A 72089-nucleotide genomic window follows, 5' to 3' on the forward strand; every position below is an offset into this window, starting at 1 on the left:
TGCACCCCCCCACCCAGCATTGATGGTCACCTGCCAGCAGGCCAACTCATGTCTCCCTGCTCCCCCCCACCCAGCATTGATGGGCACCTGCCAGCAGACCCCGACTCATGTCCCCCTGTGCCCCCCCACCATTGACGGGCACCTGCCAGCAGGCCCCGACTCATGTCCCTCTGCACCCCCCCACCCAGCATTGACAGGCACCTGCCAGCAGGCCCCGACTCATGTCCCCCTGCAACCCTACCCACCCAGCACTGACGGGCAGGCCCCGACACATCTCCCCCTGCACCCCTACTCACCCAACATTGACGGGCACCTGCCAGCAGGCCCCGACTCATGTCCCCCTGAACCCCCCAGGGAGCATTGACGGGCACCTACCAGCAGGCCTCGACTCATGTCCCCCTGAACCCCCCCAGCATTGATGGGCACCTGCCAGCAGACCCCGACTCATGGCACCCTAAACCCCCCTACCGAGCATTGATAGGCACCTGCCAGCAGGCACCGACTCATGTCCCCCTGCACCCCCCCAGCATTGATGGGCACCTGCCAGCAGGCCCCGATTCATGTCCCCCTGCACCCCCCCACCTAACATTGATGGGCACCTGCCAGCAGGCCCCGACTCATGTCCCCCTGCACCCCTACCCACCCAGCATTGACGGGCAGGCCCCGACTCATGTCCCCCTGCACCCCCCCACCCAGCATTGACAGGCACCTGGCCGCAGGCACCGACTCATGTCCCCCTGCATCCCCCCACCCAGCATTCACGGGTACCTGCCAGCAGACCCCAACTCATGCCCCCCTGCACCCACCACCCAGTATTGACGGCCACCTGCCAGCAGGCCCTGACTCATGTCCCCCTGCACCCCCCACCCAGCATTGACAGGCACCCCCCAAAGCACCAACTCATGCCCCCCTGGACCCCCCCAGCATTGCTGGTCACCTGCCAGCAGGCCCCGACTCATGTCCCCCTCCACCCCCCACCCAGCATTGATGGGCACCTGCCAGCAGGCCCCGACTCATGTCCCCCTGCACCCCCCCAGCATTGACGGGCACCTGCCAGCAGGCCGCGACTCATGTCCCCCTGCACCCCCCACCCAGCATTGACGGGCACCTGCCAACAGGCCCCGACTCATGTCCCCCTGCACTCCCCACCCAGCATTGACAGGCACCTGCCAGCAGACCCCGACTCATGTCCCCCTGCGCCCCCCCACCCAGCATTGACAGTCACCTGCCAGCAGGCCCCGATCATGTCCCCCTGCACCCCCACCACCCAGCATTGACGGGCACCTGCCAGCAGGCCCTGACTTATGTCCCCCTGCACCCCTACCCACCCTGCATTGACGGGCACCTGCCAGCAGGCCCCAACTCATGTCCCCCTGCACCCACCCCACCCAGAATTGACAGGCACCTGCCAGCAGGCCCCGACTCATGTCCCCTTGCACTACCCCTACCCAGCATTGACAGGCACCTGCCAGCAGGCCCCAACTCATGTCCCCCTGCACCCGCCCCCCAGCATTGACGGGCACCTGCCAGCAGGCCCAGACTCATGTCCCCCTGTACCCCCACCCAGATTTAATGATCACCTGCCAGCAGGCCGACTCATGTCCCCCTGCTCTCCCCCACCCAGCATTGACGGGCACCTGCCAGCAGGCCCCGACTCATTTCCCCCTGTACCCCCCAGCATTGACGGGCACCTGCCAACAGGCCCCGACTTATGTCCCTCTGCACCTCCCCCACCCAGCATTGACGGGCACCTGCCAGCAGGCCCCGACTCATGTCCCCCTGAACAATCCTCCCACCCAGCATTGAACGGCACCTGCTAGCAGGCCCCGACTCATGTCCCCCTGCACCCCTACCCATCCAGCATTGTCGGGCAGGCCCCGACACATCTCCCCCTGCACCCCTACCCACCCAGCATTGACAGGCCCCTGCCAGCAGGCCCCGACTCATATCTCCCTGAACCCCCCCACCGAGCAGTGACGGCCACCTGCCAGCAGGCCCTGACTCATTCCCCCTGCACCCCCCCAGCATTGATGGGCACCTGCCAGCAGGCCCTGGCTCATGTCCCCCTGCACCCCCCACCCAACATTGATGGGCACCTGCCAGCAGGCCCTGACTCATGTCCCCCTGCACCCCACACCAAGCATTGACAGACAACTGCCAGCTGGCCCCGACTCATGTCCCCCTGCACCCCCCCTCCAGCATTGACGGGCACCTGCCAGCAGGCCCTGATTCATGTCCCCCTGAACCCCCCACCCAGCATTGATGGGCATCTGCCAGCAGGCCCTGACTCATGTCCGCCTGCACCCCCCATCAAGCATTGACAGGACCTGCAGCAGGCCCCGACTCATGTCCCCCTGGACCCCCCCAGCATTGACGGGCACCTGCCAGCAAGCCCTGACTCAAGTCCCCCTGCACCCCCCCACCCAGCTTTGACGGGCACCTGCCAGCAGGCCCCGACTCATGTCCCCCTGCACCCCCCCACCCAGCATTGATGGGCACCTGCCAGCAGGCCCCAACTCATGTCCTGCTGCACCCCTACCCACCTAGCATTGACGGGCACCTGCCAGCAGGCCCCGATACATGTCCCCCTGCACCCCCCCACCCAGCATTGACAGGCACCTGCCAGCAGGCCCTGACTCATGTCCCCCTGCACCTCCTCACCCTGCATTGACGGGCACCTGCCAGCAGGCCCCGACTTATGTCTCCCTGCTCCTATACCCACCCAGCATTGACGGGCAGGCCCTGACACATGTCCCCCTGCACTCCTACCCACCCAGCATTGACGGGCACCTGCCAGCAGGCCCCAACTCATGTCCCCCTGCACCCCCCACCCAGCATTGACAGGCACCTGCCAGCAGGCCCTGACTCATGTCCCACTGCCCCCCTACCCACCCAGCATTGATGGGCACCTGCCAGCAGACCCCGACACATGTCCCCCTGCACCCCCCACCCAGCATTGACGGGCACCTGCCAGCAGGCCCCGACTCATGTCCCCCTGAACCCCCCACCCAGCATTGACAGGCACCTGCCAGCAGGCCCTGACTCATGTCCCACTGCCCCCCTACCCACCCAGCATTGACGGGCACCTGCCAGCAGGCCCCGACTCATGTCCCCCGGCACACCTACCCACCCAGCATTGGCAGGCACCCGCCAGCAGGCTCCGACTCATGTCCCCCTGCACCCCCCCATCATTGATGGGCACCTGCCGGCAGGCCCCGATTCATGTCCCACTGCACACCCCCACCCAGCATTGATGGGCACCTGCCAGTAGACCCCGACTCATGTCCTTCTGAACCCCCCTCCAGCATTGACGGGCACCTGCCAGCAGGCCCTGATTCATGTCCCCTTGCACCCCTCCACCCAGCATTGAGAGGCACGTGCCAGCAGGGCCTGACTCATGTCCCCCGGCACCCCTACCCATCCAGCATTGTCGGGCAGGCCCCGACACATCTCCCCCTGCACCCCTACCCACCCAGCATTGACAGGCCCCTGCCAGCAGGCCCCGACTCATATCTCCCTGAACCCCCCCACCGAGCAGTGACGGCCACCTGCCAGCAGGCCCTGACTCAATCCCCCTGCACCCCCCCAGCATTGATGGGCACCTGCCAGCAGGCCCTGGCTCATGTCCCCCTGCACCCCCCACCCAACATTGATGGGCACCTGCCAGCAGGCCCTGACTCATGTCCCCCTGCACCCCACACCAAGCATTGACAGACAACTGCCAGCTGGCCCCGACTCATGTCCCCCTGCACCCCCCCTCCAGCATTGACGGGCACCTGCCAGCAGGCCCTGATTCATGTCCCCCTGAACCCCCCACCCAGCATTGATGGGCATCTGCCAGCAGGCCCTGACTCATGTCCGCCTGCACCCCCCATCAAGCATTGACAGGACCTGCAGCAGGCCCCGACTCATGTCCCCCTGGACCCCCCCAGCATTGACGGGCACCTGCCAGCAAGCCCTGACTCAAGTCCCCCTGTACCCCCCCACCCAGCTTTGAGGGGCACCTGCCAGCAGGCCCCGACTCATGTCCCCCTGCACCCCCCCACCCAGCATTGATGGGCACCTGCCAGCAGGCCCCAACTCATGTCCTGCTGCACCCCTACCCACCTAGCATTGACGGGCAACTGCCAGCAGGCCCCGATACATGTCCCCCTGCACCCCCCCACCCAGCATTGACAGGCACCTGCCAGCAGGCCCTGACTCATGTCCCCCTGCACCTCCTCACCCTGCATTGACGGGCACCTGCCAGCAGGCACCGACTTATGTCTCCCTGCACCTATACCCACCCAGCATTGACGGGCAGGCCCTGACACATGTCCCCCTGCACTCCTACCCACCCAGCATTGACGGGCACCTGCCAGCAGGCCCCAACTCATGTCCCCCTGCACCCCCCACCCAGCATTGACAGGCACCTGCCAGCACGCCCTGACTCATGTCCCACTGCCCCCCTACCCACCCAGCATTGACGGGCACCTGCCAGCAGACCCCGACACATGTCCCCCTGCACCCCCCACCCAGCATTGACGGGCACCTGCCAGCAGGCCCCGACTCATGTCCCCCTGCACCCCCCACCCAGCATTGACAGGCACCTGCCAGCAGGCCCTGACTCATGTCCCACTGCCCCCCTACCCACCCAGCATTGACGGGCACCTGCCAGCAGGCCCCGACTCATGTCCCCCGGCACACCTACCCACCCAGCATTGGCAGGCACCCGCCAGCAGGCTCCGACTCATGTCCCCCTGCACCCCCCCATCATTGATGGGCACCTGCCGGCAGGCCCCGATTCATGTCCCACTGCTCACCCCCACCCAGCATTGATGGGCACCTGCCAGCAGACCCCGACTCATGTCCTTCTGAACCCCCCTCCAGCATTGACGGGCACCTGCCAGCAGGCCCTGATTCATGTCCCCTTGCACCCCCCCACCCAGCATTGACAGGCACGTGCCAGCAGGTCCTGACTCATGTCCCCCGGCACACCTACCCTCCCAGCATTGACAGGCACCCGCCAGCAGGCTCCGACACATGTCCCCCTGCACCCCCCCATCATTGATGGGCACCTGCCGGCAGGCCCCAACTCATGTCCCCCTGAACCCCCCCACCCAGCATTGACAGGCACCTGCCAGCAGGCCCCGACTCATGTCCCCCTGCACCCCCCTCAGCATTGACGGGCACCTGCCAGCAGCCCCCGATTCATGTCCCCCTGCACCCCCCACCCAGCATTGATGGGCACCTGCCAGCAGGCCCCGACTCATGTCCTTCTGGACCTCCCCTCCAGCATTGACGGGCACCTGCCAGCAGGCCCTGATTCATGTCCCCTTGCACCCCCCCACCCAGCATTGACAGGCACCTGCCAGCAGGCCCTGACTCATGTCCCCCTGGACCCCCCACCAAGCATTGACAGGACCTGCCAGCAGGCCCCGACTCATGTCCCCCTGCAGCCCCCCAGTATTGACTGGCACCTGCCAGCAGGCCCCGACTCATGTCCCCCTGCACCCCCCCACCCAGCATTGAAGGGCACCTGACAGCAGGCCCCGACTCATGTCCCCCTGCACTACCCCTACCCAGCATTGACAGGCACCTGCCAGCAGGCCCAAACTCATGTCCCCCTGCACCCGCCCCCCAGCATTGACGGGCACCTGCCAGCAGGCCCAGACTCATGTCCCCCTGTACCCCCCACCCAGATTTAATGATCACCTGCCAGCAGGCCGACTCATGTCCCCCTGCTCTCCCCCACCCAGCATTGACGGGCACCTGCCAGCAGGCCCCGACTCATGTCCCCCTGTACCCCCCCAGCATTGAGAGGCACCTGCCAACAGGCCCCGACTCATGTCCCTCTGCACCCCCCACCCAGCATTGACGGGCACCTGCCGGCAGGCCCCGACTCATGTCCCCCTGAACAATCCTCCCACCCAGCATTGATGGGCACCTGCTAGCAGGCCCCGACTCATGTCCCCCTGCACCCCTACCCATCCAGCATTGACGTGCAGGCCCCGACACATCTCCCCCTGCACCCCTACCCACCCAGCATTGACGGGCCCCTGCCAGCAGGCCCCGACTCATATCTCCCTGAACCCCCCCACCGAGCAGTGACGGCCACCTGCCAGCAGGCCCTGACTCATGTCCCCCTGCACCCCCCCAGCATTGATGGGCACCTGCCAGCAGGCCCTGGCTCATGTCCCCCTGCACCCCCACCCAACATTGATGGGCACCTGCCAGCAGGCCCCGACTCATGCCCCCCTGCACCCCGCACCAAGCATTGACAGACAACTGCCAGCTGGCCCCGACTCATGTCCCCCTGCACCCCCCTCCAGCATTGACGGGCACCTGCCAGCAGGCCCTGATTCATGTCCCCCTGCACCCCCCCACCCAGCATTGATGGGCATCTGCCAGCAGGCCCTGGCTCATGTCCGCCTGCACCCCCCATCAAGCATTGACAGGACCTGCAGCAGGCCCCGACTCATGTCCCCCTGGACCCCCCCAGCATTGACGGGCACCTGCCAGCAAGCCCCGACTCATGTCCCCCTGCACCCCCCCACCCAGCTTTGACGGGCACCTGCCAGCAGGCCCCGACTCATGTCCCCCTGCACCCCCCCACCCAGCATTGATGGGCATCTGCCAGCAGGCCCCAACTCATTTCCTGCTGCACCCCTACCCACCTATCATTGACGGGCACCTGCCAGCAGGTCCCGACACATGTCCCCCTGCACCCCCCCACCCAGCATTGACGGGCACCTGCCAGCAGGCCCTGACTCATGTCCCCCTGCACCTCCTCACCCTGCATTGATGGGCACCTGCCAGCAGGCCCCGACTTATGTCTCCCTGCACCTATACCCACCCAGCATTGACGGGCAGGCCCTGACACATGTCCCCCTGCACTCCTACCCACCCAGCATTGACGGGCACCTGCCAGCAGGCCCCAACTCATGTCCCCCTGCACCCCCCACCCAGCATTGACAGACACCTGCCAGCAGGCCCTGACTCATGTCCCACTGCCCCCCTACCCACCCAGCATTGACGGGTACCTGCCAGCAGGCCCCGACACATGTCCCCCTGCACCCCCCACCCAGCATTGACGGGCACCTGCCAGCAGGCCCCGACTCATGTCCCCCTGCACCCCCCACCCAGCATTGACAGGCACCTGCCAGCAGGCCCCGACTCATGTCCCCCTGCACCCCCACCCAGCATTGACGGGCACCTGCCAGCAGGCCCCGACTCATGTCCCCCGGCACACCTACCCACCCAGCATTGACAGGCATCCGCCAGCAGGCTCCGACTCATGTCCCCCTGCATCCCCCCATCAGTGATGGGCACCTGCCGGCAGGCCCCGATTCATGTCCCACTGCACACCCCCACCCAGCATTGATGGGCACCTGCCAGCAGGCCCTGACTCATGTCCTTCTGAACCCCCCTCCAGCATTGACGGGCACCTGCCAGCAGGCCCTGATTCATGTCCCCTTGAACCCCCCCACCCAGCATTGACAGGCACCTGCCAGCAGGCCCTGACTCATGTCCCCCGGCACACCTACCCACCCAGCATTGACAGGCACCCACCAGCAGGCTCCGACACATGTCCCCCTGCACCCCCCCATCATTGATGGGCACCTGTCGGCAGGCCCCAACTCATGTCCCCCTGAATCCCCCACCCAGCATTGACAGGCACCTGCCAGCAGGCCCCGATTCATGTCCCCTGCACCCCCCCACCCAGCATTGATGGGCACCTGCCAGCAGGCCCCGACTCATGTCCTTCTGGACCTCCCCTCCAGCATTTACGGGCACCTGCCAGCAGGCCCTGATTCATGTCCCCTTGCACCCCCCACCCAGCATTGACAGGCACCTGCCAGCAGGCCCTGACTCATGTCCCCCTGGACCCCCCACCAAGCATTGACAGGACCTGCCAGCAGGCCCCGACTCATGTCCCCCTGCAGCCCCCCAGTATTGACTGGCACCTGCCAGCAGGCCCCGACTCATGTCCCCCTGCACCCCCCACCCAACATTGAAGGGCACCTGACAGCAGGCCCCGACTCATGTCCCCCTGCACCCCCCCACCCAGCATTGACAGGCACCTGCCAGCAGGCCCCGACTCATGTGCCCCTGCACCCCCACCCAGCATTGACGGGCACCTGCCAGCAAGCCCCGACTCATGTCCCCCTGCACCCCCCTCCCAGCATTGACAGGCACCTGCCAGCAGGCCCCGACTCATCTCCCCCTGCGCCCCCCCAGCATTGACAGGACCTGCCAGCAGGCCCCGACTCATGTCCCCCTGCACCCCCCCACCCAGCATTGATGGGCAGGACCCGACACATGACCCCCTGCACCCCTACACACCCAGCATTGACGGGCACCTGCCAGCAGGCCCCAACTAATGTCCCCCTGCACCCCTCCACCCAGCATTGACGGGATCCTGCCAGCAGGCCCCGACTCATGTCCCCCTGCACCCCCAACCAGCATTGATGGGCACCTGCCAGCAGGCCCCGACTCATGCCCCCCGCAACACGTCATCAAGATGCACAATCATGGGCCTCATGCCCACCGAAATTCCACTGCACGCCACCGCAGTCTAAAGACCCAATCAAGTATTCCATCCACTCCACATTGAAATGCCAATTTCATGACACAACCCAAAAGTCCACTATGTACATCAACACATGTCCGTCACACACACACAATGGGTGCCAGTGATTGAGAAAACCCACATTGTGACATGCATTAAACCAATAAGCAAATTCCACACATGGAAGTAGTAAATCAAAATGTATTTTACACAAAATGAAGGTAATGAAATGAAAACATAAAAAATGTTTAAACAAGAAATGAAATGCATGTCCAAAACAGAAAAAAATATAATGAAGTCTCAATCCAAAGTTATTCAAATGAAAATTAGTCCAAAGTCTCCGCCCAACAAAGCAAATCCAAAGGAAACAAACATTTAAAATCCATTGCTCCATGGTGATCCAAAAAATAAGAAATATATGAGAAATCCACTGTTAAACTATGCGCAACGAAGAAATCCAGGGTCCATGAGCCCAACGAATGAAATGAAACCTATAAAAAAAAACTACCTGAGAAATAACTATATACAAAAGGGTGGGGCATAGTCCAAGCGCCCCAAAATAATGCAAAACAAAAAAGGAAACCTAACACTACAAACTATATACAATGGCGGTGGGCAAGTCTGACGGATCACTTTTTGATATCCCGGGCCAGAGCATCATCGAACTCCTGGTCTATGTCCTGTAGGCAGGCCTGTTCCATTGCCCCGAGGTTTCTCAGGGACGATGCCATGTTCAACTCCAACTCCCTGTGAATTGCCTCAAGGCACTCGGCCCGCCTCAGTGCCCTGTGCATGGAGTTCTCCACCCTGACTATTGTGAATAGCAGGGCACGTGGCCAGCAGACAGGCAGGCTGCAGATGGCAGGTGGGAGCATGCTCGGGGCTCTGGGGGGCAGGAAAATGGCCTTTTGGGCAGGAGCATGGTCTTCTGTGTGTTGTCGCGTGGCCAGCTTGATACGGAGTGATTTGGCACATGAAAAAAGTGCACGTCAGCGTGTAATTTGAGGAAAGGCCCTTAGCGCGTAAGCACATCACTGACGTTTCCCTTGTGAGGGATGCATAGTGATTCAGCACGTTAAAAAACAACATGTCCGCATGTGAATGCATGCAGTCTGAGGAAAGGGCCTAAGCACGTAAGTAACGTGATGCGTGCAGGCGTCACCCTCAGCACGAGTAAAAGGTGAGCATGGCCAGCAGTTCGCTGTACATGCCTTTTGTAGAGACCGATGTGTGTGTTGCTACTTCGAGTTGTTTTGCGTGCCATCCCAACTTCACAGCTGATCAAGGGCGTATCTCTTCTTTTGGCGGGGGTATTAGCTATGCGTGTTTTTCATTATCACGCTAGTCTGACGGTGAGTCGCGCACGCTATTTTTCCCACTGCGGGTGCCCCTGTGTATCGCTTACCCATTTTCAAGGTCATAGTAGCCTGCGTGTCCCACGCGTATGTGTTTTTCGTGTTCCTGGGTGCCACCGCGTACTGCGGCAGGTTAATTCCACGCACGTAGGCTGCAGGGGTTGCGTGCATGGTTTTACAGCAGTTTTGGGGTGCCTGAGCATTGCGTGACCCGTCACTTCATCACCGGGGTCACATAAAGCCTTGCAGGTGCAGGGGTGCTTTTAACATCTTGTATCTCACCCCCTTCACCCCAATTGCCCAGGACAATTGTCGTGTGCACCTCCCATTGTCACTTCTCCATCTGTGCCAGCACTACTCCATCTGTGCCATGGTTGGGGGGCCACCAAAGGTGAGGGGCGCCTCAGCTGGGTGTTCTCCTCATGGCGGGCGTGGTCAGGGATGTGGCCGGGGTGACGAGGGAGTAGGGGGACTCCAGGGCATCCAGGGTGGCCGCAGAGGGGAAGAGGCAGGGGTGCGCCACTTTGGCACAATGTTTTTCCATGTGTTAGTGCAGTCATGCCAGCACCCCCTATGGTTCCAGGAGATGCAGCTTCGGCATCTGGCACTGGCGCCCATGTGACCCACCAGTCTGTTTCATCGACTGCCACAGGCCCAAGGGTAGTGGTAGCTGCAGCTGTGGACACCACCACCCAGGCTCAGGGTCTGCCAGCGCAGGCTGCGTTGGCACTTGAAGAGTCCATGGAAGATTTCCAACAGGTCAGGAGGAACACCATAGGTGTACGCAGGGCTGCCCTGACCGAGACAAGTGTCCATGGGGCAGTAATGTCATCTGCTGCCCTGACCAGCCGGGTATTGGCAAGTGCAGGGGCAGATGCAGCCAACAACACCCCGGTTGTGAGTCTACCAACCAGGACAGTCGCGGTCAATGACCCTGCCACAGCGGATGTTGCTGCACAGGGTCCATTCCAGGGCACCCAGCAGCCACTGATGCAAGTCCGGCCTTCGGTCATCCTTCCACCTGCCACTCCCTTGGCTCAATCCACTGATGCCACTGGCCATACTGATCAGGGCGGCATTTGCCAGCCAGGGTCCGTGCCACTATCGAAGAGGAGGAAGGTTGCACCTGCAGCACAGGCTGGGACCTCACACACAGCCATGACCACCTGCATGTCGAGGAAGAAGCCTTTCTGTGCGCAGGAACTGGACTTACTCATGGACTATGTGCGGGACCACAACCGTGACATGCTAGTGGGGCCTAATTGTCAAACTACGGCTGCCCATCGTGATACCCACTGGAAGCAAGTTGCGGAACATATGAGTGCATTCGGCCATGAGGTGCGCATGGCGCAAGAGTGCAGAAAGCGTTGGAATGACCTCAAACACATGCGCTAAGGCAAAGCGTGCCTCAAATTACAACATGACTCTGGTGACTGGCAGTGGGCCGGCACCTGAGGAGGAAGACCTCACTCCGCACGAGTCACTCGTTGCAGAGTTCATACCACCTGAATTGGTCGAAGGAGTGGGAGAGATGCAGGACTTTGATGCCCAGTCCAGTGAGCGTTGCTGCATGTTTGTCGAGACCATGTGTGTTTTACTTCTGTGATGTGCTGTGCATGACTGCCACTACATGTCATGTGTACATGGTTGAGATGTGCAAGTCATGCAATGCTTCACTGATGCATGGCTGCTCTGCAGGATGGTGGACATGTGGAGCAGACGGGAACTGTCCATCACCACACTTGCACCCTACTCACATGCTGGTCACCTCGATGCCCCTCCGGTCCATGTACCAGCTCACTGGCCCTTCTGCATGTAGCCTGGGGTGTCCTTCCTCTCTGCACTGGGACTATGTCATGGCATGACTGAGGTGCATGTGTCCTCTGACTGCATGCGGGTACTTCACGTAGGCATGGTCCCTTGCCCCTCCACCCCCCCTGCACCTCAACTTGACCTTTGCACTGGTGTGTATAATTTTGCCGTAATGTAATGGCCTGTTCATGCCTCCTGTGTACATGCTAACTTCCACCAGCCACCCTGCAAGACACATGCATTGGGGTACATCCTTTGTCCTTGATGCAGGGTGTCTCACTTGGACTGTGCAGATGGCAGATGCTCCGCAGGGACATGAGTGCACATTCATGCCCCATGTGCATTCCATGCATGCCCCTATGTGTCATTGAGTGGATGATCAGTGTAGTACATGTCCAGGGTGACCTACATTTCATGGCATTTCATCAGCCTTCCCATGCCTACTGTGGCTCAGACCTGCGTCCCACACATGTTTAAGGTGTGGCAGTCTGTGTGGCTCACAGGCCTCACCCTGTTTATGGCCCACTGACTCTGTCCAACTGGTGTAGTGTCTACTGCACACATGGGTGTACTACTGAGGGTTCATCATGTGTCCTGCTTACTGTCCCATCATCATCTGCTGTGTTGTCAGTTGACTCAGATGATGCAATTGATGATAGTCAACACTGTCTGCCAATACACAGGTCTCTGGTCATCCTTTTGATACCATGCAAGGCATCCCTGCATTTCCACTTAGGGGGAGGGGTGGTTTGCTTGTAGCCATGCAACCCATTGCATGTACATTGCACGTGATGCCTTAACTTGACCTTGCACTGCCTTCACGTTTTCTGATACACAACATGAAGTACTTGCACATGTAGATAGTGAGTAATGTACTAATGTTCTGCACTGCATCGACCCACTTCTGAGCCGTATAACACCCTTCTACATTCCTAATCACTGAAGCAATGTCAAGTTGACCCGGCATGCATGGCAGGTTCTCTTATGTGTGTGACATGTCTGCTTCATGTGTTGACTGTCTGTGCGATGTCTATGTGTGTGTGTGTTTTGATCTTTTTTTCTCTCTACTTTTCAGATGATGACGCAATAGAGCCAGAGGATGGTGTTGTCATGCCAGGCACAGGGTTGTTATCACTACAGCAACCCGGTACAAGTGGGGGCTTTGGGGTGGTAGACCACGAGAACACACATGTGCTACAGGCCATCTTGTCTTTGGCTGGCAACGAGTCCAGCCCAGATGACCACTCTGACGTCCACGTCGAGTTGGATGTGCATCAGGTCCATATGTCAGGGGTGAGTGATTCTGATGTGGACACTCCTCTGTCTGTGACACCTGCACTGAGGGGTCAGACAGTGGTGGGACCTCTGCCTGTGGTGGATTGGGATGCAGGGTCACCCTCCACACCAGTCGCTGATGGGCCTGGGCCATCACGTCAACGGGGGCATGTAGTCGTGCAGCTGCGGGCAGTGCCAACCCAACGAAGACAGCCGGTTCTTGGGTCCCGCAGGTGTCAAGCCCAGCAACGTGGTGGCCGCGCGCCACTGAGGTATACTGAGTGGGAGCAAGTCATGACTGCCAATTTAGAACACCAGGGGGCAGCAATGGAAAACATCGCTGTGAGCGTGGAGCGTGTGGCCCAATCTGTGCTCCCCCTGCTAGGCAGGTGCTTCGCCAGCAGCGGGCGGCACAGTCTACATCCCGCTCGCTCAGGCTGGGCATGGCAGCCTCAGACAAGGCACGCCAGGCTTAAATGTTGTCTTTGCGTCAAGCAATTGCTGCTCACGCACAGGCACACATGGAGGCCCTGAGGGCTGAGTATGAGTCCCTCAGATCCACTCTGGGTGTCCTCTTGATGTCCCAGTGGGAGCGGTCAGAGGAGACGTTTGAGCAGCTTGAGCGTACCATCTCGGCTGAGCTACGTGCTTGCCGGGAGGTGCATCAGTTGTCCAGCCAGGCCTTGCAGGAAGAACTCCGTGTTACACGTGTTACCTTGCAAGAGGAAGCACGTGTATCACGGGAGGTTCTGCATGCAGACCTACGTGTCATCGTCGCACCGAACCAGGATCACCCGTCCGGCAGACTTGCTGCCGACGAGGTGCAAGCTGTGGCTAGGCGTGGTCAGGCTCCTGTGCCACGTCCTCCTTTTCAGGATGAGCCAGACTCGGACAACGAGGTATCTCCCACACAGGTCGGGTTGTGCAGGCGTTAAGCCCATGGAGGTTTTTTTTTCCTCAACATCATCGCATGTGGGTGTTGAGCTGCACCCTGTACCTCCCCCCTCCTGGGTGCCACCCCACCCCCCGGGTCATATGTGGCCATTTTTGATTTTTCTTTTTAGTTTAGTTAGTTAACATTCAATTTGATAGGTAGTTTAATTAGGTAATGTAGGTTTTTTTATAGTTAGTGTAATTAGTTAATATAGTTTAAAATTGCTTGTCTATTGTGCTTACATGTGACGATGTGGTGCTTTGTGGCTTTTGAAAGCATCCACTGTCTGTTCCAGCTAGGCCCTTCAAGCTTGTCTCGTGTATGTGTTTGCAACTTGGGGTCCTGACTCACATAGGCCACTCCTGCTTCCCTTATCCATGGGCTCACAAGGTGTTACAGTCTATTTCACAACGGCTTTGGACTGTCATATCTGTGGCCTGTCTGCTGCTGTACTACTTGTGTTAACACCCCTAGTGGGGATTGTAGCGGTTTTATCGACGGCATTTCAGCATTATAAATGGGTGGTTTCATGAATCAGGTGTCCATTAATTGCTATACATTGTGTTGTATGCTTATTTTCTTTACTGTACATGTACTTGATGCACTTCATGCTGTAGAGAGTGTCTGCCACCCTTTGCCTGTCAAAGTCACACTGATGGTGGGATGGACTCTGATGTACGTCTCTGACATGGTCCAGTCACAACCAGCATTAAGAGACACACACAGGGGACTTTCCTGCATTAATTCTGTGTTTTGTGCCCTTTCTGCAGGAGAATGAGCCTCCAGACCACCTTTGCCGTCAGACATTGGCCAATGTACGTCTGGCAGATGGCCACGTTTGATGGTGCAGGCATGCGCATGTGTGCGCTAGCAGTGCCGCAGGGCTTGTACTCATACATCCAACAGAAGCAGACGTGTTTCAAGGAACTCCAGGCAAGGTGAGCAGCACAAGGGGCACACACCACAGCCAAACTTCCACCAGGCCTGTTGCACATGTATGCTAAGTAGCGCCACTGACGGTGAGCTTGGACAGTTATTGGTGTTGAAGCGCACAGTACAGCTAAGATGAGTTGGTGGACACATGGCAAGTTGCTTTCCAAGTTGTCAGGGGCACATGCAGGGGCTGTCGCACATATCCTCCAGTCCACCATGCTCCATTGCAGCAGATGTATAAGCCCAGTAGTGTTAAAAGTCTGAAAAAATAGAGCTGCGGACAGGGACACCCAGCGAGGGACAGACTGGTGTGCAGTGCATATCATTTGCATGCTCAAATTTACACATGCACTACCTCTTTTATTTGGGGGATGCCAGAACACTACTTGTACTGAAGTCGTACCTCACTATATGCGTGTAGCTGCTTACCCAGGGACCATTGCATGATGTGTGAATCTTGACACATTGGTCTTCCATTTGCCATGCGCCCATGTGCACCTGACTTACTGCATTGACAGTGTATGAACCATCACGGTGGGACTCTTGCGTATGGGTATGAAGCAGCAGAAAAGAGTGTTTGCTTGTGGAGGAGTTACTTGCTTTGGGGCATGTCTGGTGGTGTGTGTGTGTGTTATGGACACACACAGATTAGTAACACTTACTATCATTGCAGCATTGAACTGCTCCTGTTACCAGACCTGAGAGTGCGCAGGCAGGAGGCCAGCACTGACCCCAGAGATAAGTCTCTCTTTGACTTCCATTTGAGTCATTTGGTACAATGTGCATGATGTACATGGTTTATCTGATTGAGTATTGTGAATAGTAGATTTTTGTCTTTTCCCTAATTTCCCTTGACAATCCAACTCCCCTCTCCTGCCCCTCTTTCCGGTTATCCAGAATACCAATGCCTGTCCAGACAACATATCCCTGACCCTCCTTCCCACCATTGTCTCAGAGGCTTGTGTAAGTTTGACCTTGCAGGCGCCCATACCACGGCAGGGTTGGTTGGTTCGTGCCACTCCTGCGCCTGGACACCGGAGCAGTGACACTACCCATCAGTTGGTGCTGCATCATTGTATATTATGTACCAAACCTGGTACACATCATGTTGTAGCATTGTTGAAGTGTGCTAACTTGGTTGTTCCATCATTGTGCTTGTACATGTGCTTTGAAATGTACTGCTACTTCCAGTCATCTACTGGAGACTCTTCAAGTGTTTTTTGCTGCCTACAGGCTTTTTGCCTGGCTTGTGTGTTTGGCTCATTTGAGTTCTCTTTGATTTGGTATTTTTGCCAGTCAAGGTGGCCTCTGAGGGTGCTGGACACTATTTACATGCAAGGTGGAAGATGGAGACAAAGGGGTAGGGTGATCCTGTGGCCAGGTAGACTTCAAGGAAGAAGGCTACATACCCCAGACACAATTGTTCAGTAAGTCATTGTGATATATGAATGAGGGAGGGTGTTTGGTTGTTGGACAGTTGTCTTGGCCTGCAGTGTGATGGGCACCCTGACATTGTTATTGTGGTGTCCTATGTACATGATATGTTCTGCTGGTCAATGCCTGTTCCTGTGTTGTGTTTACCTTTCAGGTGGGAGAGGATTGGTGTGGTTTGACATGCTGGGGTGTGCACATGGGCAATGTTCACATGTGATGTGTAGAGGACACTGATGGTCACTTGATTGGACACGCATGTATTGAGTGCATGTCCCTAGTGACACACACAGTCGCACTATGATCCACCACATGTACATCCAGACTTCCATATCCAAATGTGCACACAGTTTGCCTTCTGGGGACCACTGGGTCCCTGCAGCACATGATCTATGACCATTCCTGGATCCTGTACATGCATCAATTGTTTATTAATTTTTTTATTTTGTCCTCTTCATGTGATGCTCAAGGTGTGTCTCTAACACAATGGCTGGTCACTATGCTGTGTGCTGAGCAGTGTGTTGGAGGAGATGCACAAAGCACACATATTCAGGAGTAGGGATTTTGCCTTGACCAATGTGCATGTGAAGAGGCATTGATTGTTATGTTCATGCTACAACTGTTGAAATGCATTTGGGTATGACTTGTTTTGTGTGGGAGGTTGTTGGTCAGTCATTTCATCAGATTCCATGACAGGCGTCATTGTGTGAAGCCACTTTCCATTTATCACATGTCACTTCGTATATTATTGGTAATGTGTTGGCCTTTTGCTATTGCTTGTCATGTGATGGTTTGTAAAACAAGGGTGATGTGGTTTAGGAGGGTTTGGATGACATACCAGGAATTGTGATGGCCTGTTTTGCAGGGGTGTGTGATACACACCTTGCATGTGTTCCTTTTGGTCACACACAATTGTTTATGTTTTAGTAGCTAGGGATGCACACAATGTAGCACTTCCATGGCAACATTCTCAGGGTGGTAAGGTTGTGACAATTGACTGTCTCTTTGTCATCATCGATTGTCACCTGGTATGTGCCAGGCCTGTGTGCACTCCACAGGGGTGGGAGTTTAGGTGAAAAATGTAGCCACAAGCTGGGTCCGGGCTGCCTCGCCATATGCTCTATCCCCTCCCATGGCAGCACCTGTGCCTGTGGTTGGGGATGTTGGGGCACCACCATGTCCACCGGTACACCCTGCTGTGTAGCAACATTGTGCAGGACACATGCTGCCACCATTATCCTGCACACTACTGGGGGTGCATAGAGTAGCTGCCCACCAGAGCGGTCAAGGGAGCGGAAGCGTCACTTTAGCACTCCGAATGTGCACTCCATTATGCCCCTGGTTGCAATATGGGCAGCATTGTATCTTACCTGGGGTGGTGTGGTGGGGTTCCGGATTGGCGTCATCATGTGGTTGCTCAGAGGGTAGGCACTGTCCCCTGGAGAGGTGATAATGGTTGTGATTATTGTGGTTTGTGTATTTGTCTGTGTGTGACATGCATGCATGTGCACGGGCATTTGTACTTACCTAGGAGCCATGTGTTGCCCAGTTTCCACGGTCCGGCTCAGGGCGGACATTCTGTATATGAAACTGTCATGGGTGGAGCCTGGGTAGTTTGCATAGATAGAGGTGATGATTCCCTTTGCATCGCATACCACCTGCACGTTGATGGAATGCCATTGCATGCGGTTTCGATAGATGTGCTCAGTGGCCCTAGGTGGACGTAGGGCCACATGGTTGCAATCTATGGCATTGAGCACTTTGGGGAAGTGTGCCACCCTGTAAAAGTCCTGGAATACGGCCTGCCATTCTGCGGGTGTTCTGGGCATGTATATGTGCCTGAGGACTGAGGGGCGCGCAGTCATGATTGCCAAGACCTGGTGTAGGCAACGTGACTGCGTGGCCTGTGAGACCCCCACCACTATGGCAGTAGTCCGCTGAAATGACCCAGTGGCCAAAAAATGCAGGACATTGAGCACCTTCTCCAAGGGGCTCAATGCTTGGGAGCAGAGGGTGGGGGATGTAAGGTCATCTTCCCACTCCCTGACCAGGTCTAGGATGATACGAGATGGAAACCTATACCTGCCATAGACCTGGTCGTCAGGCATCCCAAAAAGGCTAGCCAGGGGGCAAAAAATGCAGGCCCTGGCTATTCTCCTCCTCCAGCGGTGTCCCACGATCAGTGCTGCGACAAATGGAGCATTCATCGTAGCTGGATATACGTGTTTGTTGTTTGCACACACTTTTATAATGTGCGTGGGGTCGCTTACGCCTGCCTTCCTGTGGCGGACGTGTTGACACCTGTGCGCGTCTTTTTGCGTGCGCTTGTTTCCCGTATTCGATTCCATGAATACGAGTTGTTTGCGTGCGTGTGGGCATTCCGTGTATTTCCCTGCAGTACTTCCCCAGTTACGCCTTCTTTTTCACACGTTGTTCCCCATTCTGCATGTTACGCCCCGTGTCCCGCCCCCTTTTTGGTGTGTGCGTCAACGTTGTGCGCTTTCCCTGTGAGCGTCACGTACGCCGTTCGGGTTGTTGCAATGACGTGTGCGCCTGTGTGCGCCACGCACAGATTTGGCAGACAACCAGTGGAAAACACATGCAGGCTCTTCCTTGAATTGCACACATGCGCGTGCGCTTGCTTTTTCAAGCTTGCTCCACCTTGCGCCAGCTTGCGCTAAGATTTTCAGCGTACATTTCTTCCATGAATCGGCCCCTTAATGTTCATGTAGCACACTATATCATGGGGCCTCATTACAAGGTTGAAGGTAGCCATGGCTGCCTCCAACACCTTACCGACTCCGCCCTGGTGAATGGAGCAATTACCGGTCCATTCCAAGGTTGGCGGGACCAGTAATTCCCCATTCACCAGGGCCCTTCCCCATTGCCATTTGAGCCCCCATAGGGCTCAATTGGAATGGGGAAGGCGCTAATAACGGTACCACAATTTGCAGTACCGTTATTAGCTCTAAAGTCCCTTTGCGGGTCCTGTCCTTAACGCCTGGAAAAACCAGGCATTAAGGGAGGACCCGCAAAGGGAACTCGTAGTAGGGCGGTAAGGGATTACCAGCACCGGTGCCCTTACCAGTGCCGGTAATCCCTTACCACCCACCTCGTAATGAGGCCCATGGAATGTACCATGCACAAAACATAACTGCACACCTCAAATGATCAGTTTAGTACAACTGTTCATATGCACTCAGATACAGCAAAAGCACACTAGAAACAAAATCGGTTACCAAACAGTAAGTACACTTTATTTATTTATTTCTCCATTATTAACACTAATTATATAAGAAATTCTCAGAAGCAAATATCACCATTCTTTATTTTGACAGAAATGGCAAACAAACTTGAATGGCTAGAAGAGTACTTTCCTAAAGGAGAAATGAGTGATGATGAAATGTCTAATGGTAAACAATATATGTCTAAATGTAAACAAATAATACAAATCATACAGAGATTATAGAAATATGTATTTCTTCTTTTTTTATAGTACAAACCACACCACACCGTAATCATGGAGAATATGAAGAACCACAAAGACAATCCCAATCCCCAACTGTACAGAATGAAATCAGGAACTTGTCTTTAAAAATAGATGAACTCTTTAGCAATGACTTTAAAGAACTTGTAATTTATGTTAAAAATCATCTCATTAATAATCTTGATTATCACTGCCCTACTTCTTCCTGCCCCCCTCAACCCTACCAATGACCTCAATCAAATCCAGAAAACATAAATGACAGACTGTTTGATGAAACTCCTCTCCCTCCATCCCCTGATGATGACTTTATAGAACCTCCAAATACTCCCATTTATGTTTCCTATTCTGATTCCCCATCCCTTTTGTAAATAAATGTATGTTTTATTCTATAAATATCTTGTATATTATGGTCTCATATATTTTTTTTTAACCTCCAATTGATAGGCTGTGGAATACATATATATATGTTGCCATTTTACGCAATTTCCGACGTTCGTGGGTGTCGCACCTTGTCCGGACATGTCTGGTACCAATGAGGCACTTTTAATCCATCGCACATACATACCCGACTTAATTGCGCATGCGCCCTTTGGCTTTCAGTGCTGTGGTCCTTGAACGTCCCTCCAGCATCGCGGACGTTCTTGCCGTCATCATGTGAACGTGCCCGTGTGACATTATGACGTGCATTGACGTGTCCACGGTCGCTTTCCGGACATTTAAAAGCTGCCTTTTCAGCCAATTTAGGAAGTTTCAAGTGAAAACATTGCCCTTCCCCACCCCCTAGCAACATTCTTAACACTTCTATCAACTTTCTACAACATTTTATGCCGTTTCTTTGTTGCTGACTTCCACGAACATCTGATGCATCATGGACGTCCCCGGTTATCATCATGTGACTGCACCCATGTGGTGTGATGAAGTGTGCGGTAGCGGTGTACGTGCTGTGTGGACATTTTGAAACCACATTTTCAGCCAATCTAGCAAGTTTGAATTTGAAAGTTTACCCTTCCAGAGCTCTTAATGCCATCAAGTTTTCACAGCTTTCCAAGGCCTATTTTAAACTCCTGAGTCCATGGACAGGAGAAAAGTCTGTGGACGGCTCCTCTGAAAGGACCCACCAATTACTTTTAGTCATTCTCAATCTGGCAGAGATGCTTAGAGGTTCTGGCATTTGAGATCTGCAGGAAAACCTTTTCTCTGAAGCAATGGCATCCATCATGGCCATCCCTCCTCCCAGGGGCCTTCACCATCATCACGAGGACCTGGACAGGAGCACAGGCACACTGATGCAGAAGACGAATGAGAGGAAGACAAAGATTAGGTAAAGGAGGGACCTACCTCCAGCACTCGAAGGAATCATGGGTGTGGTGTTTTTTATCACGGTAGGAGGGGTGCCAAAGGCTTGAGCTGCCAGTGTTAAATGCATTGAGTGTGGAGTCACACTCAGTTGCAGACAACATGGGCAGTACTCCTTTGGTACTACCGCTATGAGCTGCCACACCCGCGCATACCACACCGGTGCTCTGATAAAGGCTGTTCCTTTCTCAGAGAGTAGGCTTACCTCCTCTACCCCATCTTCCTCAAATGCTCCTGCCACCACACAATCTACTCTTGTGGGCAAGAGGATTCCACTGGTTGCCTTGAAGGCAATACAAGAGGCTGTTGATCCTTTCTTTTCTAGGACAACAATTCTCTGCATGTACTGCAACACACCCCTCTGCAGGGGGGGCTGTTTTGAAGTGCCTTCGAAACTGCGATCAAGGAACACGAGAAACACTGCCCCCTACCTTTGATATAAGGCAGGCCCAACATCTCTGTCCACCTGTCCCCCCTTATCAGTGGTTGGTTTCCCACCCTCTCTTCCCTCCCCCACCTTACCTCCTTGTCTCTACCTCCACAAAAAATAAAAAAAAGGTTGCATTGGGAGCCGCTTTTCATAGTTAAAAAATAGAACTAAAAAAAGTAATCTTATAGAATCCATCTACTTTAAATCTTTCAGTAAAGTATTTAGACTCAGTAAGATTCTACACAGCATTGTGTTCTATCCTAATAGAAATAATGGAGCTTTGTATACTGGAGATAAAAGGACAAAAACAATTTTCTCTCCCAAATACTTTTCTCTAGCATACAATGAATACTATAACTTTCCAAGCACCTTCTCTAGCCAATTTAGTCCAAGGACAGTATAATAGTATGCAGTACCCCCTGAGAATTACAGGGCAGGGGTTACACTCAATATACCTTTTGCATTCCACAATGGTGGCTCTTACAAGAACCTGTTTTTAGTTTTTTGGGGTTTTACATGCTATACAAACAATTGCCCTACTGTATTTAGTTGTTTTTTATAACTATTTACATTTTTTTCTGCTTTTGCTTTTTATGTACTACAGCTAGTAACAAATGCTTCACTACATATTTTACATATTCTGCAGGCATTCTGAACATTAGAAAAGAAAATCTAATTTCTAACATCTGTTAAATGTATTACATCACAAAAATATTCACTCCATCAAACTTGATATTTTTATTGTGGAATAATGCCATTGCTACATTCTGTTAAACAAAACACATACAGCTTTATTTACATTGCGCCAGGCTTTCTCAATTTGTGGACAAAACAAGTTAGAACATTTCCACATTTGCCTTTGAGTTATTCATGAAAAAATATTTGAAGCTGGAACCAATTTCATTAACTTTTTAAGCATATCCTTCATGGCAAACTGTTAACCATATTCTCACAGAATGGTAACACTTCTGCCTACTTTAATCCTGAACTCCACAACAAGAAACTTTGAATTCTTCTAATGTAAGATTGAAAGTGATTCCACAATGCTCGATGTAAACCTTTAACCAATGGATTCATGAATCTCCCACAATCCACACACTCTGCTTCTTCATAGCCATAGCCATCTTTCCACCGCTTCACTTCACTTCACACAAGAAAGAAGACACTTGCCAACCTGTCGCCCTGTACATTTCGACTCCTCCACCACAACCACAAAACCCGTTTATGGAATTATGAAATTTGTCCGGCTAAACCTTGGTCCAGCTTCATCACGAAAAAGGGTACTAAAATCATACCAAGAGATAAAAATAATAGCCAAAAAATTATCCCAACAGCCAAGACATTTTAAAAAACAATTTTATTGACACATACTACCCTAACAAAAGTACTGCTTTGGAAAACATGCGCCTTTACGACATAGCCCAAGACTACTCCTACAAAAACAATATCACGCCCGATGAGACAACTGGCAAATATTCAGCCTCAACTTGTGAAGGAAGCCTATTAAAACTTACATACCCAGTCTACTTAATCATACAAAGTTATCATTTAAATCTCTACACCGTAGAGAACTTTAATACATGGCCCTACTACAACTTTTCAAACCTTGGAGAAAAGTAGAAGAATTATTAGGTGACTGTGGCTCATTTGAAGGAGCTTTCAATCCAAATAAAAGCAGTATAACAAATGTTAATTTTAAACAATACCAACACATGTTGGACAATAAATACCAACAAGAGGAATACATTCAAATTCTACTAGACAAAGACACTCCTGCAGGCAGTCAACCTTCTCTTACAGGAAGCCAAGAACCACTTGGAGAACCACTAATTCTAAATGAAGCAGAAATATCCATGACTGAGGTAGAAAATACCATGTATCAATCTATACAATCTGAAGAAGACTTGTCAGTGCTCGAATCACAGCTAAATGATGGATCTATGTGATCACTGCGACCCCCATAATTGTGATTTATTGTATTTAACCCCATTTATACCACATAGATATGTGAGGGGAGGCACCCCACAGTACCCCCATATTACAATAATATCACATACCCCCCACATATATATGTGGTGTAAGGGGGGGTGTTAAAAAAAAGTCAGACATTTTGTCCGTCACAATTATGAGGGCAACATTTTGGGTCATTACCCTAAATGATGAACAACTCATCATTTATCTAGAGTTCAATGAAGAAATTTAACATGGTTTTAAACATGAAACTAAAACTTGTAGCTGTAAAAATGTGAACCTCTGCTCCTGTATGTAAGTGGTGAAGCTGGTTCTGGCAAAACATTCTGAATTAAAATTATCAGCAAATGTCTACAAGACTTATCAAAAAACAACCGTTAAACTGTTGTAATAGCACCCAGAGGTCTAGCTATCTAAGACATAGGAGGTGTAACTTCACACCGACTACTTCTCTTCCAAGTAGGTTGTGGCCTGCGGACCCAATATGTCGACAGTTTAAAGAAATAGAACACACCTCCTCACACTTTCAACATCCAATCAGCATGCATTTTTGATGTCCGTGAACACCACACCACCCCCTGATTGGCCCAGAGGTGTTCGCGGACACCGAACAAGGAAATAAGTCTGCTGACCAGAAGCAGACATCACACATTTTTTGTACCTACTTTTTGCCCATTTTTTAAAAAAACTACTGGACGGATTTACACCAAATTTGCAAAAGCACACTTTCAGGACTAAGTCACCACTCCTTGTACAAGTTTAGTGAAAATCCATTCAGCGGTTTAGTCTGTAGGCACGAGCAAAATCTTGTTTCCATTATGTCTATGAAAATTTTTGGAATCCCCATATAACTTTGCCCCTGCCACCCTGGAGGAAACTACACCAGGATTTGTTGAATGGCTCCAAGGTCATAAGCTGCACAAAAACTGCTCTTCCTATGAGTTGAGCAACTTAACCATAACTACACAGCCACTACTGCAGGCTGTGAAATATATAATATGTCAAGGGACGGAGGGTTAAACCTAGAGGTACACCACAACAGACTGTTTGAGGTTGCCCATTGAAAGTGATACAATTTGATCAATGGCTTATACATGCTCCTGGGTCAGCGCTGGTGAACCCAGTATTCCTGCAGATGATAAAGTGCTGCATTCAGAGTCTTTGCGATATGTAGGGTGTATGACCCAAAACCCAAACGATAAAAACAATCCCAAATAGGTCAAATATTCGATGCAGCCTTCGTAAGAAAAACAACACAAATGCAAACAGTGCAAAAGTATCAGACGGTCCCGTAGAACCGAATTAACATGGTGCTCCCCCCACCCATAGAAGATCAATCTTTTATAACTGAAAACTGCAAAATTAACAGAACTATGCATTATAAAGATTACAACATGATCCCACACTCCCTATTGGCTAACACCTATATATAATTGTAATTATCATTTATAGTCCACTGCCCTATTTGTCACACATTATCTAAACACATTCCCCTAAGCATGTGACCTACTACATCGTCACTATGAAACTTTAAGAGTTGATTAACTGTCAGGTACAGTGTTACCATAATATATTTCTGTAATGAGCTTAACTTTCTTGACCATCACGTGAAGTGCACCCCTCTGTCTGGTCCTGATCAAAGTGTGAATAGCGAGGTCAATTCTGCTTTGATAATACAATGGCCCTCCTCATTGTGCCAGACACTGTGGCATGCACAAACAGCTGTTCATCATTGTAGATACATTTATTGGCATCACGTCTACTCCTCCCATCCCAAATCATGGTACAGTCCAGCAGGTCCCCTTACTTATCTCTCTGGGAAGCCAGGAGCCCATGAATAACTTGATCATGGCACCATTCTTGTGTCTGAATTTCGCTTATTTATTTGTCCCTTGACTGCAGCGCCGGCAGTTGAAATAGGATGACTCTCCTTCAGCAGAGGGCTGTAGTGCTCTAAATCTTATCCAAACCTCTTGACATAACATAACCCCATGCCCTGCTCACATGGATCTAACCATTAATGTATGCATCCCTATCCTTCCTCCCTGGACCTGACATTCCTTTCCCAGATTCTCTGAGCTCTGCAGCTTGGCTCAATTAACAGTTATAGGCACAAAATTAATGCCTGTGACCTTAGGATCATAACTTCTCTCTGGGTGGAACGAAGAGGGATTGTGTCTCAGGGCTAATTGTACAGAGCTGCAGCTCCACGTTGAGCTTTGTCACAAGTTCAAAAACACATCCTGTAACACGCCCTAAAATTCAACATGGCAGAATTCTTGCTAAATCAGTACTCGGACCTTGCACTTCTCTGACTTCATCTCCTATGCCTACCTATGTCAGCTACCTACTCACACATCCGTTACAACATAACACTGTGCACTACCATTAAAAGCAAAATACATGACCCTATCTTCAACTCGGCAACTGTAACATGGATACATTGTTGCTCTTCCTGTTTGGCTATATGGTGTTTCTAACATCTGTCAAAGCTAACTACAAATGAATACATGCACATTCTGCCACACCAAATGTAAACTGCTATCACCAAGCCCCCTGTTAATACAATTTTTGCAAACTAAATCTCTTCGCCTGTCTAGGATGTTGCAGTTGCATTCCAACAGATAGGTTCCACTGGAGCATCAAAGAGTGATAAGGAGCGGGGACTCTTCTTACCATGACCCAAGGAATGTTTGCTGATTTCTTACAGCTTCAGAGTCTGCCCTCCTGGATCTTTGTTGATGCTGGTCCTGGCCCTCTTCAGCATTATGCCTCCAGAAAGCATGGCTTTGTCCATTTGTGATCAGGGTCTTTCACCTACCAGCTGTCTTGGGCCCACCCAACCACCTCGAACAATCCCAATTACTTGGTCTTTCTGCTCATCTTAATGAAATCCGAACTCTTCCAGGTCTCCACTGGCCCACTTCCCTATCCCATCTTCTTCTGCTTGTCAATCTTCTGCTTTGTCCGCTGTATCACATCCACCTGGCCATTGCCAACCTCCTTCTAATGTTCTCCTACCTCCTCTTTGTCTTCTCTTTCCTTCGGTTGCTTACCAATTTCCTCCTGATGTTTTCCAACCCCTCCTTATATTCCCCCTTTTCCTCCTTTATTTCATACATCCCACCCTGATGTTCTCACACTGCATCCTTATCTTCTCCTTCCATCTCCTTCATATTTTCTGCTTCATACCTCGTTCGACCATAGACCAACCTCGTGTTGATCTGCTCCCTCCTACTCCTGATATTCTCATTCCAACTGCTGATATTCACAGCCTCTTCCTGCTGTTCTTCCAACTCTGCATTATCTTTTGATTTCACCTCCTTCTGATGTTCACCATCCTTCTCCCATTGTTCTCCCAAGTTCTCTAAATCACCTTCTTCTCCACCTCTCATTGGCAACCACTACTCCTAACATTTCTTCTGCCCCAACCTCCACCTTCTCTCAAAACGCCCTTCTTTCCTCCACCTTGAGCTCTCCTCTCCTACACGTTCTTCTTCTCTCAAACCATCTTCAAAATCTCATCATTACTTCCTTACTTCCTTCTCCAAGCACACATACTGTCTGAGAGGCCAAGTTTATATAGCACTGTAACCCCTTCTGTAGGGCCAGTTTCTGTTGGATGGTCTGCTCCTGTGTTTTTAAATTAATAAGGGCCTGAAATAGTCTGGGGAACACAGGTTCAGCTGGGCCTTCTGCTATTTAGGAAGGTGGACCAAGACATTAGTTAGCTGGCCCGTTATTTTAGATTCCATATGTCGCTTTCTCTTGCCAGGAAGTAGTGTGCTGCTTCACTTATGCTACAAAGTGAATTTGCTGGTACGTGCCGGTAAAATGCTGAGAGTTCTCTTGTGTCCATTGTTTTTTTCCGCTTATGTAGAGTGAGCTGTCAGTTACAACTTTGCGGTCTATGAGCACTCATGAGCCACGACCAAGGTTTCCACAAACAAGGATGTAAAGAAACTGTGATAGGGTCCTCGGGGCCTGTGCGGGCTCAAGTGCAAATCATATATTTTTTGTGCTGAGTGCTTGTTATTTGCCTGATATAATTTGCAGTACAAAGTCTTAAAGGGATTGTGTCCCCATGGTGGTACTATGCATAGAAGTTGTAACAATTGGTGTTAGGGTCAGAAGACTGATAGAAAGAGTTGGGTCAGACCTCTCTTGAGCCACTGGTTGTTTTGGGTATACACTAATGTGCGAGAAAGTGTTTGGTGCCCTGCTAGTCCATTTTTAAAATCATGCAAAAGCCAAGTTTTGATACCTTTTATTGGAATAACAAAGTATTATGCTAAAATGGTAGTTCCATCAGTTCTCAAAGTCTCAGAGACCTCTTAATCATATAATGGTCACAAGACAAATGAGTAACACACACAGAGCAGGATATCACGTTTACATGTACAAAAAAGGCAAGGTATTCTCCCACTTTAAACTCCATTGGCTGCTGGAAAACCTATGCCATGCACTTTGCCCTCATGGCCCCATTATCTAAAGGGCAATGAATTGCAACTGAAACAGGCATGTAGTATTGCTTTTTGCGGTGCTTCTGTGTCACATTTGCATCCCTCTTCAGAGCATATCCTGCCCTCGACCAACATAACCACAAAAGGTGAAGGAGGTTTATCTTTTGACTTTCACTGTTTCATTTTTATGATTGGGATCACTGTTGTTTTGTGGGAGTGAAAGGTCTGAGTAGGCGGTTTAGCCACTACTCATCCATGTACTCCTGTGGTGCAGTAGTAATTTCATCACAAAGTAATAACAAAAGCACTGATACACGTGAAAGACCCCATTGGATACTGACTAACTCGGTAACTGAAAGTCTAAAAATGCATTATTTCAGAATCGTTTAATTCTCCATATGAACAGATTGCCAAGGTAGTTTTGCTTGCTCCCAATTTAGCTAGTTTGTTTATGGAGGAGTTTGAGGACAAATATATTTTTTCCAAGAATCCATTTAATTCCAAAATCCACATCTGAAAAGGCTGTATTGATGTATTTTCTTGTTATGGCATTGAAGCTATAATGATCAACAGGATTTTTATGACTGGTTAAATTGCAGAAATACCACTTGACATTTACAATGCCTTATGACACAGAGAACATTGCGTTTCCAGACATATGGATCACTCGAAAACATGCAGATCGTAATAATTTCTTAAAGTATGACAGCCAAAGCCCAAGGCACTAAGGGTTATCCTAATGCTTGGATAATTCCTGCTCTTAAGAGAGATCTGTAAAATAATGAGTGACAACACTAGACAGGCCAACTGCGTAAAAAGGAGACTTAAGGCAGAGCTTCCTAACCATCTAATTAAGCGAGCATGCAGAATAGCCAAAACATATGCTCTTACACCCACAAGAATAGAGAAAGGACAGAATCGTATGGTCCGTGTTCTTACATTTAACTAACAAACACCATTAATCTGCAATACTATTCTTAGGAACTGGTATTTACTACACACTTAAGAAGGAGCCAAAGATAAGCCAGTGGTGGCTTTTAAAAAGCAAAGTATTTGAACAATTTTCTGACGCGTTTACTAGAAAAAAACAACTGCCCAATTCCATCAATTATCAGTTGCAGTGGGCTACCAGAAGTGACAGGACATCACTCTTCGGGTTGTAGTGCATCATGTCCATTAATCAGAAAAAGCACTAGCTTTATGCATAATGCAAAATCATACGCTTAAAATATGTTGATAAATTGCAAAACGTCCAATGTGGTCTACTGTATCTTACGTCCCTGTAAAACATTGGTGTGATGACAAGGAACGTAAATGAAAGCATCTCAGAACACAGATCAAAAATGAGTCAACAGATATTACAGGCACCAATGGTAATGCAATATATTGACTCAAACCGTACAGAAGGCGACATGCACTGTACTACTCTTGAAGTAGTCACAAATGCAAATAGCAACCTATGGACAATAGCCTTCTCTTAAAAAAGGATCCATAGTGGAGACTGCTTTTCAAAACACACAGCAGGGGACTTAATGAGCAAACTGAGTGGCCGATATGCATTAATTACTGGCCTGCATCCAATTTCCCATAATGAATTGCGTCTTTGGCCCCCCATTTTTTACCATAATTGCAATCACTATCCTTATTTTGACTTGTATCGCAATGGAGTTCTTCCACGTTATCTGTCTTAAGGAGGTGGGTTCAGAACTAACATTGTGACGTTCTGGTATGCTTTTCCTCAGTGAACTTTAGCGACCTGCAATTCCATTTTTTGTTGCCAAAAAACATGGCCCTTAGTATGGTAATGATAGGTTAGGGCAGCAAATGCAATACCAGTATTCAATGTCCCCCATTTTATTTTTGCCATCCAGTTACCAATATCAGATTGAGAAAAGAAAATGACTAATACACCTTGCAAAGAATGGAAAAATCGTGTCCCTTTTAGTAGACTTGCAAGTCAACAAACCGACAGCATCCCTTCATGCCAAACCACCCATGCCAACCCAACACACCCTCCAATTCACCTTACCTTATATTACCCCCAAGGCAGACCCCATCCGGAACAGGTCATTTTTGTTTAACCTTTCATGACCCTCAACACAACAATGGGCATCCATGTCCTCCGTCTGAGTCTTTCCTCTATGTACAGTTCATTGTAAGAAGTCACGTGATGCTGCTCTTCTGGGTCAGCCGCCTCGGTCTGACCAGATCTATTGTCCACCCCCTCCTAGCCCCCGGTAAGAGGCATCAAGCCACTGCCTTCCTATGCGCATCGACTGGGGAATAAGGCTTCATTTTCACAACCAGTATTGACCAGCCAAGTTCAAAATGTGAAATAGAGCAAGTACTGGCTATAGTCCATAGATGGGGATTACCATACCAAATGTCGGCTGTGATTTAAAGAAAAAAAATGAACACTCAGGCTCATATGATTCTAATAATGACTCAGGCATTCAGCCTCTGGGCAATAGCCATAATAGACAAGACTTTACCCTCCCAACTGTAAAGTATTTCAATCAGGCGATACACCCTGATCTCAGCCTAGTATGCAGTGCGCAATTAAAATGCTTATTTTATTATATATATAGGTTCAATATTTTGAGTGATAAACCACTCATATCACACCCCCTTTCAATTTATTTACTTATTTAAAATTCAAATCAAACATATACTTTTGAAAAGGGAGCAGCAATCATTAATGTGGTGACAGCAACAGGTAACAATAACAGATAAGAAGGTATATAATGCACTTAAATTCACTCTTTAGCAACACAGATGGAAAACACCAGAGAAAAGAACACTTTTGGTTTGTTTGGAATGATAGCACTTAAGTTAGGATTTCCCCCTGCAACATTCCTCAACCCACAAATAATCAATTCTAAATAGATTTAAGGAAGGAGCAGGTAAGGTGAGAAGTAGAAAACAGAATTTGAATCCAACCTTGCCTCCTCAAATAAGAGAGAAAAACGGATTTGAAACCCTACTGTTTAAAATTTAATTTTGGAAATGGCTGAATAAAACACTGAAAATGTGCAAAAATCCCAAAATCAGTACACATTTTTATGGGAGCAACAGTGGAAAGATACTAGTAGTCATAAGTAATAGTTTGAGCAAAAGTAAACAATTCGAACTTGAATGGAAGGTTGAAAATAATTTAGAATAAAAATAACACATGTAAAATTTTGCTAAAATGTTGATTCCCGCCTAAAATTAACCAAACAGTTTTTAATAAACACGGGTGAAATTTTGAGTTTTTGGGTTGGGATGTAGCTATAGGTCTTAGGTATAATCCCGAATTGACATGAAGTCTCCAGCTATTATACTGAGGGATATGTGCGATGTTGAATGAGAGGTGTTTTTAGAAAAAACGGGTGGTGAAAGCAGAAAAGAAACTCAGTTTGGACAAGAAAATATTTACTATAATTTTACTGTAGACTAGGGCATTCAGGCTAGAAGACCAAAGAGGGACACAGTAAGCTTTGGAGTTGACTCATGACTTCAACCCCAGATCCCCAGCGCCCGCCGTGGCAGAACCAGTCGGATCACTAGAAATTGGATTGATAGTTTAGGATTTACACAAGATAAAAATGACTAAAGAAAGGGCGCTTAGCAAGATAAATCAAGAACAGGATTGCAATAAGGATTCTGACAATGTTACAGGTTATTAAGGTAAGGATAGGATGGTTTAGAGATTGGGCTAGGGCAAGGCAAGGTATGCTATGGTTTTCTAAGATTCCTTTTAATACTTACAGTCCACTTTAATTTAGGATTTGGACCGTCAAGGGTTCTGGTCATCACACGGGTTGGGTCTAACCAAGGACAGCTGGGCAAATCTGGCAATGCATAGGCCTTGGCTTTGCAATGAAAATCTGGGATCAGGATCAAGCAGGATGAAGAAATCAGGAACAGGACGCCACGCAGGAATTCAGGAACAAAGTCAGGAATCAGTGTGCCTGTGTGCTGTCAGGTGCCCTTATTTAACCTGCCAGATGACATCACTACAGTATATGGTAAGGGTAGGCTTACTACCCACACCCATAATGCTAGGATTGGACAAGAGCATAGTTTCCGCCTTGGCCACAGCTGATTGGATTATAGAAAATGGGTGTCATGTTTATGAGGTGATTTTTACAGTGTTTAGAAACCTCCCTTAGCTACTGGAACTAAAATCAAATGTTGCCATAAATACCTACTTATGCAGTTATAACCTCTGAGATAATCAGATACACAGGTTACATATTTTGTGCGTCATATTTCAATCCAGATCCCAAGTCTGTGGGACCTGGTTTTGCCTTTCTGCTACATTTTGGCAATTTTAACCATGAAAGATTTGGCCTAATATTCCCCAATTTTGTACACAGATGCACATTTATCTTTAGGATGTGTCGCAACATCAATACCTACCCCGTAATCCATCATGTTTTACAACTTCTGTTCCTTATGCAGTAATGAGTTCTACAAAGTTTTCAAAGAAAGAGCCTAACATTAGATTTAGAACTACAAACTTTTCATATTTTTCCTCATTTTTGCTGCAAAGTTAAATGTCTTTAAAAGTTCAGTTACAAAGTGACCTTTAAAACCAAATGTCACTTGATCCGTTTTTTTCCCTTTCCCACAACTGCAAGCAGCTGTCAATTCCTTTGAAGCAGGATGAGGGGCCTCTCTCTTGATTGAAGATGTTATTGCTCCTCAAACTTGACAGGTGAGAGACTCAGCCTGCTTTTGTACCAGGCTGGAGCAAAGAGGAATGTCTGACCAGCCTTTGTCCCGGTGCATTCAAAGTCCTCCAAGCTAGCAATTAGTGCTTTCCAGTGCCATAAGTTTATAAGGTGTCACCCTTTCTCAGGACTAGCAACTGACAGAGCAAGTTTTTTTATATAGTTTGCCAACTTAGCCTGAGTTTTAGCTTTTATTTTCTCATTTTACATCTTGACTTATCTGTGGAATCAAAACAGTTTATAGGTGTACTTTTACATTGTTAAATAAGCAGGCCTTTAGCCAACAATTTACTTTTAAACAGGCGATTTTCTCTCTTCAGTCAGAAAAAGCACATTTTACTATTTCTTTAAATTGGGTTTTCATCTCCAGCAAATACACACTTTCTGTAGCTATAGTTCTTTTCTTGAGTGCTGTAGTTGTTTTGCAGCATAGATACATTTAACAGGCATCTATTTAGAGACTTTCTCTGAACAGCTGATCCTTGATACTTTTGCAAAGAAAATAGATGTCTTTCACGTGTAAAATGAAAACAAAGCCCCAGGTTGATTTTTCAAAGATACTTTTGACAGGAGCAGGAGCACACTGGCACATTCCTGCAGTGAGTACTCTGTTCCACCCCACCTGAAATGTGAGTGGCAGGGTGGTGCAACCACTTTCTGGTTTTTGCAAAAACACAGTTTAGAGATCTTGGCGCGCACAGGAGACAGCACGGCAATTTTTCTGTTTCTTGCACTAATGCAGCAAAGTGATGTAGCATAGCACAGCTGAGTGGGTCAAAATATCCCACAGATTCCCCCCTGCCTTCAGTCGTGGGGGAGTTGGGCAAGTGGGATTGTTTTTTCTTGAAAAAGCAGGTTCAATCGGGTATGAGTCTTTCTTCCATCAGCGAACAATGTGACACACTCTCCTCACTGCCTCTGGTTGGAATGTGGCACGATACCCCAAGCCTTCCCTCAGGTTTTCTTTTCTGGTGTGGAGCGACACTCCGGATTTCCTTGGCTTTTCTTTTCTGGGTCCTCGAACAGGTCCTGCTTGGTAAGGACGGTGCAACCAGTACGAATCCATAACAGAGAACCCCAACTGTTTACGACAATTTCCCACTAACTGTCCTCCAATCGGGATGACAGCAGTGGGATACACATGCATTCAGTGACAACTGAAATATTCCTATGCTTCAGATGTATCCCCCACTGGGTTTTCTATGGACTCCTCTATTCGCTGCAAAGTGTGCCTGGGGTGGCAACTCTTTAGCTGATTGATGTGGACCCACTTCTTTTCAGTCAAGTCACCTTTGGGAATGTGGATTCTGTAGGTGACTGGTGAGATTTTTTCAAAAGGTCCTCTCCAGGTAGGCAAACATGTGCGCTCTTTGGTCTGGTTCCTTTGGAAATTGTACACGTAGACCCTGTCTCCTACTTGGTATTCCTTTTTGGTTGTCTTGAGATCATAGTGGGTTTTCATGCTGTCTGCAGATCTTTCTAGATTCCGCTGAGCGTACGCAAAAGCTTGTTGAAAGTGTTTTCTTAGATTCTCAACATACTCCTGAGTTGTGGAGGCATTTATCAATGTCTGCTCTTGTGTTCTATAGAGCAGATGCTGGGGCAGCACCATCCTTTGTCTAGTTATCAGCTCAAATGGAGACATCTTTGTTGTAGAAGAAGGGGTAGATCTGATGGCCATCAGGACAAGTGGTAATCAATGTCCCAACTTGGCCCAGAGTCTGCCACAAACTTTTTTAGTATGCTCTTATGCTCGCAATAGTTTTATTGTACCTGTCAGCTCCACCACTATAGGACAGCGGTATCCAATATGAAGTTTCCTTTTTACCGCAAGTATCTCCCACATCTTTGTCATCACTTTGCTGGTGAAGTGACTATCTCGGTCTGACTCAATCCTTTGGGGTAGTCCAAAACACGAGAAGATGTGATTGATCATCAGGACAGCTGCTGTTTCTGCCTTGCAATTTGGGGCCGGAAGACATTCCACCCATTTAGTAAACAAGCATGTTACTGTTAACATGTACTTGTTCCCCCTAGAGGAGCGAATCACAGGCCCAATAAAATCTACTTGTAAATCTGACCACAGCAGTGTCATCCCCCTCTTTTCGAGGGGAGCTTGGTGTGTGAGTGATGTTGGCTGAAATTGTGCACACATAAGACACCTCTTCAAGTATTGGTCGATTCCTGCCCCATGTGTGGCCAGAATGCAACCTCTTGCAAGATTTCTAATGTAGTATGAAACCCCCGATGACCAACTGTGACCGCATCATGGGCGTGACTTTGAATCAGGCTTTGGAATGAGGTAGGAACCACCCACTGGTCACAGAAAGATATGGATTTCCTCACCAATAAACCATCTTGGATTCAGAACATTTTTGGACATTTCATCAACACTCTGAGGTCCTCTTTTCCAATGCAATCGGTATCCGTCGTGGGAAAGTTCTCATGGTCCTCAATGTGTTGATAAAACTTACCAATGATTGGATCCCCTTTTTGAGCCATGATTAAATCAGCATCTGGGCTCTACTTACTCCACTGGACAGTTGAGAGTTCAATGTGAGCATTTGTTTGGGACCTAGTGATAGCAGTGACCTGGATTTCCCCCAACAGGAACTCGATCTCAAGGAGATCCCCTTGATGGCTCCGGTTTTGCCCCGTTGATTAGCTAGGTCATTTCTAGTTTTGTCTCGTCCCTCTATTCTGGAATGACCCTTGATCTTTTTCCAGTAGATGGTCATCCTACTGGAGGTGACCAGATCATCAATATTTTGGATGAGTTTGGCATGCTTGAGTGGTTTGTTGTTAGCACATAGCATGCCTCTGGTTTTCCTATTAACCAGGTGCTCCACGAACCCGTTCCAGACATAATCAGAATCAGTGATTATGACCAGTTTGTGGAGTTTGTGTGCGATTGCAGTGAGGAATTGCCATCAGCTCTGCCACCTGACTACTACAGGGACCGATTTTGTCCCCAGCAGAGGGTTCCGGGGTATCATTCACCCAGGCATTCCCAACGTCAGCCACCAGTTTCTTTTCCCCGTTGTTGTCAACATGGTAGGAGCACCCATCCACATAAACAGTGGGCATTCCCTCGCACTTGTCTTCTTCATAGACGTTGTGCAGGGAAATCAGGTACACCTCCATGTTGTCCTGGGTTTTAAGACTCTCGTCCTAGAGACAGTTTTCTCTGGCACAATCATGCAAGTCAGCCAGACCTTGTGCGAGGGGACTCATCTTGTTTTGGCCATATCTGACCTCCACACGAAAGCCTTGCATTGACAGAATACAGGAAGTAATTCTGGAATTACTCACATTTCCGGGCCGGATTCTGTCACTTTGGAGGTATTGCAAAGGCTGGTGTGGAGTCTCCACTATGATGTGTTCCCCCTGGATGAACGGGCGGTAATTTTTCAATGGTCACACCGTTTCCAGGAGGCCTTCTCACAATCATTGAATTTTTCCTCCACAGAGGATACAGTCTTGCTTGCATAGGAGATGATTTTATTGACCTTGTCATGCTTTTGATATAATACTGCGGTCAAGCATGTATTTGAGAACCCTGTCTCCAAGAAGAACTCCTTGTTTTTGACAGGTTAAGCTAGACAAGGCGCTTGTGAGAGGCTTCTTTTGAGTTGCTTTACTGCCTCAGCTTGCTCTGGACCCCACTCCCACTTGACCCCCCCTTCAACAGATGGATCAGGGGTCTTGTGATCTCTGCGTAATCCTCAATGAACTTGCTACTGTAATTAGTCTTTCCAAGGAGGCGCCTTAGCTCACGCAGGGTTGTGGGGTCTTTTAGTTTCAGGAGTGCTTCCACTTTCTTTTCCTGGGGACTGAGACCCTCAGGAGTTATCTCATGCCCCAAGAAATTGACACAGGTCCTGCACCACTGTGCCTTTTGGAAGGATAGTTTTGCTCCGGCAACCCTCAACTGGGGAAGAACATAACTGATTTCAGCCATGTGTTCATCCACAGTTGAACCTTTGATCAGGACATCAATTACATAGGCCAGGTTACCCTTTCACACAAGTCGGGCATGGCCTTGTGTAAGAATATGTTAAATTCATTGCCGGAGTTGATGTATCCCAAGGGAGTCTTGGTCCATGTGTACTCCTGCCCCCCAAAGGTAAAGGCCAGTTTGTGTTGGTCCTCCCTACTGACAGGTATGGTCCAGTACCCATTGATCAGGTCAATGGCAGTGTATACCTTTGACCCCTCGATCTGTGCCAGCCCTTGGTCAATGTAGGGGAGGGGCCATGTGGACATATGGACCCGTTTGTTTAGCTCCCTTAGGTCAGCACAGAGTCTCCACTGGCCGTTGGGTTTTAAAATCTCCAGCACCGGATTATTAAAGGTGCTGTGGACTGGACAAATTATCCCACCGGACTCAAGGTTTTTGATAATTTCCGTCAGGGACTCCATGGATGCGAGAGGCAAGCAGTATTGCTTCACAAACACTGGAGTCATACCAGGGTCCGTGGGAATCATTGTTGTATGGATTTCGGTGAGACCACAGTCATATGAGTCCACCGCAAAGAGATCTTGAAAATCTAAGAACACCTGCTTCAACTTTTTCTTTTGCTCCAGAGTCTCACAGGCATAAACTAGGTTGACTCTCTCATCAACCATTTGCCTGAAGCCTGGAAATACTTCTGGCTTGGCTATTTCAGTGGCCTCCTCCAGCTGGGTGGAGAGGTCCCTGGTTAAAGTATTGACCTGAACAGAGGGTTCCAGGCAGGGGAGGCAGTCCTTGGGGACCTGGAAGATCACCTCATCCCTCCTGATGTCACAGGCCACCTCTTCTTCCTCACCATAAGGGCAGGAAGAGTACACCAGGAAATTCCCCCTTGCCGGGTGAAGATCCTGTCTGTTGTTATGTAATTGTTGCTATCATTCTCAAAACAGTCATTGAGGATTGGTCCTATCAGTTCATTTCCTAAATCTATGGAAAAATGTCTGTCATCAACTGCCATTCCAAAAATGGTGCCTGCGCCCACAGTGATACTCCTAAGGTTGCTGTTATCCATCAATATTGGAATGGTTTTGTGTTCTACATTGACTAATCGGGTTGGGTTTAACCCCAACCCCTGCTGTTGGAGATGGGCGTTGAGGTGTACATATGCATCAGGATTTTGCAGTTTCTGTCCTCTTTTAATTTTTTATTAAAGTGGGAATAGTTGTGTCCGTCCTGGGGTGGTGATTTCCTCTCCAATTTGAACTTCAACTGCATATGGCAGCAATTGGGCTGACTGAAATGCTTTTTCTGAATCATCAAAGTCCATGGGATTACCCCCTAATTGGGACCAGGCTTTGTAATTTATCAGGTCCAAATTAATGACAAAGCGATTGAGAATGGCACTGCCTAAATACAATGCAGCAGGGACATCTCACACAACCCAAAAATTATGTACTATGCTTTTGTTGCCTATAGAAATTTTGAGCATACACCCGCTAGGCAGTAGATGTCTGGAATTGGGAGTTTTCCAGGTCCTTTTCCCATTTATCAATCAATTTAAATGTGGGACTGGCTGGATCTTTTGGGAGTTTTCGGAACATGGCTTCGCTGATGAAGCTCTTACCGTTGTTCATGCACACTTGGCCGAGAACAGATTCCTTCCCCTCATTTAACTGACTAGGGATGAATAACTGTTCTCTAATTTTCTGAATGTCAGCTAAACTTTGAGCTGGTTTCTCATCACTCTTGACTATGGAGTTGGGATTCTTCTTCAAGTGTCGAATGCCACTTGAAACTGGAAGGAAGGTTGATTTTCAGAAATGGAGAGGAGTTCCCATCACTAGTTTGTGGTCCTACCGCAATTACTGTCACGTCCGGTGTTTGGTTGTTCTGAAAATGGAACTCAGTTTGATAATGTTTTTGTTCAACCATGTGGCATGTGCCATTTAAACTAACATGGTTGACACTATGGGCCTCATGCCGAGTATGGTGGTAGTCATGGCGCTATTTGAGCCCTGACTACCTCCCATACCGGTACCGACTCCGACCTGGTTCAATGGGGACTTACCGGTGTAGTCTGACCTTTGCGGGACCGGTAAATCCCCATTGAAAAATCCATTCCCCATTCACATTTGAGCCCCCATAACACTCAATGGGAAAGGGGAAGTAGCTAATAACGGTACTGCAATTTATGGTACCGTGATTAGCTCTGAAGTCCCTTAGCGGGTCCCGTCCATAACGCCTGGTAAAACCAGGCGTTGAAGGAGGGACCTGCTAAGGGACCTTGTAGTCGGGCGGTAAGGGATTACCGGCACCGGTCTCCTTAACGGTGCCCGGTATCCCTTACCACCCTACTCGGAATGAAGCCCTATGTTTTAATTTTATTGGCCGGTTAGTCTGGGTCCAGAGGACCTTGTTCGCACAGTCTATCAAGGGGGACAACCATTGCAGGATGTAATTCCATAGTAGATAGGGTGTACCCTCCGGAGTTAGAACTATGACCGGGTGTTTCACCTTGTGTCGCCCAATTTTAATTTCCAGATCCACAGTCCCCTTGACAGGAATTTTTTTCCCATCGAAGTTCTGATGTTGTCCAGGAAGACGGGTGAGAGGGATCTGGTATCTCTCCCCCTTCCTGAATTCAGCTGATCAAAGGTCCTCTTTGACAGAAGAGTTGCTTGTGATACATTGTCCACCAGGGCCGACACTGTACACTTCCCTTGTACTTGGACCGGGGCATAAAATCTTCCCTCCTTCTCCTCAAGAGGGCAAAGATAATGTGCATTTTGGGCAAGTTGGTTGGTCAATTTCCTGATTCTTGACTCTGACACAGGGGTAGTTTGGGCATGATTCTGCATGGAAGCTTGGGGATCTGCAAGAAAAATGTGACAGTTGGATATTTGAGGAGTTTTGGGCTCACCTTTTTCTGATTCTGGTCGCCCCCCCCCTTTTTGGAGGCAGTCACCAGAATATGTTTGGACAGTGTGGTTTCCTTGATTATCATTCTGGGGTTCAATAATGGGTGATTCTAACTCAGGCCCCTCATCCCCCCAGTCTTCATTAGGAGCTCTCGGGACACACTTTTGTTTGGGAGGAGATCCCCCGTCCATGAAGGAAAATATCTTTTCCCCAGAATCCTCTAAGGATCCTTCCCCTTCAAATTGAAGGACACTAACTTCCTCTGCAAAATGGGCCCTTTTTGGGTTCTTTATTCCTCCTACCCACCCTCTGTTCCTTGGGTGGCAGGTTTTTGGGGGCATGAGATTTTTGTTCTGGTTCCTGGGTTTCCAGGGGCTTTTCACGATTGGGGAAGGAATCTTCCTCTAAGGCTTTGCATATCCCTTCCCCCCCGTGCTTCCCCCTCTGGAACCGGTGAGTTGTCGGTGTGCTCCCCCGTCATTGTTCTGGAGTACCAGACCCTGGGGTTTGTGGGGTTCTGAGATGCCATGTTCATCTGAGGGTTCTGTTGAGCCCCCAACATGTGACCCAGATCTTGGGACATGTTCTGGACCTGGCGCTCCAGTTGGGACACCCGTTGCAGCTGGTATGGGGGCCTCTGGTCAATCCTAGGTGAATCACGGGAAGGGTAACTATCCCTTCTCCCATAGTACCCTGGGTTTGGAGAATTTTGGTAACCCTCCCCCTTGGCCTCCCCTCTCCGGGATTTTGCTGTCTGGGCTCTTGAAAGTGAGGAATGAAAGGAGGGAGGTTCTGTAGGTTGAGGTTTTGAGGGTACCAGGGGAAGAAACTCAACCCGGCATTTGGGGGATTACTGCCCTCCTGGGGAAAGTTAGGGGGGAAGTTTCCTGGGGTGGTACCTACCTGGTTAGATCTGCCTCCTTGGACTCGGGGAGTCCACACATACCCCAGGATGGGTTTGTTACCCTTGTATCGGGGTCTGATGTAATCAGGGGGGTTAGGGGTCCCATTTTTGGGATTACCTCCCTGACTACCGCCTGTCTGGTAGGGCCTTCTGGTTCCTTGATTGGATGGATTTTGTACAGGTATATTTTTAGGCCCCCTCTATCTCCAGATCTAAAATGGGGTCAACCTTCACCTCTGCGACCATAGCAGCAGCAGGGGTGTTGGCTGGTTTGGGGTTTTTGTTTGTGTTTTTGTTATCTTCCGGTTTTTGCACCTCATAAATGTATGTCGCCTGTTCTATGACCCAGTCCAGTGATCTCTTCTCATGAAAGCCCCTCACCGGCTGGGTCATTATATATTTGGGAAGTGTTTGAAAGAAGGTGGTGATGAACTCCCGACTACCTGTGCGCACCCTCCTGGTGGTCTGCGCAAAGTCGTGTGTGAGCTCCTGCACAAATTCGAGTGGAGCCTGATCTTCCCCACACTGCAAATTGTAGGCCGCCTTGCGAGCCTTTTGGGGGTTTCTGTGTGCAGAGAAATGTTTTAAGATGGCCGCCCTGTAGGTGGACCATCTTGTGTGGTTCTGATCCTCCAGTCCCACAAAGAAACTGGAGTATTCAGAGAGAAGGTCCATTTCACATACTGTATGCAATTCTGGCTGTCCCTCATATGATATGATATGATATGGCATTTGTAACGCGCCTATACACAAGTGTTTCAAGGCATGATGAGGCAGGGAGGGGGGAACAAGGGGAAGACAGACAACGATCCTACTAGGCCAGGTGTCATTCAGATCGTGCAAGTGCAGGGGTAGGGGGAAGGGAAAAAGTGCAAGGGGAAGGCGAGGGGGGAAGTGCTGATCAGGGTAAGTAGAATAAAATAAATAAATAATAAATAAGTAGGGCCAGGTGGTGGCAAGTGCAAGGTAAGTGCAGACAAGTGCTAGGAGGGGGGAGCTGTAGGGATGCAGAGACAGCCCCGCAGTGCAGGGGTTGCCAGGGAGGCAGTACAAGTGGAGAGTGGCTGGGCCAAGGAACCGAGGTCGGTGAGAGTGGCCCAGGTGCAGGTTCAGTGCAGTTTCAGTGAAGAATTTAGCAGGGAAGAGGGGGAGAGAAAGCAGAAGCAAAGAGGAAAGTTTTGAGGTGCTTCCGGAACCGAAGATGGTTCTCCTCAAGTTGAAAAGTGTCCATCATTTGTTCATGTAATTCTCGGTGTTCCCAGACAGAATACTTTGCATTTTCATGATATAACACTCCTAATGGCCTTGATCTCCACAATAGGATCTTTTTGCATAGCTCTCTTAATTTTGTTTGCCTTCTTGGTTTTAATCACCCAAGTCCACTTGTCCTCAGACTCAGTGGCACTGCTACTGGAGGTGGCTTCTTGATCCTCTAGGCACTCCCTGATTCTGTGAGCTTGAGTAGGGCTTGACGAATGTAGGTGCCTAGTTTCCCTATTCGTCTGGTGCTCAGAAGAGTCTCTGACTCTCCCCTGCTCCCAGGATTAACGGAGTACCCTTCTCCCCCACAGCCCTAACTGGGTAGAGGTCTTCAGGATACTCTTTTTGGGATTTATTTCCTGGAGTTCCCCTCCAAATTTCACAAACTGATCTTTCGGGAGGTGGTATTTTTTTAGATCCAATTCCCTGACTCTCCCCTAAAAGGAGTCTTCCTGGTCAGAGATATCAGCCCTTACATTGGGGATCTATACAGAGATGCTCGTCCATCAATTTCTGGGGGGCGCTGATCTGTCAGCCCCATCTCACCAACCGTATTGAACTCTGCCATCCCCATGGCCCCCATTTCATATGAGCCAGTAGACTTGAAGCTGGCAGTGTTCATGGTATTGAAGGGGTTTGAGTCCCTGAGTACCGGGGTCCTTATGTTATGATCAGGGGTTGCTCTGTCGCTCTCTACCTTTTCTTTTTCAGCCCCTATTTCCTGGTGATAAGCCAAATTCTGAGCCTTTTGTTCCTGTATCAAGGCCTTACTGGTCTCAATGATCTGCTCTTGCATTGCTACTTGTTGGTGGAGTGCATCGATCTTTTCACAGAGGGCCTCATTGTCTCTCTGCGCTTCCTGCCTTGTCTGGGAATGCTGGGACAATTTAGTTTTAGAGTTTTAGCATCTTTGGTCTGGGTGTTCTCTGCCAGAGCATCCTCCACCCATCTGGCGTGCCCCAGTAGCTTCCCATACTCTGTCTTTAATTCATTGAGCTCCTGCAGGGCAAGCTTTCTTCCCTCTAACTGGGTTTTTAATTGGCTTACTTCCTGGCCTAAGGCGTCTCTCTCCTAATTTAGGCTGCCCCTCTGTTCAGCCAGGTCGTCCCTTTGGTTTTTGATGGCATTGGATTTCTGGCGCTCCTCATCAAATTCTGTTTGAGAGTGTAGGTCTCTCATCATTAATTTATTATTTTCCTCTTTCAAGGTTTCTATCTGGTTTTGTACGGTAACTATCTGTTCTGCGCAGGCTCTATTATAATTTAATTGTTGTGCCAGTTTCTGTTGACTCTGTTGCAGAGAGTCAACCCTTTCCTGACACTCCTCTTTTAGTTCCTGTGATTGGGTGTCTTGCTCTGCATTCTCTTTCTGTAGGAGAGCCAGATCTTCTTTTAATTTTGTGACATAATGTTTAGATTCTGCCTCCAATTCTTGGCTCTTCTGTAGCTTTTTTCTGCAGATTCTAGATCATTCTGGATTCTCTCTAGTGATTCGATTTGATTCTGTGTCAGAACTATGTTTTCAGCATGCTTTTCCCATATCACTCCTATGCGGAGGTACAAGTAGTCTGCAATTCTGGCAATTTTGCTTTGTTCCTCTTTAACCTTTGGGGCCATGAACAAATCACTGAGAGCTTGGTGTAATGGGCCCTTGTCCTACCATTTATCCAGGTTCATGGCAGTGACCTGTTCTGTGATTTCCTGCAGCCAGACATGTTCTTTCTCCCTGACAAAAGATTTCTGCAGGAAGTGCTCCCTAGCCATTTTGATTTCCACTGGGATCGCCATTTTGGAAATATCAATTTCTTTATTAATTATTTCGGGGTTGATTTACTTTTACTTTTACACACAGGCCTGGTTTTGGAGTATTTGTTTTGAGAGGCGCTTGTACAGTGTAGCACAGTACACCAACCAAGCAAAGTGTCTGTACCCTGCAGGTTAGTCTGCTGTACCAGACTGTCGCGGGTGGTAATCAAACTCAAAATCCCAGACGAGCCCCCAAATCTGTTAAGTATTTCAATCAGGCGATACACCCTGGTCTCAGCCTAGTATGCAGTGCACAAACAAAATACTTATTTTATTATATATATATGTATAGGTTCAATATTTTGAGTGATATACCACTCATATCACACCCCTTTTCAAATACCCCAGGTCACGGTGGACCAGGAATCAGGCTGGTTGGTAAAGGTAATATTTATTAATTTATTTAAAATTCAAATCAAACATATACTTTTTAATAGGGAGCAGCAATCACCAATGTGGTGACAATAACAGATGTTAGATGTTAGAAACAGATGATTCAATCTTTAGATACACAAATAGAGAACACCAGAGAGAAGAACACTTTTGGCTTGTTTGGAAAGATAGCACTTAAGTTAGGATTTCCCCCAGAAATATTCCTCAACCCACAAATAATCAGTTCTAAATTGATATAAGGAAGCAGCAGGTATTCAGGAATGAGAAGTATAAAACAGAAATCGAATTCAACATTCCCTCCCCAAACAAGAGAGAAAAACGGATTTGAAACCCTATTGTTTAAAATGACATTTTGGAAATGTCTGAATAAAACACTGAAAATGTGCAAAAAATCCTAAATCAGTACACATTTTTATGGAAGCAACATTAGAAAGATACTAGCAGTCATAAGCAACAGTTTGAGCAAAAGTAAACAATTCAAACTTGAATGGAAGGTTGAAAATAATTTAGAATAAAAATAACACGTGTAAAACTTTGCAAAAATGTCGATTCCCACCTACAATTAACCAAACAGTTTTTAATGAAAATGGGTAACATTTTGAGTGTGGTTCTTGGGTTCGGATGTAGCTATAGGTCTTCGGTATAATCCAGAGTTGAAATGAGGTCTCTAGCTATTAAACCGAGGGAGATATGCAATGTAGAATGAGAGGCGTTTTGAGAAAAATCGGGCAGTGAAAACAGAAAAAAAACTCAGTTTCGACAAGAAAATATTTACTATAATTTAACTCTATACTAGAGCATACAGGCTAGAATACCAAAGAAGGACACAGTAAGCTCTGGAGTTGATTCATGACTTCAACCCCAGATCCCCAGCGCCCGCTCTGGCGGAACCAGACTGACCACTCGAAATAGGATTGATAGTTTAGGATTTACACAAGATAAAAATGACTAAAGAAATGGTGCTTAGCAAGATAAATCAAGAACAGGATTGCAATAAGGATTCTGACAATGTTACAGGTTATTAAGGTAAGGATAGGATGGTTTAGAGATTGGGATAGGACAAGGCAAGGCAAGGTAAGGTTTGCTATGGTTTTCTATGATTCCTATTAATACTTACAGTCCACTTTAATATAGGATTTTGGACCGTCAAGGGTTCTGGTCATCACACAGGTCGGGTCTAACCAAGGACAGCTGGGCAAATCTGGCGGGCTTGGACTGGATACCGGGTAGCACTTTTGGTTACTGGATACTACAGATCATCAGGGTAGGATAGCAGCAACATGCAGTGAGTGGCAGCAAGCCAGGCTGGATCAGGATGCTTCCCTTGGGTTTTGGGGATTTTTTTTAGAATTTGAGGCCTAGCTGAAAAGTGGTTCAGCAATGCATAAACCTTGGATTTGCAATGAAAATCTGGAATGAGGATCAAGCAGGATGAATAAATCAGGAACAGGACGCCATGCAGGAATTCAGGAACAAAGTCAGGAATCAGTGTGTCTGTGTGCTGTCAGGTGCCCTTATTTATCCTGCCAGACGACATCACTACAGTATATGATAGGGGCAGGCTTACTACCCACACCCATAATGCTAGGATTGGGCAAGAGCATAGTTTCCGCCTTGTACACAGCTGATTGGATCACAGAAAATGGATGTCATGTTTATGAGGTGATTTTTACAGTGTTTAGAAACCTCCCCTAGCTACTGGAACCAAAATCAAATTTTGCCATAAATACATACTTATGCAGTTATAACCTCTGAGAAAATCAGATACAAGGGTTACATATTTTGTGTGTCATATTTCAATCCAAATCCCAAGTCTGTGGGACCTGGGTTTGCCTTACTGCTACATTGTAGCAATTTTAACCATGAAAGATTTGGCCTTAAATTCCCCAATTTTGTAAACAGATGCACACTTACCCCTAGAATGTGTGTACAAAATGTTATGTTTGCAACATCAACACTTTCCCCATAATCTGTCATTTTTTACAACTTCTGTTCCTTATGCAGTAATGAGTTCTACCATGTTTTCAAAGAAAGAGCATACAATTTGATTTAGAACTACACACTTTTTATATTTGTCCTCGTTCTTGCTGCAAAGTTAAATGTATTTAAAATTTCAGTTACAAAATGACCTTTAAAACCAAATGTTACTTGATAATTTATTTTTCCTTTCACCCAACTGCAAGCAGCTATCAACTCCTTTGAAGCAGGATGAGGGGTATCTCTCTTGACTGAAGATTTTATTGCCCCTCACACTTGACAGGTGAGAGTCTCAGCCTGCTATTGTCCCAGGCTGGAGCAAAGATGAATGTCGGATTAGCTTGGGAAGTTCCTTTGTCCCGGTGCACTCAAAGCCCTCCAAGCTAGCAGTTAGCGCTTTCGGGGCCATAAATCTATGAGGTGTCACCCTTTCTCAGGGCTAGCAACTGGCAGAGCAAGTTTTTTTTATATAGTTTGCCAATTTAGCCTGAGTTTTAGCTTTTATTTTCTGATTTTACATCTTGACTTTACTCCGTGGAATCAAAAAAGTTTATTGGTGTACTTTTACCAGCAACATATCCATTTACATTGTTAAATAAGCAGGCCTTTACCCAACAATTTACTTTTAAATAGGCGATTTTCTCTCCTCAGTCAGAAAAAGCTAATTTTACTATTTCTTTACATTTGGTTTTCACCTCCAGCAAATACACACTTTCTGCAGCTATAGTTCTTTTCTTGAGTGCTGGAGTTGTTTTGCAGCATGGATATATTTAACAGGCATCTATTTAGAGTCTTTCTCCGAAAAGCTGATTCTTGGTACTTTTGCAAAGAAAATATACGTGTTTCCCGTTTAAAATGAAAACAAAGCCCCTGATTGATTTTTCAAAGATACTTTTGACAGGAGCTATCATTCAAATGAGGCCCGGTTCCTCTGAGGAATACTGTATGATCCTAGGCATTGCAGGGACTTTTTAATCACAGCAGTTGCATGGTAAATGGTTGGATTTAGTGCCAAACAGCACTTTTAAAGTTTGAAAAAGGTGTCCGTTTGAAGAGGCATTTTGGGTTTTCAACAAAGTTATGCTGCCTCTTTCACTTCACTCCATGTTAAATGTTGCAGAGCACACTGGCACATTCCTGCAGTGAGTACTCTGTTTCACCCCACCTGAAATGTGGGTGGCATGGTGGTGCAACCCCTTTCTGATTGTTGCAAAAATGCAGTTTAGAGATCTTGGCGCGCACAGGAGTCAGCGCGGCCATTTTGCTCTTTCTTGCCCCAATGCAGCAAAGTGATGTAGCATAGCAGAGCTGAGTGGGTCAAAATATCCCACACAACATTGTCATTTACCCGCATGTGAAACCTCTACCTCTTATGGTGCCTTTCTGGCAATACCATGTCACTGACTGATCTTCCCCCTGCCAACACTAACAGACCCTCCGTTTGCGCTTACTGCACAACTAAACAAACTCTTCCTTCACTAATCCTCTGTTCTCATGACTAATTAATCTGTTTTTCTTTTGCACAGGAAATTCTACCATTGATCTTCCATCTATCGTTCAATCCAACTTTTCATTTGTGATGGTGAACCATCCACATCTACAATATTCAGTTGTTAAGCTTGTCATGTTTCATAATACAAATTGACATCTTTATCGTGATCCAGTATCTGCCCCAATTCTTGTTGCAACATTTGAGTTTCCTGCTGGATCTGTAATAGGGCAAACAAAGCACAGTTATCATGGGCTGATTAAAGGGGAGGTGAGCTGGAGGGGCCAGTTTTAAATGCCACAGGTCCATGTCAGTGACAGCAACACCTACGACACCATATTATCTCTGCAAGTATCAGAGAAAATGCTATGATACACACAATGGTGGTAATGTAAGGTCATTCAAATACTTCTTGAATTGCAGCACACAAGACATCTCTTGGAGTCCATATAGTAGCTGTATGATGGGCCACTTCAAATGTGTGCTTCATCTGATTATAAACAGTTTCTAGAACATGCAGACTCTTTGTCATATCTGTCACTTGCCTAAACACTTCATATACTCCCTCAAGACCTTCAAGCCGGTGGAGCACTAACTTAGGACATTCAAGAATTCAACATACATCTTTACTATTCTTCTTTCTGTAGGTGGCCAGAAAACCATGAGCATTTTAGCCCCTGTGTGAACTGTGAAATGCACGCCTGATCCTGGTGGAGCTACCAATTCCACACACCGATCCTTCCACATAAACAGCCTACTCCCTACCAAACTATATCCAGCACCGTCTTGTTCCCAACAGACGCTGTTTCCAACCAACACTATCTGTCCTACATCTAGTTCACTTAAACATTGCAATTGTGGGTCTGCAAAGGTGATATTTCCCAATTTGAGCCAATACTAAACCACAAATCAGGGGTCATCCGTGGGGCAGAGATGAGGATTGAGAGGCACTGTTGCCTGCATCCACAATCCTTTGATCAGGCCATGTGCCATTAAAGAGCACCCTTTAACTTCACAATATCAGCTTCTGTACTTCCATAGGTTTCTCCAGGGCCATAGGTGTTCTGCACTCCAAAGTCAGTTTTCAACAGTCTTGGCCGGTGTCATGTAGGATGTCTTCTCTAATGGACACCTCTGCGCACTCCATATTCCACTCAAGATTTCCGTCTGCCTCCACCAGACTGCTCATCAATCGTTGAAGGGCCTCTTTAGTCAGCAGACTTAGGGTGTCAAATAGGTGTGATTCCCCAATGTTTGTCTGCTGGAAAGCTCTGCCCCAGATATGAGCCTGCTAGCCTTTTTAAGTAGGTGTACCTGACATTCTACATTTGACCCTCTGTAGATTCCACACGTTGCAAGTGCCGTGTTAACCCCATTCCACATTTGATAAAGTACTTCCCTTTTCCGTCACCCTCCAAACAACTCCTCTCACTGCTGTTCCAACTTGATTCCTGCCCACCTTCTGCAGTTTGGGTAATGAGTAGTAAGCCGAAAAGCAGACATGGGAACAATAAATAACACAGTGGCTACCTTTGCATTCAATACCAAATACCTACATCCAGTCTTATCCAATTTCAATAGCGCATTATACCAAAACCTTTTATTACATACATCTGTAAATTTAATCAACTCCTCTATATCCATCTCCGCAGACTGTGAATGCTGGATCGTAGTACATGTTTGATTGTCTAAATCCTCTGAAAAACAGACACTGAGCATCTGTCGAATTAGAACAAACATTTACCGTCGAAGTGCTAATCCTTCCATCTAAAATAGTCAGAAGATAGCATTCCAAATGTATTGGTCTCTCCTACCTCTCCCTAGAATAGTACTGAGAGCCTCTAACTTACAATACAGTGGGGTTCCATGTCCCTTTGCTGACACCTATTTTTCAAAGTAATGTTCAATGAAAAAATGACTTAAAAAAAAAATATATATATATTTTTTTTCCCAATGTTGGGGAATTGCACCAAGCCCCTCTTTTGCCTATATTATTACCCCTACCCTAACCCCCTCCCACTCTTTTTACCCGTTAACCCCATACATATTTCACTGAGTTTTTTCAAAGTCAGTTTTTTGTTGTAAATTACTTCGAAAAAATGGGTGTCGGCAAAACAATGCTATCTGACACCTAACTGACATTGCCACCAAGTTCTCGCCTGTCTGCCACCACTATGTTTCCAGGCAATTGCTTATGCCAGTAGATGAGTTTGGAAATCATCATGTGCCTCCTCCTGATAAAAAGGTAACAATAATACATCAAATCATAAATATGGGAAGGTTCAGGACACTGTGAGGGGTTAGTAATATGAGGCGGACAAATGCTTGTAGTTTTCTCAAAATATGACACTTTATTAAAGTAAATAGTTTCAAATAAAGCCTTGCTTGCCCTACTCTACCGAGGAATGTCCTACCTAGTCTAAAGTCTAAGGGAGCAATCTCTAGCATGGGTAAACTGGCCCTCACTCTAAACAACCAACATACAAAGGAAATGATAAAGCAGCACAAGATTATATACAATATTAAGCAATATCTGGATGCCCTTCACCTGTCCTGGGTAACATCCTTTGCCCAGGTTTTAAATTCAACTTCAAAATGTTGAAAGGAAAAGAAAAGTCTTGAACCAGTTCTAATTGGTTCCAAGTCAAAGTAAAGGTCAATCAAACAAAAAGCCATTGGTAGCAATTCTTTCATTTTGGTTGAAAAGATCCCCTTCCAATTCCAACTATGAAACTAGCACCAATGGTAATCCTGGCGATGCTGATAAATTGTCTTCTATTCCAGATTAGTTGTCACAGTGTCACAGTTCAAAAAAATATGTAATATTTACTTTTAGGCCTTCTGCAGCTACAACTTTACAATTGGACAAAGCTTCTTCAGTAAATTTGGTATATTTGTCAGGATGCTTCTCTTTGGGTTGCTGCTTCCCATTTAACAACCACTCTTCCATTGTTGTTACTATGTCCCCTTTGTCCCACAGTATGCCACTACTACAAACCACTCCAATGTGACATCCGCTGACAACTTTGTATACCATCACAGCTCAGGTACTTCTACCACTGCTTTGTACTTCTGAACTTTCAGGCAAAAGGCAAAGTCTTGTCCTCTTCAGATAGGCAAGGCACTCTTCACATCAATTACTTTAAAAAAGGGGTCAGCCTCTTTGCCTCTTCCATCTGTCTGACTGCCACAAGAATACAATTCAAATTGTTAAGTACTTTAGAATTATAGGCATGTGTTGACAAGACACTTCAACCTCTTCAGGCAGGCAAGGCACTCTTGCCTTTAATGACTTTCTAAAAGTGGGCAGCCGTTTTGCCTCTTCCGTCTGCCTAACTGCCACAAGAATAACCTTCCTCTGCCCACTAGACTTACTTCCTTTCAGCTTCAGTAGCCTTTAGCACTACCTGATAACCTCTGAATATATTATTTACAAGCACCCAGCTCCCCTTCCCCAGCTTTACTTTCACTGTTTCTGCCCAAGTAATTACCCGGAAGCTGTAGTGCCACTCTTTCAGCTTCCGGTAACAATGCCACACTTCTATCTTAGGCCATTTGACTGTTTATAACTTCACAGAGTAGGTGGATAGCTCTAAACAAGACTGGTTCACTATGGAAAGGGTTTGCCTTTTGGCTTGGGTAATGCGTGTTCTTCTCATCAGTATTTTCTACTCTTGACTTCTTGGAATAATAAATAATGTCAATTCTGGATACAATACAAGGTTCAGTCTTCAGAGTGAAAACATATTTGGGCACACACAACCGCTCTTTAAGGAAGATTTGTAAACCTAAAGTTTAGTTTAGTTTAGTTTATTCATTTATAAAGCGCACCAAACTCTCAGGTATCTAAGCGCATTAGGTTACAGAATAATTCAAACAGTTAACAGGGTACAGGCAATAGAAGTAGGTACAGTAAGTAATGGTATATACAATATGTACAAGTAGGGCACAAATACAGAAAGGTAATGTGGTGGTATAGGCAGTATGGACACAAATACAGATATGTACAAGATGAGAGTAAAAGAAATAGTTTTATGTCATCTCCTGGTGAGCTTTATGCCTGCAAAGTGATGAATACAAATGTATTCCTTTGTATCATTAGAGGAGGCAACTTCTGACTTCCTTCGGGAAACACAATTGATCACACACAAGTTTCCCTTGTTGCAGTTTTCACTTAGTATTACTTGTAACTCTTGTACAATGTGAATGTTAGATATTTGGAATGGATTCCACAAGCGTTCCTTCTTCATAATTAAGGAAATGCGAGCACTCCGTTACACTGAAATGAGTTCAACAATGCATGTAATGGCTTTTCTCTTTTCATGTGAATATTACAGCTTTCAGAATAAGCACGAGTGCTACAATTACTTTGATACCATACAGTTTAAAGATTTCAAACAACTTTTACTCACTTTATACGTTACTTTGGGGCTAGCTACAGTTACCAGCAAGGCTTGTGGAGGGAATCTGAACACCATGCTTCACTCACCGGCTTCAGGGACACTGTGGTTGCGGGATGCTCTTCTTCCCCAACTTCCTCTACCTCTGCTACTACTTCTGGCTCACTTGGTACCCACAGCCTTAACCAACACAAATGTCTCTGGTCCGGCTACTTTAGTTGGGAGTATCTTTTACTCCTTAAACCCTTGGCTTGCCTTCTGCTCTGGCCTTCGGCTCTTGCATAGTCACGGCTCTGCAATCACAGCAACATGACTCACATGGGGAAAACTTCACTTCCAGCACATCTTCCTCCGTGCAGCCTCTGCAATACTGATTTTGGGAACATAGGACCCTCTTAGAACTTGCAGGTGAAATCTGCTGTCTCCACATTCCAGCATCCCTTCTGTGTTCCCAATTCCTGGTGACTTGCCAGCCTCTTGCCTCTCCCCTGCTACTACTGCTAGCTTTCGAACTCCTGCTCCAGCTCCTTCTCCCCCTCCTGCAGAGGCCTTTTATGCCTCACATGTTTGACACTAGGCTTCAGGTGTGTGCAATTAGCGTCATTGCCTGACTCATGCAATAGCTTCTAGGCTTAATTGTCGGACCACATCTATATGCCTTTCCTCTCTTCCTCGTCTCAGTAACGCTAGGATTCTGGGACTTGAAGATATTTCTAACAAAGTTTGTTTTTTCTGCTTCTTGATTATTTATGAGGGTAGATTTAATTCCCTTAATACTTATAACAGAGGGGCTGTGGGTTTTACTTTTACACAGGAAGATGGCTTAGGGAACACAACATTTCCACTATCCTTTGTATTGCACTCTTGGGATTGAGGAGGGCATTTAGTTTGAAATACCAAAAAGAGCCTCTCGTTTTGGTGTAGTGTGCTTTGATGTTACAACTTAAGGGTCACAACCTGAGATTTAACATGAGGTTAAGAGACATAAAAATGACAATACACCATAACCTCTTTTGGCACAGTGCTAATAATCTCCCTATCAGAGGAAAAATACTGTGTCTCATCTCACGGAATCTCCTCGCCTCCCTGGGCACTGTCTCCACCCAGGTAATCCTCATGCAGTACACCACCCGAGGGTTGGGATCAGGAAGCGTCTGCCTTCGCCTGGCCATGTGGGAGGAACCTTTAGACAGGATTTCAGTGAGGGATCCACAAGATTCCTGACAATACTTAACCGTTATTCTTTCAGTGGAAGTAGGCATGTTAGTGTAGTAGTGGACACAACTCTATCTCTAAGGTGAGGTTGGGGTGTTACTTTGGGTTCTTCCAATTCCACATTTAAAGCTTTGAGACAATCCTCATCACTCTTCCAATTTGGCAGAGCCTCAAAGAGTAGATAACAACCCCACAACCCTGACTGGGCATTCAGCTGACTCTGGTATAAACCCCAACCAGAGATCCACCTCACATTCCCAAGCCACATTCAAATCGCAAGTCCCTCGTTGCCAGTGCACTACCCAGTTTTTCTGATAACATGGCCGGGCACTTACATCAGAAGATGTTATTACATTAGTCAGATTCTTCATAGCTAAGATAGTCTCCACAATTCAATCATGTTCTTCAACTCCATTAGTGTAGGTCAATACAAGCAAACAGATCAGGAATAGCACAAAAACTACACTGCAAGGACTACCACACGGTTGCGGTGACTCATGCGCACCCATGTCGAGTTTTCTTGAGCCTTTACAGATGAATTAGAGGTGAGCAACACCAAGTATGTCCCCTTTTACCTAGAGGCAAGAGCTGTATTTCCGTGATATACCTTGATGAGGACACTGTCACTGTTTTGCAGCGAAAGACCCAGAGTGCCTGGTTCCCATGGAAGATCAGCTTGAACCAGATTATGAACAAGACTGACAGATGACGTTTATGACTTTGCATACTCCACTAATCGGTCATCAGACAGATGCAAATTACCAGTTTTCTATGGTAGAGATACAGATAATCATAGGTCATCCACAAAGGACCTCATAAACCCAGTCTTTTGGTCCTGGGTACTTCTCATACTAAACAGAACCACAGGGAGGGTCTCTGGCCACTTCAACCCCATTTCCTGACACAGTTTAGCTAACTTGTTCTTTAAGACCTAATATCGTCTCTTTAATACTCCTGTTGATTGGGGTGGTGGGAACAGAGTAGATTATGCTGAATCTTCAAAGTTAACCACAATGTTTAGATAATGTTATTTACAAAGTGAGTGCCTTGATCATAGTTAATACACACAGGTAACACAAATCTAGGTACAAACTCACAAATCAATATTTTCGCCACTACATCTACTTTTCTACAAGGATAAGTCTTAACTCAACTGAAAACACATCAACCACCACAAGCAAGTACTGCCATTGGTTGTACCGCGGCAACTGCAGAAAATCTGTCTGCAGACCTACAAATGGCCCATATGGGGGAGGGAGTGCCCAGGTCTAATCAGCACACTTTCCCCCAAATTATTATGTAAGCAAATAAGACACCTCTGACAATATTTCTGCATAATAGTTATGAAATCAGGTGTGAACCTAGAGTGACCCATTAGCATGGTCATCTCATCTCGTCCTAAATGTACCTGTCCATGATACACCCTGACCGCCGCCTGATATCCTGGTGCCACCGGGATATCACAAGCGGCGGCAGTAAGTGTTAGTCCCCATTTCCATGAAGTACCATAGGACTCCATGGAAATGGGGACACTGAAGCACTGGCACAGTTGCTAATGATGGCAGTGATTTAGTGAGAGACCTGTCGATAGGGGCATGATTTCCGGGCAGGTCAGGCCTGCCGGGGGATTCATGCCCCTACCGCCATTCTTGGAGTATGACGGTCATGAAATGGTGCCAGTACACTGCTACCGGCACCCTTGTTTTCCGACCACCATGCTCGGAATGAGGCCCAAGGTGTGATACTAGTATTTTTGGAGCCACTAACCAACCCTAACCCTAACCAACCAACGCAGCCTTTTTTAATACAATTGTCCTTTTCACTTGATGGGGCGTTTTCTTTCATATAGACCAAATCTTCCATTGTTTTATATGGAGTTGCCTCTGATTCTATTTTAGCTGGTAAGAGTCTCCTCTGATTTGGTCAATAGCTTGGCTGTGCAATCAACAAAATCGTAACTGCAGCTAATAGGGTCATCCGATGACTGATGTACTGCCCATTTAACAATTGGAATCCGATCAGGCAGCATTATGGTGCCTAATAGTGCCATTACATATTGCGCCTCATTACAACCCAGGCGTTAAGGGTTTAACGGCGCCGTTAACCCTTAACGCCTGATTACCATTTTAACGCCTGCTTTTAGCAGGCGTTAAAATGCAAGGCGCTAACCCGCCTTGGTGCTAATTACGGCACCGTAATTTACGGTGCCGTAATTAGCGCCTTCCCCACTCCCATTATGCCCTATGGGGCAAAAATGGGAATGGGGAAGGGTAAATGGGGAATGGGGATTTACCGCCCCACTCACCTTGGAATGGGGCGGTAAATCCGCCATCTACCATGGTGTAAACAGAGTTTACACCATGGTGGTAAAGTAGGGAATTTACCGCCTGGGTTGTAATGAGGGCCTTTGACTCTTTTTTATGGGCATTCTTGTTGAGGGCAGGAAGTCTCTCTGTTTCCAGAGTTGTCCAAAGTCGTGGGCTACACCAAAGGCATATCTGTATAAATGTTAACTGATTACTGAGCTACCAACCGACAAGCCTTGGTGAGGGCTACTAGTTCAGCTACTTGTGCTGATGTCACTTGAGGTAATTGTCCACTCTCCAGCACCTCTCGTGGTGCACACACCATGTAACCCGGGACCACTTGCCCACTTTGGTTTCTAAAGCAATAAATAATCAAGGTCTGAATCGGGCAGTGGCACGTCAGAGTGGTCTGACCCGGGCATCACCAGGCAGTCAGTTACCAACACAGAATCGTGAGGGGTGGAGTTGTGCGGCTCCCCCTCCTGCGGGGTAAGCAACATAGATGCTAGGTTCAAGAGCACAGTTTGAAGACCACTGAGTTATGGTATGGGCACCATACAAATGTTGAATAATTAAAATAAATAATGTTTGACTAATTCATTTAAAGCAACACATATTTGCTTGCTCGCAAGATAGACATATTCTGAGTGTAATTCATGGAATCAGGCTCATATGAAGCGCACGTGGCTGGCACAGAGAGGGAGCGTGCGCCAGCGTGCACCAGCCACGTGTGCCAAACAGCATTTAGGCGCACCGCGTATTCATGGATTTCCCAAGCCATTTGCAGCCATGGTGCAGCGAACATCCAGCAGCGCCAGTTACGCCCCAAGAATGCCCCTTGCACCAGGAAAAGTCATAGAAATCCCCAATACGGCACAAAAGACTGCGCTAACCCAGGATCAGATTACAGCCCCGCTACACCGTAACCGCATGAAAAACTACACGTACCCTGCTTGCGCCAGCCAAAACGCATGAAAATCTCCCTGCGCACCCCCTTGAATAGGTGTACCCCGCTTGTGGCAGCCAAAATGCATGAAAATCTACTTGCGCACCCCCTTGAATACGCATAGCCCGCTCGCACCTTCCAAATCGCGTGAAAAGGGACTATAGTAACCCTGCAAATTATCGTACCCTGCACGGTAGCCATATCATGTGACAATCTACTCGCACACTCCGTTCAATACGCGTACCCCGCCTGTGCCAGCCAAATCGCGTGGAAAGCGCTGTGCGTGTGGTACAGGTGTCAGTGTATCCCCCTGTGTTGTGGGCTGCCTGTGGGGCATGGCCAGGGATGATGGGCTGCCTGCTGGGCATGGTGACAGGTGATGGGCTGCCTGTGGGGCATGGTCAGGGGTGATGGGCTGCTTGCAGGGCATGGTCAGGGGTGTTTGGTGGTCCCCTGTGGTCTGGGCCTCCTGTGGGCCATGGCCAGGGGTGATGGGGTGTCCCCTGTGGTGTGTGCTGCCTGCAGGGCATGGTCAGGGGTGTTGGGTGGACCCCTGTGGTGTGGGCTGCCTGCGGGGCATGGTCAGGGGTGATGGGGTGTACCCTGTGGCGTTCAGGTTCAGAGTGACCCACTTGCATGGTCATCTCATCTCTTCCTAAATGTACCTGTCCATGATACACCCTGACCGCTGCCTGATATCCTGGTGCCACCGGATATCACAAGCAGCAGCAGTAAGGGTTAGTCCCCATTTCCACAGGATTCCATGTAAATGGGGACACCAAAGCACTGGCACAGTTGCTAATGGTGGCGGTGCTTTAGTGAGAGAAATGCCGGTAGGGGCATGATTTCCGGGAGGTCAGGCCTGCCGGGGGATCCATGCCCCTACCGCCATTCTCGGAGTATGACGGTCATGAAATGGTGCCGGTATGCTGCTACCGGCACCCTTGTTTCCGGACCACCATGCTCGGAATGGGGCCCAAGGTGTGATACTGATATTTTTGGAGCCACTAACCAACCATGCGCATCTAGCCTGCGGGGCATGGCCAGGGGTGATGGGCTGCCTGTGGGGCATGGTCAGGGGTGATGGGCTGCCTGCGGGGCCTGGTCAGGGGTGGTGGGCTGCCTGCAGGGCATGGTAACGGGTGATGGGCTACCTGCTGTGCATGGTCAGGGGATGGGTTGTCTCCTGTGGTGTGGGATGCCTGTGGAGCATGGTCACGGGTGTAGGGGGGTCCGCTGTGGTGTGGGCTGCCTGCAGCCAAATCACGTGAAAAGCGCACTCGCGTACCCCGGAATACATGTATCCCACGCACGCCAGCGAAATTGCGTGAAAAGCACACTTGTGCACCCTGGAATACACATACCCTGTTTGTGCCAGCTAAATCGCGTGAAAAGCGCACTTTCATACCCCGGAATACATGTAACCGCGTGGTGAGGAGCTGCATGCAGGCAGCCCACACCACAGGGGACACCCCTACACCCCTGACCATACCCCACAGGCAGCACACACCACAGGGGACATCCCATCACCCCTGGCCATGCCCTGCAGGCAGCCCACACCACAGGGGTACACTCATCACCTGTGACCATGCCCCAGAGGCAGCCCACACCACAGGGGTCCACCCAACACCCCTGACCTGCCCCGCAGGCAGCACACACCACAGGGGACACCCCATCACCCCTGGCCATGCCCCGCAGGCAGCCCACACCACAGGGGTACACCCAACACCCCTGACCATGCCCCGCAGGCAGCCCATCACCCCTGACCATACCCCGCAGGCAGCCCATCATCCTTGGCCATGTCCTGCAGGCGGCCCACATGGCACCATGCACCTGCGAGCCCCGACTCATGTCCCCCCACCAGTGACGGGCACCTGACAGCAGGCCCTGACTCATGTCCACCCAACAAACACATTGGGCCTCATTACGCGGTAGGTGGTAAGGGATTACCTGCACCGGTAAGGTCACCGGTGCCGGTAAACCCTTACCACCCTATTCCGAGGTCCCTTAGCGGGTCCCTTCCTCAACACCTGGTTTTACCAGGCGTAATGGAATGGGACCCGTTAAGGGACTTCAGAGCTAATAACGGTATCGCAAATTGCGGTACCGTCATTAGCTCCATCCCCATTGAGCCCTATGGGGGCTTGAATGGGAATGGGGAATGGTTCCCGGAATGGGGACTTACCGGGTCCTCCAAGGTTGGAATGACCCGGTAAGTCCCTGTTTCGGGAACCCGGACCCGGAATTCGGGAAGGGGGTAGCCATGGTGCTAATAGCACCATGGCTACCTCCTACCGCGTAATGAGGCCCATTGTCACAACATACATGCATGTAACAAATGTCCACCCAAATGCCACCCCACTCTGCCCCCCCCACAGTGCAACTCCACACCCATCCATTGTCCCCAATTCCCAGTACAGGCCCCATGGCATGTACTTCACAGAAGCATACATGCATGCACCCAAAGACATGCCCAACATGGCCAGGCACCACTGACACATGACTGAGGCAATGACGTCTGACACATGCACCAAACTAATGAGAGCAGATTACACAAATATATGAACAGATGAAAATGTATTAAAAAACAGAAATCTCACAAAACGAAAACCAACCATGACAAGGAAAAATAAATGAATGTGAAATGAACTGAAATGTAAATTTAAAAAAAAGAATAAAAAAATATGAAAAACCTCCAAGTGGTCATTGTCCATACAATAGAAAATCAGAATCTAAAGGGTACATTTTAAAAAAAACATTCCATCATGGGTATGAAAAACATAAAAGAATAAAGTCCACAGTTCCGGAACTATTTACAATGAAAGTTCTCAGGGTCCATGATCCCAAAACCAAATGAAACCTGGTAAAAATCCTACAAAAATACATCTATGTACAAAAAGTAGAGCAATGTCCATTGACTCCCCAATAAAAATAAAACGAAAGGAACCCTAAGCCTATTAAACTATAAACAATGGCGGCGGGCTAGTCCTACGGCTCACCTTCCTCCCCAAGAGTATCATTGAACTCCGACTCTATGGCCCGGAGGCGGGACTGCGTCCTGTCCTCGAGGGCTCACAGGAACGCCACCATGCTCTCCTCCAGCTCCCTGCAAGTCTCCATGAGGAGCTCTGCCCTCCTCAAGGCTCGCCACATGGAGTTCTCCGCCTTGACCATGGTGAGCCGTGCCCTCTCTGCCCGCTCTGCAACTATAGGCTGGCCCAACCGCTGCTACACGGAAGACACACTTTGTCCAGGGTCCTCCTGCCCATCGGCCGGTGCCTGTCCCCATGATGTAGTTGGCCCGAGGTCAGACCCCTCCCACGTCGAGCCTGCTGCCGCCTTGATGCCAACTGCCTCTGCCACTATGACTGCCTCCGGGAAGATGGCAACACCCGGGCTGTGGTGCACGTGCCCTGCTTGATGGTGCCTGCACAACCTCCGTTGCGAGGGGTCCAGTTGCTTGAGTGACCACCTCTGCTGGACCTCTGACTCCCAACTGTGGCAGGGATGGGATCTCCACCAACGTGGCTGTGGTGGCTTGGGCAGGTCCAGAGGGGGCCCTGGTGGCATGTGGGCTGGTAGACGGCATGGAGTATGACTGGCATATAGTGTGTAAAGAGGAGGAGAGGGTTGCAAGAGCGCCCTGCACATGGAGGAAAACCCCGACAATGAGCCCTCCCAGCCGGTTCACGTTGACACACACCTGTTCGTGATGATGTGCGTGGTCCCCCTAGGAAGCACGCACATCATCACGAATGTCGAATGTGCACAATGTGATACTGATTAGGAGAGGCTCAACCCTGTCACGGATCGCCATGTCCGCAGGTAGAGTGCCAGTTGACATGGGCTGCCCCCCTACCTGCAGACAGGCCTGGTAGGGGGCATCCCTGCTGGTGCATGGTGACACAGTCTCAGTATTAGGGACAGGATTAGGCACAGGCCCTTCCACGGCAACCTGTGCTGCCTCCTGCCCCTGGACTGCACCACTTGCACCAGTGGAACCACCCCCACCAGGCCCCATGTGTGGGTCTGATGCGGCCTCCTCCTCCTCCTCACCGACCACCAACTTGGATGCCTCTGCACTGTCTTCTGCTGTGGACAGCCCCTGTGTGGGCTCACCTGCCCCTACCGCTGCCGAGAAGCCCACTTCCAACCTCCGCCTCTTGGGCATCACCTTGACAGGCCCGCCCTTGGACGCAGCACCAGTCCCCTCGCTCCCGGAAGATGATATGTCCTGGGAGGGAGACCAGGCCATGCGTACCCACCTGGTGGAGGCATCCCCGCTGCTCTGCTGCACAGCGCCGTCTCCACCCTCTTCCTCAGTCACCGCTGTAGATAGGGAGAGATTGAACACAAGCATCAGGGTAGTGAACAATATTCTGCTAGACACAAAGCAATTGCACATGAGTGGCACTGTCAAACGTGACTTCCATCATCACCTTCCACAACATATGGGTCATCACACATGCCGAAACAGCATGGCACATGCAACAGACATTTGCATCCATGTCCAAGGCACCGTTGGAACATCTGATGGGGTGCTGAACGTCACATGCATCATGGGACATGCTGATCACGTGCACACACACCACTGGACAGTCATGCATCTGGCCACGTCTACCTCCCGACACAGTGGATTCATGGACAACTAGGCTGCATCAGTGAATCCACAAATCGTGATTGTTATGTGTCATGTATCCATGGTGTTTACCAGTCACACACACACTACTCAGACACACGCACATGTACACCATGCATGACCATGACATTGACATCAGCATCCATGTCTCACACCCCAAACATGGCCAAGTCCAGACACAGGCATGCAAATATTTCTGCATCATCACATGCTGTTTCACATCATGCACTGCAACACATACACCATTGACGTGGACCAGGCTTCAGTGGACTCACATGCAGCACTGTCATGGCCCTGCATACAGACATACATACATGGGGCATGCTAGACATGAGGCCATGGTGCACACTCCTGCCACGCCTCAACATGCATTATGCTGGACAGAACACGTGGACACTTACCACTCGACTCCAGACGGGTCTGTAGCTCGAGGACTTGGTGGTGAAGCACTGGGCGCGTGTGCTCCAGGACCCGCATTTGGATGTTGGACAACTGGTCCCGGAACCCCACTTCTCCATGAGCTGCTATGAGACAGCGGGCCTGGACCTGTAGTCCTCCCAGCACTTCAGGACGCGATGGTAGTCACGGGATGCCACCCCCTCTACGTTGATGGCATCCATGATGTCCAACCAGATCCTCCTCCTTCCATCCTTGTGAGGCGCAATGTTGGTGAGAAGAGGGTATCATAATGCCCCAAGACTGCCTCTACCAGGAGGCCAACTTCATTTGCAGTGAAGCTGACAGCCCTCTGCCTGTCTACCGGGGGGTTGCCACTGGCCCCGGATGGTGTTTGATCCGACATGGCAACCCCCGAGCCAGGTGTGGGTGGCCAACTGGGTCCTGGGGCTGGGCTGTGGAGCGATGGTACACCAGCCAGGAGTCTTCTGGGTCAGCAGAGGTAGTTTCAGGAACATGATCCCTGGCAATGGCTTCTGTGCAGGCACCAAAAAGCAGGTCACATTGGCAGCAGGCAGGCTGGCAGCAACAAATGGCTCGTAGGAGGCTGCTCAGGGCTCTGGGGGGCAGGTAAATGGCCTTCTGCCCCACAGGCAGCCCACAACACAGGTTTTCCATGTGTTGTCACGTGGCCAGCTTGATGCAGAGTGAGTCCGCACGTGAAAAAACAGCATGTGAGCGTGTAATTCAAGGAAAGGCCTTTAGCATGTAAGTAACGTGACACGCGCGGGCGTTCCCTTCGACAGAGGTTAAAGGTCTGCACGGGTAAGCAGTTCGCTGTAGGTGCTTTTCATGGAGACTGGCCGTGTGTGTTTCTTCTTCTTGTGGGTTCACATTCGATTACTTCACAGTGCTTAAAGTTCGTACTTCTTGTTTTGGTGGGGAAGTTGCCTACGTGCACACGCGCATGTGTTTTTCTTTTCCATGCAAGGCAGACGGTGAGGCGCGCACGCTTATTTTTCCCACTGTGGTTGCCCCTGTGTGTCGCGCACCCATATACGAGGTCGGAGTAGCCCATGTGTTAGAGATATATGTATTTTTTTGTCTCCCTGGGTGCCACAGCGTACTGCGGGAGGTTTACTCCACGCACGTGGGCTACCGGGGATTGTGTGCACGTTTAATATAATTTTTGGGGTGCCTGTGCATTGCGTGATCCGTCTTTTATCACCAGGGCTCACACACAGCCTTGCAGGAGCACAGGGGTGCGTCTAACATCACATACCCTACCCCCTTGACCCCAATTGCCCAGGACAATTATTGTCTGCACCTCCCATTGGCAACATACCATCTGTGTTATGGTTGGGAGGACACCAAAAGGGAAGGGCAGCCAAGCTAGGTGACCTCCCAAGGCTGGGTGTGGGGGGCACATGGCCAGGGTGGCCTGGGAGTCCAGGGAGGCCAAGGACATGGAGGGGGACGTGGCCCAGGTGTTCCACCGGGGCAGGATGTCCAACAACTTACTGGAACAGACATGTCACCACCCCCAGCACCTGCTGCAGTCATCCCCAGCGCACATCTCACCCCACAGGTAATGTCATCTGGTGACACGGGTCACCAGGTGGTGGAAGCTGCAGGTGCAGCTGTGGCAACCACCACCCAGGCTCGGGGTCAGCCAGTGCAGGCTGCCTTGCCACAGGACTCCCAGGCAGATTTTCAGGGAAGGAAGGCCAAACCACGTGTGTCCAAGGTCGCTGTGACCAAGGCACATGTTCCTGGGGCAGTTTTTACATCTGCTGCCCCAAGCAGCCAGGTGGTGGGAGCTGCATGGGCAGATGCAGCCGACACCACCCTGGCACTGAGTCTGCCAGCCAGGACTGTGTCAGTCACAGCCCTTGGCACTGAGTCAATTGTGCTGCTGGGTCCTGGCAACAGCACCCAGCAGCCAATCACACAATCCAGGCCTTCCGTCCTCATGCCAATTCCAACTCCCTTTGGCCAGTCCACCATCGCCACTACCCCAACTGATCTGAGCGGCATTTGCCTCTCAGGGTCCACACAACCGGCGAAGAGGAGGAAGCGTGCTTCTGCGCATGAGGCTGTGACCGCAGACACAGCATTGGCCTCCGGCATGGCAAGGAAGAGGCCTTACAATAAAGAGGAGCTTGATTTCCTTGTGGGCTATGTGTCGGGACACAACCGCAATATGCTGGTGGGCGCAGGGTGCCACACTACGCCTGCCCAGCATCAGGTCAACTGGCAGTTCATTGCGGATGGTGTGAATGCAATGGGATATGAGAGGCGCACAGCTCAGGATTGCGGCAAGCCTTGGACTGACGTCCGACGCTGTGCAAAACAAAAGCGGGCCTCTAATTACTCCCTGACTCTGGTGTCTGGCGGTGGGCCAGAGGAGGATGAACTCACTCCGCACAAGGGAATCGCTGTGGAGTTCATCGATCAGGGACAGATCCAGGGAGTGGGAGGGATGCCGGATTATGATGCAATGTCTGGTGAGTGTTGATGCGTGTGTGTCCAGCCCATGTGTGTTTTGATTGTGTGATGTGTTGTGATTGACTGCCAGTTCAGGCTATGTATTGATGAGTGACATGTGTGACACATGCAATGCTTTGCTGATATGTGATTGTCGTCATGCAGTCTGCATGCAGGACATGTGCTGCACATGGGGGCAGTCCTCATCACCATACCTGCAACCTACCTACATGCAAGTCACTTGGCGGCCTCTCCTGTCCATGTTCAAGCTCACTGACATGTTTGCATATAGCCTGTGCTGTAGTTCCACCCAAGACTCAGCCTATGTCGTCACATGACTGACGGCTATGTGAGGTCAGCCTACAACCAGCTCCTCCTCACGGGCATGTATCCTTGCCTCTACACCACTCTGCAGTCCATGGTACTGGCGGTTTCCGTGTTGGACTACTGCAATGGGCTGTTCCGCTTTCCTGTGTAAAGGCACACTTCCCTGTGCAACCCTGCCATACCTGTGCTGTGGGGTACATCCTTTGTCCTTGATGCAGGGTGTCTCACTTGGACCATGCAGATGGCAAGGGCTCAGAGTACACGAGTGATCATTTATGGACCATTGCATTCCCTGCAAGCCCCTAAGGGTCCGTAGAAGGCTACTCATTGTACCACACCTCCAGTATTTTATTCGTCTCAAGGTATTTGCTCTTCCATGTCATGCTCACTCAGGGTCACTTCATCATCATGCACATGTTTATGGTGCCCTTGTCTGTGTCGGGCACAGGCCTTCCTCTGTTACAGCCACCCTGCTTTCAGGCAACTGGTGTTGTGTCTTCTGCCTGCATAGATGTACTTGTGATGGTTCCTCATGTATCCTACTTTCTGTCCCCCTCTCATCTGCTGTAGTCTCAGTTGTCTCAGATGATGCAATTGACACCTGCATACACTCTCTGCTACTTCACAGTACTGTGGTCAGCCATTCAGAGCCATGCACTGGCTCCCTGCCATTTCCCGGGGGGGAGGGGGCGGAGGGTGCAGTGCTTCCCTACAACCCAGTGCCAAAACTTTGTACATGATGACTGCACTTGTCCTTACAGTGCCGTAATGTCACAAGATTGACATCACTACCTTTCGGGTTCTGTTGATAGTTGAGGATGTACACATGTGCTGCACTGCACCCACGCACTTCTGAGCCATGTTTTACCCTTCAACCTGCCATGCATGCATCCATTTGCCTCCCTTCACTGTATTTCAAGGCACTTGCGTTGTTGCATCCTGTGACACATGTGCTTTTATTGATATGAATGTTCTTGTAGTGCATGTTGACATGCATTTTGCATGTGTCATGGACACTTCTATTTGACATACTGCTGTTGCTATTTGGAAATTGTGCCATGGCTATGCTACCTGCCATCTCTTAGTTGTCATCTGTAAATTTTGGCAAAGATTTATGCCTGCCAGAAGGTTGTGTGTGATGCAGTTGATATGCAGCATGCCGTACATGTGTGGGTTTTGCATTCGACACGCATCCATGTCTGCTTTCAGGGTCCCCTTTCATTTCATTGCCACTGCATGCATGCCAGAGTTTGTGTCATGTGTGACATGGCTGCTTCATGTGTTGGCCCTCAATATAGTGTTGTATATGTGTGTGGTATGTGCTGCTGACATGTGTACTAATGTTTATTTTAATTTCTTTACAGGTGATGATGCACCAGAAGCTTTGGAGGAGGAGATGCCAGACAAGGTGGAGGGTCCAGGTCACCATCCCAGTGACAGTGGTAGTCGTGGGGTGGTAGGCCACAAACATCCCTCAGTGCTCCAGGCCATCCTGTCCAGGCCTGCCTCTGGGTATGGCTCTGAGGATCTCTCTGACTTTGATGTTGAGTCGGATGTTCGTGAATCCATGCCGTCAATGGTGGGTGATTCAGCAATGGATTCTGTTCTGTCAGCCACACCTGCAGTGGGGGTAGACAAGTCTCGCAGTTCTGTTCTGGATGAGTTGCAGGGGGCGGAGAGTGGAGGCAGGCAGATTAAGATAGAGGCTGTTACAGTAGTCCAGCTTCGAGAGAACCAGGGCTCGGGAGACAGTGAGCTTCTGGGGGAAGGAGAGGAAGGGATGAATACCTCTGAGGAGGTGCAGCTGGTAGTGTGACTTCTTAGAGACGTCAGATATATGAAGAGAGAAGGAGAGTGTGGAGTCAAAGATGACCCTGAGGTTTTTTGCCTTGCAGGTAGGAGCAGGAGGAGGGCCAAGCGAGGCTGGCCAGAGAGCTACAGGGAAGGAGGGAGTGGGTGTGCCGATGAGTAGAATCTCAGTCTTACTAGCATTAAGGCAGAGGTCATTGGCGGCACACCATTCCTGGATGGCAGACAGACAGTCAGAGATGAGGGAAGGAAAGGAGGAGGCCGAGGGTAGCCTGAAAATGAGCTGGGTGTCGTCCGCATAGCACTGAAAGTAGGGGCAGAGAGCGGCGATGCGGTGGGAAAGGAGTGCCAGATACTGGTTGAACAGCCAGGGAGAGAGATTAGATCCCTGGGGAACACCACAGGTGGAGAAAAAGATGTCAGAGAGGAAGGACCCAAGTTGGACCTGGGAGGGTCGATTGGAAAGGAAAGAGGTCAGCCATGCCAGAGCCTGACCAGTGATACCCAGGTCATCACGGAGACGGTTGAGCAGGATGGCATGGTTGACAGTGTCAAAGGCAGAGGAGAGATCGAGCAGAATGAGAGCACAAGGAGTGTTGGAGTCGAGGTTCAAGAGCAGGTCCTCACGGATGTTCAGGAGAGCAGTTTCCGTGCTTCTGGCCGCTCTGAAGCCAGATTGATGGTCATGGAGACTACCAACAGTTTCAGCATGGAGGTTTAGCTGGGAGATGGCCAGTTTCTCCAGGAGCTTGCCCAGGAAGGGAGTGATGGAGATTGGGCGATAGTTAGCCGGGCAGGAGGGGTCGGAGGAGGGTTTCTTAAGAAGAGGGTGCACAAGGGAGTGCTTGAGGGGGGATGGGAAGACTCAAGAGGCGAAGGAGTGGTTGCAAAAGTCAGCCAGGGCAGGAGCCAGGGAGTCGATGTGGTCCTTGATAGTTTTGGAGGAACAGGGGTGAACCTGTTTAGACGAGACTTTCATAGATCGGACTTGTCTGGAAACCTCGTCAGCAGAAAAAAGTGGAAAGGCAGAGAAGGAGGGAGGAGGGGTGGCTGCAGAAGGGCCAGAGGAGGAGCCGGGAAGAGAGGGAGGGAGGTGATAGGAGGAGAGTGAGGACAGGATGTCCTGAGTTTTTGAGATGAAGTGAGAGGCCAGTGCAGTGCAGAGGGCCTGGGAGGGGACAGGAGAGGTAGAGACTGCAGAAGGGTTGGCAAGCTCCTTGCAGATTTTAAAGAGTTCAGCCGAGTTGTTGGATGCCGCAGAGATGTGGGCTTGGATAAGGGCTCTCTTTTTGGTGAGAACGGAGAGACGGTATTGCCTTTGGAGCAGGCGGCAGGCCAGTTTATCAGAGGATGAACATGAAGCACGCCATTTCCTCTCATGCATTTACGTACTTTTAGTATAGGTTGGATGTATTTGCTCACTCTTTTCTTCAGAGTGCTTGTCTGAGGGGTTTGTCTGTGGCCTGTTTCCTTTTGTAACAGTGCGCTTTGTGACAGCTGTGTAATGTGTGTTGATATTTTTATTGAGGTTTTCACATTGCATGCTATCGCATGGTGTGTGGGCTGGGTGATCTGGGGTTCAGTGAGGTTTACTTGACATACCAGCATTTGGATGTGCTATTTTTCATGGGGGGTTTGGAATCTGTGGCTTGCATGTGTGCATTTTGGTCACACGGGATTGGATTTGTTTAAGTGGCTAGGGATGCACACAATGCTGCATTTCCAAGGACAGATTCTCAAGGTGTTAAGGTTGTGACAATTGACTGTCCCTTTGTCATTATCGATTGTCACCTGGAATGTGCTAGGCCTGTGTGCACTCCTCAGGGGGGGAGTTTGGTTGAAAAATGAAGCCACAAGCTGGGTACGGGCTACCTTTCCACATGCCCTTTCCGCTCCCATGCGCAGTGGGCATGCATGTGGTTGGGGATGTAGGGGCACCACCATGTCCACCGGTACGCCCCGCCGGGTTGCAAGGTTGTGCAGGACACATGATGCCACAATTTTCCTGCACACTACCGGGGGCGCAAACAGTAGCTGTCCACCAGAGCGGTCAAGGGAGCGGAAACGTGGCTTCAGCACTCCAAATGTGCGCTCCACTATGCCCTGGGTTGCAATATGGGCTGTGTTGTATCTTACCTGGGGTGGTGTGGTGGGGTTCCGTATTGGCGTCATATTGTGGGTGCTCAGAGGGTAGGCACTGTCTCCTGGGGAGGTGATAATGGTTGCCATTAGTTGGGTTTGTGTATTTGGCTGTGTGTGACATGCCTGCATGTGCACAGGCATTTGTACTCACCAGTGAGCCATGTGTTGCCATGCCTCCCAGCTTCCAGGTCCCGGTGTAGGGCTGACATTCTGAATATGAAACTGTCATGGGTGGACCCGGGATAGTTTACATAGGCAGAGGTGATGATTCCCTTGGCATCGCATACAATGTGCACGTTGATGGAATGCCAGTGCTTGCGGTTGCGATAGATGTGCTCAGTGGCCCTAGGTGGACATAGGGCCACATGGGTGCATGCAATGGCACCGAGCACTTTGGGCAAGTGTGCCACCCTGTAAAAGTCCTGGACCATGGCCTGCCTTTATGCAGGTGTTCTGGGCATGTATATGTGCCTGTGGACTGAGGGCCGTGTAGTCATGATTGACAACACCTGGTGTAGGCAGCGTGACTGTATGGCCTGTGAGACGCCCCCAACTATGGCAGTTGTCCGCTGAAATTACCCAGTGGCCAAAAAATGCAGGACATTGAGCGGTGATATGAGGTCATCCTCCCACTCAGTGACCAGGTCTAGGATGATATGAGGTGGAAACATATACCTGCCATAGACCTGGTCATCAGGCATCCCAAAAAAGGCTGGTCCTGGGTAAGAAAATGTGGGGCCTGGCTATCCTCCTCCTTTTGCCGTGTCCCAGGATCACTGCTGCGAGGAATGGAACATTCATCGTAGCTGTGTATGCTTGCTTGTTGTTTGTACATGCTTTTATGCTAGGCCAGGCTGCTTCCAACTGCTTTCGCATGGCGGACATGTTTCTGGCTTTGCGCATCTTTTGGCGTGCATTGGTTTGTCCTGTTCAATTCCATGAATACGTGTTGTGAGCGCGTGTGTGGGCGTTGCGAGGGTTTCACTGCTGTACTTCCCCCGTTACGCCCACATTTTTGCATGTTGTTCCTCATTCCATGTGTTCTGCTGCCTTTTTAGGTGTGTGCGCTGGAAGTTGTGCGCCTTCACTGGGCGACTTGCGCCAAGCTTTTGGGATGTTGCTGTGATGTGTGCGCCACAAGCAGATTCAGCGCCGGTCGCAGGTAAGCCACGCGCAGTGGTTTCCATGAATCGGTAAAGGGGTGCACGCGTGTGTTTCGCATGTGTGCACTGCATTTCTTACGCTTGCGCTATAGATTTCAGAACACAATGATTCCATGAATTACCCCATCTGGGTTTTCGTTTTCAGTAATAAAGATAACACAACATGGGCACAGCCACCTCTAGAGTTGACCCCAGCACTACATTTTCACCCTGTTCCACTGCCAATGCAGCAGACTCCACTAAACGTAAACAGGGAGCGGCATCCCAGCTGCGACTGGATCTACACCGTTGCTAAAATACGTTATGGGTCTACAGTGAATCTCATGTTTCTGAGTAAGGACAGCCAGGGCAAACCTTCCCTCTCATGGCAACAGAAAGTGATCCCACAGTGGGTGCTTCCGCAAGTCTTGTTTGATGTTGGTGAATGTTGGTGAATGCCTCTTCTGTCTCTGGTGTCCACTGCAAGTATTCTATTGCATTCAGACAACTGTAGGCTTGGATTGGTTTTACTATTTCTGCCTACCCCATAATGCACTGCCTACAGTAACCGACTATGCTGAAAAAAGCTTGCATCTGTGTAACTGTTTGGGACTTCAGAATCTTAGAAATAGTCTCTTTCTAGGAGGAGGATGTCAGTCGATAACCCACCACGATATCATGACCTAAATAATGTATAGTATGGGCGCACACTAGAGCTTTTTCTGGACACTCTGTGCCGCTATTTGTCCCCTCAATCAGTCATTAACCTCCCTTAGTCCTTTAATTTTACTTTCATTTCCCTAAGCCGTTGCTTCCTCCTGTCATGTTGTAAACACTCCCCACTCTATGTGCAATCTTTTTGTACCCTCTGCCTACAGACCCCTCTGAGGGCTCCCAGTTGTTCCAAATTGAACCACTTTTAAATCAGGAATTGAGAATTCTGGCTCTGTTGAGTCAAAAAATGACAAGAATCCAGAAAATCAGATGTTTAAACATATAATGGATAGGCGACCCGTTTGAAGGTTCATCCACCTGTTTGGATTGCCGTTTGCCATTTTCCTTTCCCTATTTAATTCAATATTCACTCATCACTTACCTAGACGTCCCCTGTTCCACTCATTCTTTACTCCACTCCTTCGGGCTCCTGAGAGGGGGATTACCTTTCACAACCAGAAACACCACGGAGTGGTGCTGACAGGGATAAGAGGTCTCTCACCATGTAGTCCCTCATCTTTCCCTATTTAGTTTTGAGCTTCAACCTTATTCCTGATATCCTTTAAGGATATTTCTTACATCCTTTATAGCCCAATGTTTGTACCCCCTATTTCCTAAACTGCAACCAGCACCCATGCATCAAACGCATTACGGGTGTCCCCCCTCGGGTTTAGTAGCTACCCCCAATATTTTGCCAGTTTAATTTCAGCGTAAAATGAAGACAGAACTAAAAGAACCACCACTATAAATACACAGGCCAGAACCTCCATCCCATTTCAGCATATCGCCTGAAGACATGGCACCGCGATTTGTTCATCCTCTTATCCAGAATGGGACATTCTGTTATCTGTGCGACTCCTCATGCACGCTCACCAGCTGCGGTATACTCCATCCAGAAACATCCTTTGGAGATGTTTAAAAGCAGGTCTCCTAGCTCTTTGTCCTGAATGCTTGTGGGTGACCAGGAGGAGGCCCTTGGGATCCGGCAGCACACAGCATTGCGCAACAGTCCGAGTCCAGGACACCATTTATCAAAAAGAGAAAAGAAAAAGACTAATAAACAATGGTAAAATCGGGTACTATTTATTAGACTTGCAAGTTAAAAAACGGACAACATCCCATCATGCCCAACCACCTGACCCACTCTAACCCCCTCCAACTCACCTGCCATTATATTACTCCTGTGGTCAAACCCCATCCCGAACAGGTCACTTCTGTTTAACCTTTCCCGAGCGCTCAAACACAACAATGGGCACCCTTGTAACCCGTCTGAGTCATTCCTCTATTTCCAGTTCATTAGAAGCAGTCACGTGATGCTCCTCTTCCGGGTCAGTTGCCTAAATCTGACTACATCCAGTGCCCACCTCCTCAGGTGATGTGCATCAAGCCACCACCTCCCTATGCATATTAGCTGGGGAATAAGGCTCCATTGTGACATGTGAGAAACCTGAAGGTGTCTCCCTAGCTAGTCCCTGTGGATCTGTCATCCAGGTGGCCAGGACAAGGCCAACGATATTGGATCCAATTCCTGGGGGTGGACCAGTGAGGGAGGATCACCTGGATGGAGGGTCCTTGGGGAGTGGGAGTGGGACACCGATGGGTGTGACATGGTATCCCCCTTCTTTCAACACCTTTTACCGATCCTGTTACGCTCACCTGGTTCCCACAGGGGCGTCGATCGGACCCGGACAGCGGCGGTCTCCACCAACGTGATGCGTAGTGAAGAGATGACAGTCTGGACTGGCCCGCCTAATCTTGTCTGCTGGACTCATAGAAGTATTCTCCTGCAAGTGGAGAAAGGGATTTAGCCACCCATGGACTTTAGGGATGGCCCCCTCAACTGTTCTCATTCTCCCCACTAATCACCTCCGATATCCCCTCTTGGTAACCTCACCTTATGTTTTTAAATGATGAGCTCTCCATCCTGCATGGCAAGCAGGGGCACGTAGATACCAGTTACTTCACTGGTTTGAAGGTACTGGAGGAGTTCCGGAGGAATATTGACTCCAGTGTCTATAAAGTTCAAAGAGTTCAATATGTCCAAAGTTCACTCTTGTTCCATTCCATCGTTAGGTTACAGCTGGGTCCAAAACAATATTGCCTGGAGGCAGCTGATGGCATTCAGGTAAGAGTCTGTATTACCAAACA

This window comes from Ambystoma mexicanum, chromosome 3p, assembly GCF_040938575.1.
Source record: "Ambystoma mexicanum isolate Mex_15411 chromosome 3p, UKY_AmexF1_1, whole genome shotgun sequence".
NCBI classification, from domain to species: domain Eukaryota; kingdom Metazoa; phylum Chordata; class Amphibia; order Caudata; family Ambystomatidae; genus Ambystoma; species Ambystoma mexicanum.